Source organism: Balaenoptera borealis, assembly GCF_965194805.1.
Source record: "Balaenoptera borealis genome assembly, chromosome: 3".
Lineage (NCBI taxonomy): Eukaryota > Metazoa > Chordata > Mammalia > Artiodactyla > Balaenopteridae > Balaenoptera > Balaenoptera borealis.
In genome coordinates, this window is record NC_138866.1 from 68,713,379 (window position 1) to 68,785,467 (window position 72,089).

The 72,089-nt window shown below is 35.0% G+C and overlaps 1 long non-coding RNA gene across 1 annotated transcript; it reads right to left on the bottom strand.

The window, feature by feature from the left end:
• Positions 1–31,872: 31,872 nt before the first annotated feature.
• LOC309625143 lies at positions 31,873–48,331 on the bottom strand. Its single transcript, XR_014242350.1, has 2 exons — positions 32,831–48,331; positions 31,873–32,789 (listed from the first exon to the last, which is right to left on the bottom strand). It is a non-coding gene; the product is annotated as an uncharacterized lncRNA (long non-coding RNA).
• Between the last annotated feature and the right edge of the window lie 23,758 nt (positions 48,332–72,089).

Below are 72,089 nucleotides of genomic sequence, written 5' to 3' on the forward strand. Positions count from 1 at the left end.
ATACAAAATTAGTATTTTACCATTCCAGAAGTCACACACATTTTGGTCTCCATTCAAGATACTTGAGAGCAGCATGAAATTAAATTCTTAGTAATAGAAGACTACTTCAAAATGGTGGGGAATCCAGAAAAAAAAAAGATAGGCTTGAACAAATTGCATGAAATAACAACTTAGAACAAATTACATAAAATAATTTAATAAACAACCAGCATGATATTTTGGTGATGTAATCTTGGGAAAAGTAATTTTGGTAGAGAGAAGATGCACACAGCAAAGCTTAGGTCTAATAAACTCACTGAGAGCTTAGATTCAAAATTCTACTTATGAAAACTGGATTCTGCCTTTAACACTGAGCAAGTGAATATATAGGTATACAAACAAGATATAAGTAGAACTTAAAAGTTTATAATAATTGGCTCTCAAAATCGAGGACCTATATTCATTTAATCATATAAGTATTTGTTTAGGTCTGCTGTACATCAGACACTATGGTTGGCCTGGAAGCGATAAAATTTAGTAATCCATGAATTCTACTTTCAACTTGCTCATATTTTAGTAAAGGAGAAAGACAAAAAAATATAATTTAAATTTCTGTTTAGATTCCTGATTACTTTTATTTGTTATACTTATATGTATATGTAAAATATAGTACACCGTGAAAGTAAAATGCTAGATATATATGAAACAATACAGTGTAGAAATTACATCTGTAGGCTGTAACTGCTAACAGTCTGGGCTCAACTCCCAGTTCCATTGGTAATCAGTTGTAAGTTACTTTAGGTTTCTCATCTGTAAAATAGTATAATATCTACCTCGAAGCTGTTATAATGTGGGTTAATGGAATAATGCATTCAATACATATATTACAGTACATTTGGTATTTAATAATTGCTTGATAAATGTTGGTTAAGTAGAGGTAGTGTTATGTTACAGATGATGAATAGAAGCTTGCCAGACAGATTGTGGAGGAGTTACTATGCAAGAAATAGATGTAGAAAAATAATATGGCAAATGTGGTGACACCCTTGATAGCCCCTTTCTTTCTGTCAAGCTTGAAAACCTGGAGTTCCTCCCTTCTTTATTCTCCATACTTTTTTTCTAGAACATCACAGTTATTCCCTTGGTCATAAATGCCATCAAAAGGTTGATTATTTTCAAATTTATATCTCTAATGCAAACCTCCCTTTTAAACTCCAGGGTCGAATCTATAACATCTCACCACCCAGTTCATAAACTGGCATCAGTATCCACCCAGGAGCTCAAGCCAAAGGCAATCATCCTAATTGCTTCCTTTCCCCCATTCTCCATGGCCATACATCAGTAAGTCATCTTGGTACCTGATTTTATCCCCACAATGTATCTCCACTGCAACTGTCCTCTCTGCTGGCCTTCTTCAATAGCATCCTTGTTTTCACAATTTCCTTCCAGTCCTTCCACTAAGAAGTCTGTCCTTATCTTTGCAAACATAAATTGGGTTGTATAATGCCCCTGCTTAAAACTGTCCAGTCGTCTCATTATAGCTAATAAAAAATCACCACCCATTATCAGATGAAGGTCTAATAAGATCTGTTCTCTGCTTAATTTCCCAGCTACCTTTAAAACGCTAGACACACAGGCCATCTGAGTTTTGTGAAACAGGCAAGAGCTTTTTCTTTCCAGAGATCCTCTTCCTGGAATTCTTTGCACACAGTCTTCACCATAGTAGCTCCTTCTCAGTCTACCCGTGTCAATTTAAAATACACCTACACAGTGTAGACGTCCTTAGCCATCTGGTTTTACGTATTGTGTATCTATCACTTCCTAGTTATTCTCTCTCATAATACCCTGTTCTTTTAATTCACAGTAAGCTCGTAAACTTAAGACAATATCTGCTTTTCTTAAACTGCTAAGATTCTATGCCACCCAATTAATATCATACCGATTCATTCATTCAACAAATATTTATTGAAAGGCTACCATGTGCTCAGCATGACGTTATATAATATAGTTTATGTTTCAGAGGGATTATTTGAGCAGATAGATAAAGATGAATTGCAAAAGGGCAAGAGAGGAACAGGAGGACTTGCTAGTCCATAACACCAGATAAGAAGTGATGATCTCTTTGACTAGGCTGATTGCAATGGAGATTCAGAAGAATGGATGGGTTTAAACTATTTACTTGGGTAGAACAAATAGGAATTGCTGATGGAATGAATGTGAAAGTAAGAGAAAGTAAAGAATGAAGAATTACTCCAAGGTTTTTTACTTGAGCAATTGAATTGATGATGGTAGGGTCAAAACAGGGAGTGAAACTGTTTTGAAAGAAAGATATCAAGATTTTCATTTTGTACATGTAAATTTTGACGTGCTTTTTAATTTTCATTTATTTATGGCTGTGTTGGGTCTTCATTTCTGTGCGAGGGCCTTCCCCAGTTGTGGCAAGCGGGGGCCACTCCTCATCGCGGTGCGCGGGCCTCTCACCATCACGGCCTCTCCTGTTGCAGAGCACAGGCTCCAGACGCGCAGGCTCAGTAATTTTGGCTCACGGGCCCAGTTGCTCCGCGGCATGTGGGATCCTCCCAGACCAGGGCTCGAACCCGTGTCCCCTGCATTGGCAGGCAGACTCTCAACCACTGCACCACCAGGGAAGCCCTGACATGCTTTTTAGACATACAAGTGGAAATATCAAATTAGCAGTTAAAATATTTGTTGGAAATCCATGTGCAATGTTTAGAATAAATATAAATTTGGTTTTTATCTACATGGAGATAGTATTAAGTGCCAGGCACTATTGTAAGCATTTTGTTTATATTATCTCACTTAATACAGTAACTCTGTGAAGTAGGTACTGTTATTACTCCCATTTTAGAGATGACAAAACTGAAACACAAATAGAAGTCACACAGCTAGTAAGTGCTAAGTCTGGAATTTGAACACAGGGTATCTGTCTCCAAAATCCATGAATAGGTAAGAGAAGTCCCAAGATAAAGCTATCAGATGATTGAGAAGTAGAAGTCACCCAAAACTGACAGAAGAGGTAGAGGAGCTAGTAAAAAAGAATGAGGAGGAGTGGACAGAAGGAAAATCAAGACAAAGTGGTGTCACAGTAGGGATGAATTTTTTCTAAGGAGGGAGAAGCCATTCCCATTGAATTCTGCTGAGGGATAAAACAAGGTACAGAATGAGAAGGATCCCCCTGAATGTGACAACAAAGAGAGTGTTGGGCTGCAACCTCAGTGGAGTTGTGGGAATGGAGAGTGCCTAGAAGGTGAGTGTTGGAAGACAAGGTTATTGCATAGAAAGTTCCTTTGTGATGTTAAGACATGTGATGATGTAGAAAGAATAAAAGAATAAATGAATGTAAGAATGTAATTGGTAATATGAGAGCAGACAAGAGGGCATGAAAAATGAAGTTAGAGAGGTGTTAAGTACCACATCACAAAGGTCCTTATATTCCTGAATCTCTCCATGAAAATAATCGCAGTAATTGCTATTTTGCAAGCAGATGTCTCCATTTATTATTTCAGAATGACATACGCTGCAAGGAAATCAGACCATCATTTTTTAAAGTATTTAATGGGAATGCTTAATAAATGATAATATTTCGAAATTTTAATCTCTCATTTTTGCATATCCAATTTTTGTTAAGAATAGATAATTGGTAAATCATCATGTGTAGGTTTTTTAAAATTGTATTTCAGCTTACATATAGTGAAATACATGGATGTGAATTACATCATTTGTAGCTTTTGATTTATTATTTATTGTATTGTGTCAGAAATGTTAAGTAATTCAGACTGTGGTCAATCTCATGTCTATTCAGAATTATTTTTCATCTATGAATTTACTCTCAGACCTCTCCACAAAAAGAAAAAGAAAAAAGAAAAATTGAGAATAGACTGATTAGCACTTTGAAATTTGTTAGTGCTACACAAATGTAAGATACTAATGTAAGATAACATGGACCAGAATCACTTTTATAGTAAAACTTCTTCCTATGAAATTATGTAAAAACTGTTCTAATAAACTAGATACATGTATGTAAAACTTTTATGAAAGCATCTAAAAGTGATAAATATCTCGGTAGAAAAAAATAGCTAAAAATCCTAAGGAAGAAAGTAAACTGTTATTCACTGATACATTGTAAAGAAAATTTAGGGGCTTCTTACTGTTGAACCATTTTTAAAGGTCTTCTTGCTAGACTATTACTGATAATACTCCTCCCTTTGAACTTAAATGGTGACTATGAGAATGACATGTTTCCAATGACCTCACCCTGTTATGCAATGATTAATCATCATGAATACAAGTTAAGATCAACCCATGGGAAACTTGTCTTCTCCCATCTAATTTGATTAATGAGTTTTATGGCTGAGATGAATTGTGAAGAAAAAGTTAAAAGTACCTGAAGCAAAGTACAATTGTGGTCCATCTCACATGAATTTTTAGGGAAATAGAAATGATACTAAACATGAAAATTCTGTAGTTGTTTTTTGCAATATTCTCTATGCTCTGAAAATAAATAACTAATAAATTCCCTACTATTTACTTTCTTGTTGATAGCTACTAACATACTCTAGTAACCAGTGAGAGAGTGATGCTTCTTTAAATTGGCATTGTCATTCATAAGACAGTGTAGTTCTTTACTTAAGTAACAGTAGAATTGCATTTATGACACGTAATTAAAGAATGGCTCATGGCAGCTTTTTAGACCTTAATGATTCAGTGAAAAATATAATAATCTTTTAAAACAGTCAATTGAAGGTAAAGCGCAGCTTCAGTGATTTTTAAAATGTCAATACAGATCTACAAATAACAGACATACTGTCTTTGTCACATTGTGTACAAAATCCTTATTAGCATTAGAACTTATAATGCTCACTTTTAAAAAATATGACAACTAACCTTCATTTCTAGGGATCAGATACATTCCTGACCTAAGTTTACAGATTTTTCCTAATATATTTTTTTATACTTTGAATGTTGAAGTTCTTTTGACATTTACTCGTGAAATAAATTTTTTTCTTGAAATTTCCTTACTTCCAAATTTCTGGTCTAATTGACATTTGTGTATGTCAGAATTCACATCTTAGTCTCATTATTCACACACACACATCTTTTATGATCTCACTTACATAGAAACAAAATGGAGGACACAAACTCTTGCTAGTACCTAATATGTTCTCTCTTGGGCTTTGGACTACAATTTAATTCTATCCAGAAATAGTGACCATTGTATTAGTTTACTAGGACCGCCATAACAAATTACCACCATCTTAAGATGGCTCAAAGCAACAGATATTTATTGTCTCACAATTCTAGAGGCTAAAGTCCAAAATCAAGATGTTGTCAGGTCCATGCTGTCTCCAAAGGCTCTAGAGGAAGATGATCCTTCCTTGCCTCTCCCTCGCTTCTGGTGGTTGCAATACTTGGCATTCCCTGTAGATACATCACTCCAGTCTCTACCTCTGGAATCACATGGCATTCTTCCTGTGTCTCAGTCCAAATTTCCCTCTTCTTAGGAGGACTCCAGTCACTGGATTAGGACCCACATAAGGTCAATTTGGCAGAATTTATATGAACCAGTAAAATTTCTTTTAATCCATCCTAAATAAAAAACCACACATATACACAAGAGGACATGTATGAGGATGTTCATTGCAAGCACTGTTTATAGCACAAAACTGTAAATAACTTAAATGTCTGTCAATAGCAGTGTGGCAAGTAAATTATCACGTATCCACACTATGAAACACTGTGCAACAGTCAAAATGAATGATACAGAAAGCTGTGCCCTAATAAAGGATCTTCAAGATATATTTTTGAGTAAAAATAGCAGGTTGGTGGCACTATATTACTTAAAGTTATTTTTTCTGGAAATAAATACAGAGCAGGGTCAGTTTGTAGAGCTCTGCAAATCTGTGATAATTAAGATCACACGAACAACGTGTAGAAGAATATTTATCTTTCTGTCCCTCACAGCAGAGTCATTGATCCATCTCATACAAAAGTGGTATTAAGTCATATGACATAAATTAAAGACAAGGGATGACAGACCACAAAACTCGCTTATCCTGCTAGATTATCTGCCATTTAGCATCTTTCCAGCACTTACTCACGTGGCAATAAAAGGTTTTATGTAAGCATTAGTTAAGGGTTTATGTTGCATTCTTATAGGTTATCCCAAAGGCACTTGCAGTTCCTGGACTCCAAGGTAGAGAAAAGGTGTGAACAAATTTAAGTTATTGTAGCAGGTTTATCCACAAGATCACAGAGCTTTATGGGTATTAGTAATTGGATGACTATGCCAAAAGCCTGCCTGTGGCTTGTTACAATGAATAAATAAATACCTGAGGAACCCAGGCTGTAAGTGACAGACTTTTGAGATGACAAATCTAAAGAGCTACTGTGAGGGGAATGTAATCTTTCTCTGTTGGATAAATTTGGTAAAGAGAGAGAAAGAAGACCAACAGAAAAGCACATTATTCCTCAGTGGGTCCATATCAAAGAGAGAAAAAGTAGAATGAGGCCCCATCTCTAGGACCATATTTAGGGCTGTCATGAATGCCTTTGCCTTTGACATTTGGGCTCATGATAATGAAATTTATATGACCCCATCTGTTATAAAGTTAGTTAGGAAAATGACCTCGTGTCATTTTTATGCACAGAGGATTTGGGGGAGAACGATTATAATAAACACATGTGATGTCATAAACACCAAGTGGCACAGCTCTAAGTAAAACTATATATAAAAACACAGAATTCCCACCAAGAGTTAAAGCCATAAAAAAGTAAAACAAGAAATTGTATGAATAAAATAAAAGACAAATTATTTATACATGAAGTATTGTAACTATTTCATAAGCTACATGTTTCATAAAAATCCATTAAATTAGAAATCTTCAGAATTTGTAAGATTTTCAAATAAAGGACCAATTTTTTTTCTATTCTTATCATAGGCATCTTTCCAATGAAGAAGTTCCATCAAAGGTCTCCTCAAGTGTGGAAGTAACTCAGAAATAAAAACACCTTTGGTCTAAAAGCATTCCTCTGGCATATCTTTGTGACAAAGTCTTCCAGGTAAGTAATGAATGCATCTTTTGAAAAGGTAGAAAATTTCACTAAGTTACAGGTCTATTAATCAATTAGTTCATTTTGTATAATGTCTTCTACTGACCAATCCAAAGAGGTCCAGATGTTCTAATATCTGATCTCTGAGAAAACATATTCAAAATACAAATTGGAAGTTTTGCCTTACAGTCATCCAAAATATTACCCAACCAGTAGGTTTTATTCATTTCTACATTTCCTTTGAATGTGTTGAATGAAATATGTATCAGAGGAAAAAGAATTCCCTCAGTAAATTAAAAGTAAAAACGTTAAAGATTGAGGGTATGGTTTCCTCTCTAACTGAATACAGCTCTCATTAACGAGTGGAGTTAATGTTAAGTGATTTTCACAGAAATTGTCCAAATCAGAGAGGAAACTGAGGACATTTTAAGGAACTGAGATAACTCTGTATTGATACAGCAAACCAAATAATAATGTGGATAATGGTGGAGGTATGACAATAATAAAGACCATAATGTATCAAGGGCTAAGTGCCTGATACTGTGCAAAAGCACTTTATATAGATTTGGTCCTCATAACGACCCTAAGAAGTGGATGTTATGTTCTTCATTCTGTATAGTAGGAAACTGAAGTTTAACAAAGTTAAAAGGCTGGCCTAAGTTCACAAAACTGTTAATGTTGATACCAGGACTCAAACCCAACCAACTTGGCTCCAAAGCTCAAGTTCTTTAACAAATACAGAGTTGCTAAGAGTGGTTTTAAATCAGGTGTCTCTGAAAAACAATTCAATTCAAACTTGACCTATATTTATTGGTTATACACTCTCTGCCAGTCTGCTCTAGCTGCTTAGGATACGACAGTAACTATATTTTTTTAAAATTCCAAACATCCAATTCGGGTCGCAGAACGATTTTAACTTGACAAAAACTAGTCCCATATGAACACTTGTCATACAGGAAAATATATTGTTGCCTTTTATTTTTTGAAAGCTGAAAGATGTTAACCATCCTAAACAAGTACGTAGAACAATATGAGAGCTTTGTAACATTGTACTGGGACCATGATTAATGTTTAGTGGTTTAAGGAAAATATATCCATTTAAAATGATACAGCATTCTAATCAAGTAGCAAAATTAAAAGAGAGAAAGGATAATAAATATTGTCATTTCCTGAAGTTTGGTAGGGCTTTCCTATTTTTTTCAGTTTCACTTTTTAATCCTGAAGGCATTACTTCAGTGTGTATACATTTATGCTAATCATATACCACAGCCATGGGTTCTTCTATCAATATGAAATGTTTTGTACTTGCTGTTTTTGTGCATCTTGTATTGTTATGTGCAATATACAAAATAATGTGTCTAACTATGCCATTTATGCTTTTGAAGGAAAAAGCAAATTACTTACTGAAGAGAATGGCATTTGCATGCATGTGTGTCAGCTTTCAAGCCATTTCCTTCTACAAAATATTGCTTTCTACACTTAGAAAATGCATCCATCCATCAGTTACAAACCATTTCAAAGCACTTTATGAATCTACAGAGCAAAATGTACTTATCTTACATTGGCAGTGTCCCAGCTGTTACAAAATTGCTATTGTCCTAATACTTACAAGGCAATTTTAGCATCAGTTAATAATTTTACAGGATAGATAACTTCTAAAGCATTATAAAATGACAGACATTAAACAATAGCAACTTAGCATTTTTTGAAACAGTTCATGACAGCTTAAAAACTAAAGTGATTTTAATGTATAGTCTATGCAGTTTTAGTTTCTCATTGACAATCCCTTTAGAAGATAAAAATGTGAAAATCCTTTTAAATAGTGGGTGAAAGAATAAAACAAATTTATCTTTAAAAGATATTCAGTGAAAATCTCAATTAGGAATAATGTCTCAAATCTTCCTGTACAGATAGTAGGTGACAAGAATTTGAATTTATTTAGGCAGAAAAAAAAAAATGATGGTATCATTTAATGGTAGGGTACCACAAAATAAAAAGGCATATCTATTCATTAAAGCTAATACAAAAAGAAAAATACCATGAACAGCATTTTATATAAATCAGTATGCATTATTTCTTCCTAAACACTGTTTTCTATCAGTCTTAGTTTAAAAGCTTCAGTTAAAGGAAAAATCTGGGTAATTGTAACACATATGTTCTCTCTTACTCCCTTTATTTAAGTTGTTGGGATAGCCACACAACCCTTTTTTGGCTGGATATTTTACCATTCACCTTTGATAACTAATGCCTTGATGGTACAGAAAGAAATATAGCTCTAAACAAATTATATTAATTGGTAGTCCGATGCTACACGTGTGCAGTCTCTTCAAGGAAAAAAATACTTTTGATAAGCACCAATGTGCAACAGTGGTTATTTTCATAAATGGACTTATTAAATAAAACCAGTTATTCCATGAATGTTCACAAAGGCCAAGTAATTGACCACATCATCAAAATACAACCTAAATTCCCCTGGTACACAATTACCATCTTCTTCTCTATCACTGAGCACATTGATATTGCATGGGCTCATTGGACACCAGCTACCCTGGAAAATCAAGTACAAGTTGAATTTTCAAATGATGTGATTCATGTTCACACATTTAATTTTCTGTAGGATGTTACACGTATGTTTTAATACTGCCATTGTCTCAAAATTATAAAATGAGAAGTTTGCATAATTTCAGCCTTTTTCATGGCACCAATATACCTAAAGAAAAGTTTAATTCAAAAAGTCTCAAATACTTTTGCAGTATGTAATACAAGCTATTATTAAACAGTTGTATACTGTAAGACATACAAATCCTTATTTGACTCCTACTAGAAGGTGCATATAGTGAAACAGATCAAATTGCCAGACAGTCTATACTACCAGCTCCACAGAGGTAGGGAAGATGTCTCTCACAGATTGCTTCATTCCTGTCATCACACACCCTGCCTGGAACGTAGTGGGTGCACCATAGTTGTTTGTTTACCGACTGATTGACTGAACTGGTCTGATTCAATTAACTATTTCAGTCCTACATTAGCTATTTTTTAAATTCACATTTTAAATATCAAGCTCTTTTCTCACTGTACATATAGAGAATAGTTCTTGAAAAGAATACACTTGACTCTGACTTAGAAATCAAACAACTACTTCTTGTCAACATTAATTGAGAAATATAAATATTTCTATTAAAATTATTCTATTATATACTTACATGTCACTTACAAACCTATATCTTTAATAAAATTATTCATATTAATAATATGAAAGACTCATATCTACAATGAAAATATAGAAAATGAAGGTACTATATTAGATGATTCTTTCCTTCTGCCTTCATATATCATCAAACTAATAACAGACTTATTTAAATTATCAAATATTTATTTACTGTGGGCTTGGCTAATATGTTTATTATTAACTAGTCTTGAATATAACATGTTATATACAACATAACTGAATAAAAAATATAAATAATTCTTGGTACTGAAAGAATAACATTTTAATTAAAGTTCCACTTTCAAAGTACCATTAAACTCAATCATTTTTGAAACTCAGCCTCAAAATGTTCATCTAGCTCCCTAATTTTTAGCAAGAATGTATTTAATGACAGTGGTACTGAATTACCTCTGAATGAGTGAATATAGAAACAAAGAAAAACTTATTTATTTGGAGAGAATGCCACAGGGGCGGGAGTATGAAATTTGGCAAGCCCCAGTTTTCACAAACAAGGAAGCAGCCTAAGACTTTCCATCATCTTTTATTACTGGACTCTGAGATATTTCAGACACTCCAACATGCAATCTTTGAGGTGTGTTTGTAATAAAATCTCTTGAATTGATCTTGAGTAGGTTTCCACTTTCCTCGTCACACCATTACATGGCCATCCTCCATTGGTACCATCTATGTTTAACCAGATGTGAAGACTTTCTGATGCTGCTCTCAAAAGAGATCAGATATTTGGCCTGCAGGGCAATGAACCTGAGTTCACATCCTAAATTAAACCTGGACACAGTACCTGGAGATGAGACAACCCCACAGGAGGATTCTACAGTAGATTTTTAAGCATATGACAAAAAATTTCAATAGATATTTATCACGTTGTTGAATCCCTAAACCTAAAAACTTGTTGCTAACTTAGTTTTCTTTGCCAACTTCTCATACACACCTGCATAGGATGAATTATTAATATAAACAAATTTCTTTTTGAAGTTGTTTGTATTATTCAAACATACATCAACTGCTTTCAGCAAGAAACCCTGAAGAGCAAAATATGACTATTTAAACAGGGAAATTACTTAAAGGAGGTAATAGCATGATGTTCTACATTTTGAATATGACTCTAGATACCATGCTATTTCCAAGAAATTGGTCCAGAGTGAGCGTACCTGAAATGCCCTCCTAAGATTTCCCATTGTTTTGATTGGTCTAGTCTAAAACAGGCAGACCCAAATCTAAGGAAAAATACAGACTATTCTGATTTCTGGGATATCCTATACACTAAAGTCAACATGATCCTGCATCTCTGGAGTTTGCTAAGAGTCACTCTGCCCAGCCCATCTCAGACCCATTTCACTGAAACTGCCACTTTGAACAGCTGCACTATAGCTATTGTCCACTGATGGGAAAGTGTCTCTTCTTGATGTGAATGCAACTTGTTAGAAATAAATGATCAACCTTGTTCGAATTGACCCATAGATTTAAGTTGGCCCTCACACCACAGTAACACAAGCTCAGACCTCCTGTAAGTAATATCAATAACTCGATGAGGGTATCTAGAAAAGCCTAGAATGGCTTTATCTTACATATGTTCAATAAGGTGTTAATATTTCAGCATGCACTCTAGAGCTCGAATGCTTGGATTCAAATCTTAGTCTAGCATTTTTACTGTGTGTCACCTTTGGAAGATTGCTTGGCCTCTCTAAACACATTTCCTTATTTTAGTTTAATCATAACTCTACCATATACTGTTTCTTCAACATGGTAAGTAACAAACCATCTCTTCCTAAGTTTAAGTCTGTTAACATAGTAATGGCAAATTTTTTTCTTCTTTGTAAGTAATGATGTTTATAATGGTTAAATGTTTCTATTGTATCATTTAACAATAAAAAAAAATTATTCAATGTCTACCAGAGATGTAAGATAGAGGGACTGTGTCTCTCAGTTGAAGGAGCACCTGATAATAGTTCTGGGATTAGTATTGCTATTCTCATACATGAACAATACCTAGTAATGCCAAAATATGTTGTTGTTGTTGTTATTTTTCTCATGCATCACCACGCATGATTGGGCAAGAGAAGTTCCTAAGAAATTACTAAATTTTTTGTCTTTTAAGATATAAAAAAAAACTCACTTGCAACTACTCATCCTAAATTAAACTGTCTAAAAGTTGTACTTTTACAGTAATTTGCAACTCGAAAATAAGAAAAATTGAGAAAATCACTATTGCCCATATGTAATGTAACAGTGAAAAAAGACAGAAAAGCTTTTATAAAAAATAGCTATATACTCAAGACTGCTTGTAAAAGCAACAGATATCTTCAAGACAAGATATCCTCTTTTTTCCAATGAATTAAATCGGTTTACCATTTTTGTTCTGTATAAATATAAAATTTTCAGTAAGATTGAAAAATATAATCTTGTAAAAAATGCAAGTCCATTCTTAGCACCTTAGCACACACAAAAAAATCATTGATTAAAAATTATGGTTAAATGCACATAAACATTAGAAAATTAAATCATGTTATTTTCAAAGTAAACAACATTTTCAGAATTCACTCCTTCCTGTACCTGTACCAAATGCCTGTACATTTGACTCTAAGGCTTTGATTTCTCAACAAACTCTAATATTGCATGAGTTATATTCAACTATTGAATCTTCACACATATTACTCCATTTGTCCACACTCATCTTTTGATCCTATGTTTTCTCCAAGAATTTCTTGAAACATGAAAGTTCAGATCATGAATAGCTTTTTCAATCATATGCTCTCAAATTGTAACATTTTATTTATCATATTCCCATAGAAAATTTCAAAGTTATTTATGATATGTATGGTCTTTAAGTAGAAGGAGCATATGATGATTTTCCATAGCTGAGAACATTTATAGTACAGAAAGGCAAAGTGGCAAACTTAAGGTTGGCTATGGGCAAACTTTTTTTATAGGATTGACTAACCTTACAAAAACAAGTAGGAAGGAGAATCATGGGCTTTGCTCTTCATAGATCACTACCCCACACTTATTTAGTACTCCACTCAAAGTGATTTGTGATTAATCTACTTCAAACAGTCAGCAAAATATACACTGACTAGTTGGTGTTTTTTACATGCTATGGGGATACAGATGATGTGTAAGAGATCAACCTGGCCCTCAGGGACATAACAGTATAACCAGGAAGATAAAATTAAACTTCAGGGAACTAACTTGGGAGGATCATTAGGTATTAAAATGTATAGAGCAGTCTATAAATCTGCCAGAGGTAATATTTTTAAATACTTCTCAGTGCATCTTGAGAGGTACTCATTTATGAGTTTCTTTCCACACAACACTTTTGCTACTTCATCCAAGTAAAGGATAAAGTGAATGTCATGTAAGGAAGAAGAAGAGTAGGAACCAAGGCAATTTCTGTCAGATGGAGAAATAAAAAGGCCCTCCATCTCCAGGAGAAAAAGCCAAGAAAGAAAAAAGAATGAAGGAAAATGTGTGAAGTCAATCATGAGTGTACTTTCTTACCATTCCCCCATTCCCCAGAGAGCGGGGGAGCCAGGAATGGTACATAACAGAGGGTGTGTGTGTGTGTGTGTGTGTGTGTGTGTGTTGAGTCACAAGGAGTATTTATTTCAATTTGGCCTGAACATTAATTTTACTTGTGGTAGTCAGAAATCATTGTTAACTTTAATTGATACCGTTTTTCAGACCACTGGAACTAGCTAACCTTGATGCATGTTGAAATAGTCTCTCAAAACACTTGGATTATCTTAGATGAGACAAATTCACTAGGGTAAACTGTGCAGTTTTTTGGAAGTTTTTTTATTGAATTCAGGCTTCCAGAAAAGTTGCACAGATTATACAAAGAATTCTTGTTTACCTTTCACCCAGTTTCCCACAATTTTGCATCTTCTATAACCATAGTTCAGTTATTAAAACCAAGAAATTTTATATGTGGAAACTAAAAAATAAAACAAATGAACAAATATAACAAAACAGAAACAGGCAGATACAGATAACAAGCTAGTGGTTACCAGACGGGAGGGGCTGGGGGGGCCAAAATAAGTGAAGGGAATTAAGAGGTACAAACTACCAGGTATGAAATAAATAAGTTACAAGGATATATTTGTATAGCACAGGGAATATAGCCAGTACTTTGCAATTACTCTATATGGAGTATAATCTACAAAAATATCAAATCACTATATTGTACACCTAAAACTAATAAATAGTGTAAGTCAACTATAGTTCAATTAAAAAAAAAAACAAGAAATTAACAATGATGCCATATTATTAACTAATATGCAGGCCTTATTAGAATTTTGCCAGTTTTTCTGCTAATATCCTTTTTATCTGGTCCAGGGTTCAATCCAAGGTCCCATATTGCATTTAGTTGTTTTTGGGGGTTCTTCAATCTGTGATAGTTCCTCATTATTTCATGTTCTTGACACTTTTGAATAGTTCATGCCAGTTATTTTTTAGAACATCCCTCAATTTGTGTTTGTCCAGTGCTTTCTCATAATTAGATACTTGTTACTATTTTTTGGCAAAAATAAAACAGAAGTGAGGTTATGTCCTTCTCAGTACATCATATAATGGAATATATGATGGCATTATATCCTATTACTGGTAATATTAACTCTGATCACATGGCTAAATGCTGTCTGTCAGACTTCTCCTTTCAATGTTAATATTTCCCCCTTTGTAATTAATAAGTATTTTGTGTGGAAATACTTTAAGATTATGTAAATATCCTATTTCTCATCACTCATTAATTTTAGCATCCACTGATGGTTTGAGCAATATGTATATAGGTAGATAGATTTCACAAATATTACTGTGGTGTTTCAATGAGGTATCATCTCACACTGGTCAGAATGGCCATCATCAAAAAATCTACTGAAGAGGGTGTGGAGAAAAGGGAACCCTCCTGCACTGTTGGTGGGAATGTAAATTGATACAGCCACTATGGAGAACAGTATGGAGGTTCCTTAAAAAACTAAAAATAGAACTACCATATGACCCAGCAATCCCACTACTGGGCATATACCCTGAGAAAACCATAATTCAAAAAGAGTCATGTACCACAATATTCATTGCAGCACTATTTACAATAGCCAGGACATGGAAGAAACCTGAATGTCCATTGACAGATGAATGGATAAAGAAGATGTGGCACATATATACAATGGAATATTACTCAGCCATAAAAAGAAACAAAATTGAACTATTTGTAGTGAAGTGGATGGACCTAGAGTCTGTCATACAGAGTGAAGTAAGTCAGAAAGAGAAAAACAAATACCATATGCTAACACATATATATGGAATCTAAAAAAAAAAAAAGGTTCTGATGAACCTAGGGGCAGAGCAGGAATAAAGACGCTAACATAGAGAATGGACTTGAGGACATGGGGAGGGGGAAGGGTAAGCTGGGACGAAGTGAGAGAGTGGCATGGACATATATACACTACCAAATGTAAAATAGATAGCTAGTGGGAAGCAGCTGCATAGCACAGAGATCAGCTCAGTGCTTTGTGTCCACCTAGAGGGGTGGGATAGGGAGGGTGGAAGAGAGGCACAAGAGGGAGGGTATATGGGGATATATGTATACATATAGCTGATTCACTTTGTTATACAGCAGAAAGTAACACACCATTGTAAAGCAATTATACTCCAATAAAGATGTTAAAAAAAAGAAAATAAGAAAATAAACATCGGTGGGCACACACACACACACACACAATATTACCATGGTGTTTGTTTAATGGTGATTTTCCATTTCCCTTATTCCTTGTAAATTTATTAATGTATATTCTCCTGTAAAGGAGAGTACTCTCTTTATTTACTTTTCCATTTACAGATTTATACCTGTATAGTCATCCATGATTATTTTTAATCTAGGGGTTGTAATTCAAACTAGCATTATTTGAGTTGTTCTCTAATTGGCCCAACTTTGGTCATTGTGAGCGCTTTAAACTTGGTTTTTGTGGTGAATTTTTGAGATGCCTCCATCATTTTGTGGATACTTCTATACTTTCTGTTCCTTAAGACATTCCGGTCTTATCTTGTATTTTTCCTGCCCTGGTCCTTTCCAGCACGAGCTGAGCTATTTCTCCAAGGAGTCCTGGTTCCTTTTACTGGAATGACATTTAAATTCCAAGATCTAAATGTTAAGTGTGCTTATTGTTACTGGGAAGTCATTGTTTCTAGGCCCTGTCAGAGAATAAAGCTAGGAAATAGATGTATGTGTAATAACACATGAATACACACAACTATTTATTTCTGTATCTATCCATCTGTGTGTATATATATATATATATATTTAAAAAACTACTAGTCATACTGATATGTTTTATTCCAATTTAACATGACAGAATTCGTTTTACTCTTTTCTTATTTTCATTTGTAACCTCTTCCTCTGACGATGAGAAAAAGGGCTCTCATTAACAATATATTTGCTTTTTGTTCAAACCTAATATGAATATAAAATAGTTTCAGAATTGCTAACTTACACCCGTGTTAGAAACAAATTTACTAAACAGAGTACAACATTTTTGGAAAACTTGTTTTTTGTTTGTCTTTAGATTTACTATATTTAGTCAAAATATTGCTTTCTAAAGTTACTTATGTTGGTTCTTTTATCCCCACCCTCATCAGTGTGGTTATTTTATTCATTTATAATAAAATTAGGTTCACTTGTTACTGTGTTTCCACTTTGAGTTCTCCTTACATCCTGGGTTATTTAATCATTTATTTATTTGAGAGGTATATAAAACAATATCATGATCCTTAGAGTAAGAGCTATAAAAAACATATCACAAAAGTATTACTTCTCCCTCAATCCTATACCATGTTCCCATTGCCTCTTTATTTCTACCCCTTTTCCACTCATTCCTGTATGTAACCAGTCTCTTCAGTTTCTGTTTGATCCTTCCTATAAGTCTTTTCCACAAATGAGCAAATACACGTATATTCTCTTATTCTTCCTTCTTGCTTAAATGGTCCCATACTAGAAATGCTTTCTGCACTTTGCTTTTTCCACAGAACAATATATCCTGAAAATGTCTGTCTCAATCTTATTTACAGATGCATGGTACTCCATTGTGTAGAGGTACCATAGTTTATTCAACTACTTTCTTATGTGTGGGTATTTAGGCTGTTTCCAATATTTCACAAGTATAATAAAGAAATTTTTAAGAGCTTTCCAGTGAAAGAATTTGTTTCTATATCCTCAGGATACAGACAAGAAAACTTCAATAATCTTAGACAAACTCCACATCAAACAGGGCACTGAGAGTATGGTGCCTCAAGAGCTAACAGGATAGGAACAATCTGTGGTGGTGGAGCATCAGATTCCTCGCGGCCCATACCTGATGTGTAGGATATCCACAGGCTCAACTGCTGAGAATACAAGTAGATCAAAGTAGGACTGCGTCCATGGCAAAAACTGAAAGGTGCAAGTGTTTCATGACCAGAAACTACGACCAAATTCACAGTCAGAAGGAGAAGATTCCAGAATAATGTTCAAATGAGATCAGTTCTCAGTGGACTCCATTGAAAAAAAAATGTCTGGTTGAAATGAGGATCCCCTCAGCAGAGGGAGCAGGGCCTAGAGAATGGTATAAAATACATTCATCATAAGTTTCCTCTGGAAAGCTTCCATCTTGGATGGGAAATGGGGAAGGAGAGACTCTTGGAGGAATTTGGAATTTGAGGAGAAGCTAATTTTATCAGGGAGTTTGAATTTAAATTTCACTGAATGTTACCTTACAGAGACTATTATATTAATTATGTATTACTGTGTAGTAAATTACCCAAAAACTTAGTGGCTTAAAACAACAAACATTTATTATCTCAAAATGCCGATGGCTCATTAATTCAGGAACTGCTTAGCTGGTTGGGTCTCACATAAGATTGCAAACAAAATGTCAGCCAAAGCTTCTGTCATCTGAAGTCTTGATTGGGGCTTCAGAGTCTGCTTCCAAGCTCACTCACATGGCTGTTGGCAGGAGGCCTCACTTCCTCACTAGCTATTGGCTAAAGGCCTCAGTTCCTTGCCACATGGGTCTCTCTGTGGGCTTTTTGAGTGTCCTCATGACAGGGTACTTGGCTTCCCCTAGGCTGAGTGGCACCAGAGAAAGAGCAAAGAGGAAGCTAAAATACCTTTATGTTCTAATCTCAGAAGTTACACATTATCAATTCCACCATATTCTTTTCTTTAAAAGTAAGTCACTAGGTAAGCCCACATTCAGGGGAACAGAATCAGTCTCCACCTTTTGAAGGGAGAAATATCAAAGAATATGTGGACATATTTTACAACCATGACAACTGTTTTAGTCTGGAAGAGATGAGCTACTTATAATTAACAAACTAAAATTTATTTCTCTCATCAACAGGGCTTCGGCTCCAGAACAAGATCATTACATAATAAAGGAAAGTACTTTTATTTAATGCATTATATGTAAATTGTCACCCCTGCTACAGGCTAAAAATAGATCACTATGACCAGAAGTGCTGAAAAACACCATTTACAGTCTCAAATAACTTTTTAAAAGCTGAATCTATACTACCTCTATGATGTCACTAGTGGCATAACCTCTTCCTTTGTCTTTACCACTAATAAGATTGGAGAAAAGTTTAGATTCTCATCTCCACAATTCTTGAATTCTACAATATAAAGTACCTTATTTAGGTTTAATAATAATAAACCTTGGTAAAATGATATGTATCCAGATATACCTTGGTTAGAAACTCATTTCTAATTACTAGTTTTGTGTGAAAGTTTCTTTATGCCTCAGGTTTCTTATGTGCAAATAGGGATACCAATACCTCCTTCATAGTATTGATGTAGCACTAAAGCACCTAGCACAGTGCCAAGAACATGGTGGATACTCAAAGAATGGTATTATCACTCCATGCCACACAAATAGAATTATATTGATATGGTTTTAGGATTGAATTTCTTAACCTTCATTCTGTTTAGAACTCTGCGAAGTGTTATACATAAGTATCAAGGACGTACAATCAGATGATGTTGGGAGATAAACTTTGCCATCTTCATCAAGTGTAATATTCATAATCAGTGAAACTAATAAAATCAATTCATCAATACCTAGGATTAGAATACAACTTTTGAATTACCAAAGAAGATTTCTGAGAGTTAAGAGCTCTGATACTGGAGTCATATAGCCTGCATTAAAACACTGGTTCCACGCTTACTAAGTGTATGACTTTGGGCAAATCAGTAACTTCTCTGGGCCTCAGTTTCATTATCTATATCACAGAAGTAATAGTATCTTCCTCATAAGGTTTTGGGAAGATTAGTTAATATATTAAAGTAATTAAATGAAAACCTGGAATATAGTAAGTGCTAAATAAATGTTAGCTATTTTCATTAATATGATTATGATTATTACTATTATAATTATTACATTCATTTGCTTTTGTTCTTTGGAGAAAAAAAGAGTTTTGAAAGTTAAAAACAAAAAAAAATACTGCCGTTAATTCCAGGTGATGTTTTAAAATAATTTCCTGTTTGGATTTTGCGCATTATTTTAAGAATGACAAGGAAAGATTTTATTTTTAACCCTTAGTCACTTGGCAGAGAGAAGAATCTCAGAAAGAACTCAAATGTTGCATGTAGGTAAATTTCAGAGCTAGAAAAGTCAAAAGCTGTTTCAATATTTCTGAACCTGGATGAAGATGTATAATTGTTAATCATTTTGAGGCCAAGCTGAACAGAGTGCCTTGAGGGAAAAAGAAAGACTTGTAGGGAATTCCCTGTTGGTCCAGTGGTTAGGACTCCACACTATCACTGCTGAGGGCCCAGGTTCAGTCCCTGGTCGGGGAACTAGAATCCCACAAGCTCTGTGGCACAGTCAAAAAAAAAAGAGAAGAAAAGAAAGACTTGTAACTACTTTTGTGGTGGTGTCCTAGAGTGATCGTGATGCTTCCTGCCTCTGCAGCCCTCTGTCTTCCATGTGCTAATCAGTGACCAGCATTCTCACAAGATTCCTTACCCAGTTACTTATTTCCAGTGATATATGAAACCCCTCAACAAGGAAGAGTTGAAGTTCCTGAATTTGAGAGAAATTGCCATGGGGCTAAGTGGCATAGTGTAGCCAAGAAAGCTTACTTCAAAATCTAGGAAAATAACACTAACTTTTCTCCACACCGTATATTTTGAAAGCTTGATTCAACCGAGAATTTTACACAAAAACAAAAATCAGCTTAAAATATGCACTAATTTATTACTGAAAAACTATGGAACTTAAGCAGAGAAATTTTAAAAGTCACAACTTTCCACGATATAGTGGTAGCCTCTCCTGATTGACAGAGGTCTAGTAATCTAAGTGAATATCACCCCAGTCCAACTATGCCTTATGGGAAAAATTTGTCAGTATCCAAATATCGCTAGCCTGTGACTATGAGAGTGGTCCCATTTACAAAAATACTCAGATTGTTGCTAGGTCTTAGCACATACACATTTTATTGTACACATCTTTTTCTCAAAACTCCCCTTCTGACATTCTCAAGGAGGAGTTTCACTTGTTTCCAGGAACAAATTTTACTTCTGTTTTTCATCACTGCTCACTTCACAGAAGTCAGGTACTCATAAGCCACTTGAGGAAGGTGTCAAGCCACTATTATTGCTGCCTTTCTCCACCATCCCCACCCTGACTGTCCCTCAGAATGTGGATTTTGCACAGAAGTCTACGGTAAAGTGGGGAGTCAGAGATAGCCCTCTGCCCAACTCCAAGTGGAACTTTGGTAGTATTACCAAGATGATAAGGTTGGAATTAATTTGTACTAAAATGTTAATGACTTCTGTACAATGTTTTCATTGTAAATGAAGTAATTTAGTGCTGTAGTTTAATAGAAAAATGATTTTTTTTTTTTTGGCCACACCATGCAGGATCTTAATCCCCTGACCAGGGATCGAACCATGCCCCATGCAGTGGAAGCATGGAGTCCTAACCAGTGGACCACCAGGGAATTCTCTGATTTTTAATGGAAAAAAAGTTTTCACTGAAAAGCTACCACAAGAGATTGTGTGGATGGTGTAGTCTTATGGTGCCTTTCAAAATGGAGAACTGACCTCAGTGTTACAGAACTGATGAAGTATTATAATTCTCGTCAAAGAAAAAAGGAATTAAAGAGGCAATTTTTTTAAATGGAGAGGTGAAGTTTCGTCTTTGCCTCTGTTAGTAATTAGACAGCCTTTTCAGTGAATCCATAAACCCAAGTTTTTTTGTTTTTTATTCTAAGCTTTAAAATGGGCATATCAATCTTTGCCTATTTTAGTTGGTAGGTAATAATAACTCCAGATAATGAGTGTAAAGCACATTTTATAGATATAAAATGTTTCGCAAGAGAAGGTTGACCTCTTGACTTTGCTGAAATTTGTATACCATTTCTTCATATGCCTTTATTTCATAAACAGGAAGGAAAACACTTATACCTTAAACTATAATTTCCTTATCCTAAGGAAACTATAGTTTCCTTATACCTTAAAACTATAATTTCCTTATCCTAATCCTATGTTAGTCACTGAACTAACATAAAGCACCATGACTCTCACCTCTGGTCTGTAGTGATGGAAAGAATTACTTTGCTTTCAGGCATAATTCTTTAAACTCCAAAGTAGGTACTATCACACTCTACGTTTGAACCTATTGAATAAAAAGAAGTTTCAATGAATTCAAAAGTAAACTCAAGGGAATTCCCTGGCGGTCCACTGGTTAGGACTCAGCGCTTCCACTGCCAGGGGCGCAGGTTCAATCTCTGGTCGAGGAACTAAGATCCCGCAAGCCGCGCGGGTCAGCCAAAAAAAAAAAGAAAAGAAAAAAAAAGTAAAATCAGATCAGAATCTTTGATATTCAAAAGAAAAGAAAAAGTAGAGTCAAAATTCTCATCCATTCTACTGAAAATATATGATTTTTCTTAATTCAAATGATATTTATTTAGCCTGTGACTCAAGTAAGCTCCCTGTTGGATAGGAAAGAAGTTATATTCTTCAGGAAAATAAGTGGGGCAGAGGTCTCTCTAGTGCAACACTAGCTGACAACAGGAAAGTGACAGGCACAGAGGTGACTAACAAAGGAGGCTAATTTCAAAACTAAGATAAAATGAGAAGGGAAGACCTGGTAGGCCAGTGAATAAAAGCTATTTTGTGAAAAATGATTACTGCTCATATAAAATAAAGCTTTTATGGAAGTAATTCTTACCTTATTAATTTTAGTACACTGTAACTCTGCAAAATATATTTTTTACATGTTAGTCTGGAGTAGGTTCTTTATGAAGAGAGCAAAATGTTCCCAATTTCCTTTCTCGTCCTTCTTGTGTGCACTGCTTATCACAGAAGAAGGTGTTCTCACTCTGAGATCTTTCTGTTTAAGAAAAATAATCGGTGTCTCAAACTAGAAATGGACCCATTCTGGGAATTGCACCATCTAGACATAAGTCATCGTATGTGACTTTCAAGTTTTCTTAAGAGGCAACTTGGATTGCTGCCCATTCTACTGAAATGAAGAGGAGGGAGGAACCACACTTTTTCTGAAGTCCTTGGTGTGTGAAACCACAGCATCAATTTGAAGTATTTCAAAATTTAAATTAAAAAAAGCAAAACAGAAATACAGCAGAACTCTGTGGTTGATGAGATATGGCCAAAATGATTGTGTTATCATAATCATTTGCACCTTTCTATAGACTCACCAAAATCTTATCAACTTATACTTAACAAACCTCAACTAGTTCAGTGCCTACTGAAAATTTCATCCAATGTTTATCCTAAAGACATAACATTGGTATTTTTAAAGTACAAAATAATCAGTGAGGTTGTCTAGAAAAATAGTTCATTTTATTTAAGATGTCTATCTATGAAATTGAAACCTAGATTTTGTTTTATGATAATTCACATTTTATCTGAAATGTTCATTCTAATCATTTTAATTTTTGAAAAGATGTACCCCTGTCAAGAAAAAGCAGAGATTTGGTATCAGATGATCTTGAAAATACAATGCCTTTGACTGTTTAAGGAGACAGAAATTTTATTAGTAGGCTTTTAATCATTTAAAACAATAAAGAGGATATCTTCTATTCATTTTCAATAGGACAAGGCAGTATTAAAACAAGACCATTCCATCAGAGAAGCTTGATTATTTTCTCAGTGTTTTAAATTATGCATATGATTGGTGACACAAATACATGTTTAAGTGGTTGCAAATTTAAAAAATCAATATTCCCAAAGAACTAAAATTATGCCCAGTCATAAATAACAAATTAATTCACCTGCATATTTTGATCTACAACTTACCCTATGAACATGAACATTTTATAAAAGAGAAGTATCTTTTCACATCAACTTATGTTTATTATATTTCACACAAATATAGTTCAAGTCAAACACAAGCCTTTTCAAAGAGGAAAAAATTAGAACTGTTCACTGTTCTTTTCTTTCCCAGATGATCTGGTGTGAGATGTGGACTGCCATGTTGCACCAGACCCACAGCAACCAGGACCCATTGTTCCCAAGGGAAACGTAGCCTATGCAGGAATGCAATAGTATGCACTGCAAGGAATGTGGAAAATAGCATATGTCACTACTGTACGGCACACAACAGACAATTATGATTCAACTGTCCAAATTATAATCAGTTTGACAAATGTCCACAAGCGTCTTCATTCTATTTTATATTTTCCCTAAGACAAGGCAATCACACAACCAGACAATTCCATCAGGGAAGCTTGTTAGCTGCTTAGTCTGTTAAACCCTGGTTGCCATAGCATCTAGAGTTGAAAAAGCTGCAGATTGGCATGAAAAAGCATGTCGACAATTGCCCTGTCACAGCATGCAAGCCAGGTCTGCTCAAAGGCAGCACACTACAAGTTTTCTTTCCCAGTTTGCACTACCCCATGCTGTTTAATAATATCCATTTACTGGTATTGGGATTGATCTAGCACAGTGTAAAATTCACATCTAGTGAGACTTTGCTTTTCACATGGAGTGAAATTCTTTAACAAATGGGAGTATGGCAATTAATTTAGAAATGTAATACTGTATATACTAAGTATATTTAGATTTAATAGAGAAACTGTCCAAAATTTTAATGCACAGTTCTTTAAAGAACCAAACAGTTTTACTTGGCAATTTTTCAGTTGACTTCCTAGTCATTTCTGAAGCCTAGTCATACTTTGCAGATGACAGACAGCATTCAAAATTCAGTAGTACATTTTAAACATGTTTTAATCATACCATAGTCATTTCTTCTTTATGTGCATGGTATAATTTAATTAAGGATATACATTTCTAAAATAACTGTAATTTAATTAAAGATTAATATCATGAACATTAAAATTATAGTCTAGAGAGCCATGTGCATCCATTTTTTCCCAGAGGGATCATATACTTAATGGTGATAAATTACCACGTATTAATAAGAAAAATTGTGTTTCTACCAAAGGGTATTCAAATCCCTGCCAACTCTCAGATTCATATGGTATATGGATTTTAAATAAAGTAAAGCATGTTTACAAACAGCCATTGTTAACTTACTGGAACTATGAAAATGTAAAAATGTCTACATAAGTTGTGAGACTTAAAAAATAATTTTTGTTCAGAAGTTTATATTTGTGTTATTCAGTCCTCTTCCATTATCTCCTTCTATTCTAATCTGTCACTTCAGTTTAGTTTTCATTCGATGCTACAAAGAAAAGAAATATTTTAAGATACTTACTTGGGAGCAAATTAACCTGGCAAAGCGATTAGTATTTCAAATACAGGTATTTTTCTATGTTTTCTACTATACTTGTTCTTTCCATTAATATCCACTGCTTTGCCCTCCAAATGTCACAAAATCATATTTAATTAGGTAGAAATGACCTCATTTTTTTGAACTTTACATAGGAAAAAAGTTGATAGTTTACCACAGTACAAGAAAGGGAAGTTAATATTTACACTAGATTAGAGATATTGAAGTAATGATTATTTTTCATATTCCTGAACTATTGAAGACCTTTTTTTCCTAAACAAGATTATCAGAGATTTTTTAGACAGAATGATCAAAGCATAGCACCTTGAGTTTTATACATACATATAAGTGTATATATATATCAGTATGAAAATAGTGTTAATGAGTGAGCCTCTTCAGTAAAATTCAGTATGAATTTAAATCCGTCATTTTCTAGGAATTCTCAAAAATCTCAAAATCTTGGGATGAAACTTGGTTCACATATGGTGTCCATGAATGTGTTTTCTTATACCACATCTTCCAGTTTTTTAAAAAAGAGGAAAGCTGTTTACTTGTTAAAGGTCTTTTTATAAGCTTTGATGACTCAAAAACACCTTCATTTTAACACATGGAATTTGGCAAAGAACTTAACCATGTTACCATTTGGAAGACTTTGATATTTTGAAAAAGAGAGAATTAAAAACAACAGAGATTGAAACTTAAGTTGGCTTTTGTGTATAGAACATAATTTTCTCAAGTATATTTTCTAGTATAAGGATTTGCTATTGAAATTTATCTGCCAGGATACTATAACATATCAAAGCCATAGTTATCCTGAGTGAACAATGGTGAGTAGAGCCTCAAACTACCCTGGTGTATCAAGTTAAAAAAACAAAGATTCTTGGTATAGCATTACAGTAATCTAAATAGATAAGTGTGTATGTCAAATAAAAAGCTTAACAAAAGGTTGAAACAAAATTTCTTCTAATTACGCTTTTCCGGAAAGATTGTATTTAAACTTTTGTTTGCTTCTCATTTCCTTAATTCACATGCAATACAGTGCAGTGCAGTTCTTCAAGTTGGATTAAAGGAGTTACCACTTCTTAACAAGTCTTAAGGATATGTATTTTCCTACAGTCCTCAAAGTATTCGGTTTGCAGAATTCCACAAACTGGGTAGCATGGAAATGAAAGTTTATGTTTTAACTCAGAGTACCTTTGCTTTAGTTGGGATATCTCAAATCTTCCCTGTGACCCAAATGCTGCTTTTATCTATGATTTACAAACAAATGCTCTTTATAACTGTGCTGTGTTCATATTCTCCATTCCCACTACTTAAAAAATATGTAAAAACTGCATTTTTTATAAGTAGTTTATTTCATGTACATTCTTCTACTCTAAAATTGGAAATTACATTATCCTTTCTGAATTGCTTCAGACATACCATTGGATATCATTATTACTTTTGGACCTCCTCTACAAGTAATGTACCTTTCAGTCATTATGATTATTGCCAAATGGAAATTATAGAAGAAAATGTGGATAAACCTAAAAAGAAACCAATAAAATGAAACAAGCACACTTGACTTGTGGCAGAAAATAGGTGGTATCTTGCAATGCCATTAGTTCCTTTCATAATACAAAGGGTAAATGTCATACTAAAGACAGTAAACTGCTTTATTTCGTAAAACAAACGCACTCTCATTCCCTAAGTGAACTACTACCTTACACAAAATGTAGGTTTCATGTAAGCACATTCTTGTGTAAGGTAGTTCTTCTTTTTCTGGGTGATTTTGCCTTATTCTGAAATTTTCTTCACCTGACTGAAAGCACATTAACTGCTAGATAGGCATCACACTGATGTCTCCATGCTGTAGCATAGAGCCGTGAATTTGCTACGATCTGTTTAATCAGCAGTGTATTGATTTTCCGCAGCTTTCCTTCATTTTAGCCCCATAGCAGGCTTCTGTAATTTCCTTTGGACAAAGTGTAACCAAACTGTGCTAAGTGATGTTGATTTACAGGCAAAAGTAAAGGGGTAAATATAAATTAACAAGCTATAAACATTTTACAAGTGGGGAGTCAATAAAAACAGTGTCTGCCGTTTCTTTTAAAAAAATGATTTGAAGCAGATTGTTAACAAACGTGTCCAAAGAAACTGACATGAGTCTGAGAATAATTTTTGTGCTTTGTGATTAAGAATTGATCAGTCTAAAAGCCTTGGATGCAACTGAATCACCCATAAGCTGCTGGCCTGAAAAGGCTCAGCAGGGGCTGGTATTTGTTTGTTAAACTCCCATGATTCCAAGTAGATAATTGGTCTGTGAAGTTCATGGCAGAATCTGAATTTGCTTTCTTGCTTCCCAGCTGGCTGAGCGCTGGTTTATAGACTTATGTGTACAAATTTAGCCAGCAGCAAACCTCACATCTTTAATATAAAAGGTGTTTTGTTGTGTTTTTCAGGTGCTGAGTGGAAAGCCCACACTCCAGAAGCTCATTAAAAGGGCCAAGTTACAGTACAGGTTTATTTCTGTCACAGCGTTTCTGAAAACAGTGACAAGGATTAATATGTTTCTTTAGTACTGGAAAAAGCCTGACACAATCCCCTGTGAATTTGATCATCTGTTTCATTGCCTGTATAAGATTCAATCTCCTATTATATCCTGAAGTTCCAGCTGTAAACTAATGCTGGTAAGGATTCATAAGCTATTGCAGAAGCCTGGGGCAAAACTAATTGTTTTATTCAACAGTCACTTATTTATTTATTATTTATTTCATACCCCTCTCTTATCATCTTTTTCCATTGTTCCTCCTCAAAGTCAAGATGATCTTGGCTCTTTGTCTGCATGCACAGAGCAAATATAGAGACATGGGAAGTTCATGTTGCCAGGAGCTTTCAAAAAAGTTGCTACAGATCAGTGTGTTGTAGAAATGTGGCCCGATCTAAATTTCTTATAAAACTATTCTACTTTCCTTTCCTTAAAATGGAAATTCCTTATTAAAAAGCAATTATCTGCACAAACATTATAACCTTTGTGTTTTGTATAATCATGTGACATTAGGCTCTATCTGCTAGTGGTTGCTATGTTTCTGGGACATGATTTAACATGTGGTACATGCAAATCCTAGGAAAGTGCAAACTATGTCATAAAATGATTCTGTTTTACATCAAAGTAGATAGGCAAATAGCTATTTGCTATTTTCAAAAATTAACAAAGTTATAACAATATGCTGTATGGATACCATAAAAAATAATCTTCTGAATTGAGGAATCTCTGTCTCTAAATCTCTCTAAATCTCTCTCTAAGTAATCTCTCTCTCTCTCTCTCTTTCTCAATTCAGTTGTAGAGTAATATTCCTTACCTACCAATTTTTGTTTATGGCAAATTACATGCTACATTAAAAATTTAGATACAAAAATTTATATTCAAAATTTCAAACTTTAATGCAAGTACATAATAAGACACAAACAGAAGGATTCCTAATAGTCCATTTGTGTACACTTTATAAAAAGTTGGTGGAAATTAATGCAAGATTAGACAGAAGAAGTATATTCAGGCAATGTTTGAAATTAGACATTAAGCTTCCATTGTTAACAGAAGTTGAGTGCTAATTCCCTATACATCACAGACATTTTAATCCATAATAACTGACTGTAAATACAGTGTGAAGCTAGCTAGAGCCTTATTTACACCTGCCAATTTGCTGCCCTCCAGCACTAAAAACAAAAACAAAATGGTAGCACAAGAACTGCCAAGCAAAACACACCCTGCCCCTCATGTACACTCCTTTCTATTTCCACAAACAGAACCTCTTGCTTCTTGTTTTCCATCAACAAATTCAACTATGGGATTTGAAATAAAGTTAAGGAAAAAGACATTTGCGTGACATGACAACAACAAATAATTGTTAAAATGGTCATCTCTTTCAAACATGTGTCCCCTTAAAACATTGTAAGTGCTTGTAAGCATTTCATGGCACTTTTAATTGAGAAGTAGCACATGTGCTATGCAATGCATATGTTGCAATGGCAGCCACTTATTTTTACTGAATAGCTACAAAATTTGCACTCAATTTTGTTCATATAATAAAAGCCCATGTTGTGCGTTAAAAAGAATATATCATGGATATTTTGATTGATAAAGTTGCATTTCCTGTTGTTTTTCATCCCCTGTGCCTTCCTATCATATCTCATTTACATAAATAATGGCAGCCCAGTTATTTCTGTTTCTACTTTTTTTAGAAGCTTAAAGCATTTGTCAACATTTTAGTGAGGTTTTCCCTATGACCTTAATTCAATGAAAATAATTTCTGCTAAATGCTGGACAGTGTTTTACCCTTCTATTGTGGATAACAGTAATTTGCATATTATTGCATCTATTACTTAACTTGTATATATTAAAATAGTAACATAAGGCATATAACAATGACTTGCATACATGATGATATGAATAATTTGTGTATCAATAACATCTTTTTTTCAGTGAGCTCAGTACTTGTTATTTGATATTGAACCCTATCCTTATATATTCAATACATTGAGAACAAAAGGGACTCATACATTAGAACAGAGTAGTGGCTACCAGAGGGTAAAGGGTGAGGGTGCAAAAGGGGATAGATGGAAACTAAATTTGGGGTGGTAAATACACTGTAGTGTGTACAGAAGTTGAAATAGAATGTTGTACACATGAAACATATAATGTAATAAACTAATGTTACTTCAAGAAAAAATAAATTTTAAAAAAAGAATGTGTGCATCTTAATTAGCTTTTTAAGGTTTTTGAGAACAAATTTTATTTTTATCACATAGAAAAAACTGAGGGTTACTCCTTGGACAAAAATAGGTGGCTAAGCCAATATTAGATCTCAATACCCTTTTGACTTTAGATCACATCTTAATATTTCATGCCAAAGGTTTATGAATTCCAAGGCTGGTAAACACATATGTGGAGATTTATGTTTTATTGGCTAGATTGTAGGATCCTTAAGACAGGGTAAATGTCTCATTTAACTTTTAACCAACACTAAACACGTATTTAGTATTCAGTAAATATTCATTAAATTGAATAAACTGAGGCTTTGAAGACATAAATTGCCAGTGCATGATATCTTAATAGAGTATACAAATTCTTGTCACTTATGGCAATGATGATCAGTTTTTCAGGTCAACATGTTGCAATTACAAATTGTTGCACAGACAATATTTATTTTGCCTTCTAATGGGAAATTAGATGAATAAGAAGATATGGGGATATATGTATAGGTATAGCTGATTCACTTTGTTATAAAGCACAAACTAACACACCATTGTAAAGCAATTATACTCCAATAAAGATGTTAAAAAAAAACAGTAGACAGTGTCTGGCATGCTATAATTGGATGTTGCTTTACTCCTATAAATTAAAAAGATTATCTATCTTAGAAAAAGGTGAAATTTTAAGAATTGTCTTTTTTTTTTTTTGGTAAGTCTGTAAAGTATAGTATCCCATGAAACATTAGTAAACATGAAAATATTATAGATACAAGAAAAATGCTATAAAAGGCATGATTGCTATAGATTTATGAGAGAGTGCTAGTAAACCCATATCATTCGTTAGAAATTGCATGTAAAAAATATAAAGTTTTGATTTTGTGGCTAAGTAAACAGCATGGCCTTATATTTACCATGGAAATCTATACCAAGAGACTAAGACAGACATAATTTGTTAAAACAAACTTTGAAAAATTTTTCTACCAATTTCTGTTCTCATATTAAATCCTAGAGTAATCAGGCATTGAATTAAGTAAAGTAGGTCTATGATAGAAATCTGAGGCATATTTCTAAGGACAGAATCTGTGCCAACAGTGTCAATCAGACACTTAAAAAGTACTGTTTATTTAGGATGATTAATGACTATCTAATGTCTTTGTTGATTTTTCTTTGCAGTTAAGTGGTGGTCTCAAGTTTATTTTGGTAATAAAGCACTGTTCTGGGAAACGAATTCAAATCTTGAGTTCTCATCTATTTAACCTTTAGATTTTTGGTAAGTGGAAATTATGCTTTGTTCTCTCAGTTTCCTTTATTCTGCATTATACTACATCTTTTCATTCAAAAATGTCCAAACCAGTGAATTAGATACATATTGTAATGTACTGAAATCTGTAGCTACCCTTAGTTCAAGCAACTTCAGAAAGTTAAAATAAGTTAATGATCAATTGTATATGAAAAGAGTATTGCAGATCGTAGTGTAATTGTGCCCACAGTGAACAAAGTGAATGATTTGTGCTTTCTCAGCTTGTTCTCGCTTGTCCACTAGTTTGTAAATTCTTTTACTCCTGAATATCAAACACATGACTCTAATTATTTTAGACTCCATGCAAAGAATAAACATCCCAATTAATATAGGTGTCATCAGTGTAGGTGATATATCCTGGGGAATTGTAAAGCTAAAATAACAAGAAAATAATAAATATTTACATAGGGTATACAGATACTTTTACCTCATTATAACCAACAATAATACCATAGATATGGCACTTAGACTGAAACTACTTCTTTATTCCCAAATCACAGATTGTCATTTTTGTTGAGCTATTTGTTTGGAAATTTAAAATATGGTTATCTGACTAATTGATTCTTCTTACAGGAAGCTATTCCTTTGGGTGGAAATTAGAACATCAGGGAGAAGATTGGCCCAAGTGAATTTCCAAGGTTTAGTCAACAATATTTATTAAGCTCTTACGGTATAAGAGAACATTATATCAGGTTTTGTATGGGAATAGTCAAAAAATGAGTGCAGGGTACAGGATTCCTCTCCACAGAGCATTTTAATATGTATTAGAAAACTAGGACATTCATCAAGAAGACTTAGATGGACACTTTTATTTTTTATTTATTTTTTGTCAAATTCTTTTTTTTTTTTTTTTTTTTTTATGGACACTTTTATTAACCAGAGTTACATAAGTACCACGAAAAGGCCAAGTGGAGGCATGGTCATAATCAGGTGGGATTCATCATGGAAAAAATTCATTTTAAGCCAGGTTTTAAAGTAATTAAGAACTATTGAATGGAAAGGGGAGGGACTTAATAAGCTCACCGGAGGAGAATTAAATGTCATTTGACAAGCACTGAGTGCCTTCTATATGCAAGGCACTATGCTCTGGACTTTATTGACTTGCAAAAGACTCAGAGGCGTGCCTGCCCTCATGGTCTCTCCATCTAGTGATGGAGACAGAGAGGTTAGCAACAATGGCATGTGCCAAGGCTCAGGAGCAGAACCATACCTAAAATCTTTAGAGAACCGAAAGACTTGTGTTTTTGCCTGCACTAAAGATGCCACACAGAAGAATAAAAATTAACTAGTTTACGGAAGTGCTGGAGTGGGTCAGTTGGCAAATGATCTTGAAAGCACATGCATCAGCTAGAGACAGTTTCAGTCATGAGAGCTGTGAATCAAACTCCAAAATGCCATCAGTGGTCCAGGTTCCTTCTTTCTTTCTGTTCAATGATTCATAGTGTGAAACTCTAGAACTAAGAAGGGGAAATACCATGGGCCTGAAATTCCCTCTAGCATGCGCCCATGTGCACACACACGTGCACACACACACACACACACACACACTTTCTCCATCTTAGTTAACTGGCACCCCATTCACCCAAACTATAAATATAGGAATCATTTTTTCTTCCTTTCGTCACCACTTGTAGCAATTCCTATAAGCATTACATCCAAAATACTCCTTGCATTTAGCCATTTGTTACCATCTTCACTACTACCACCCTAGTTCAAACCTCCAACATCTGTTATTGGGGTTATTACAATAGTAATTTACCTCCAACCTCTGTTATTAGGGTTATTACAATAGTAATTTACCTGATCGCCCTGAACTCTTATCCCTTGCAATGTAGTCTCTTCTGATAACCAGAGTGATCTTTTAAAGAATATAAATCAGATTATTCTGCTCACATGCTTAAAACTGCTGACAAGCTTTCCACTGCGATTAGAATTAAAACTTCAGATTCTGTATCATGGCCTGCCTACCTAGCCATAAATGATCTAACCCCTCAGCACTCTTCCACTCATTCTCTCCACATTGACACACTCCTTATACTTTATATACTTTCTTTTTTTCTTGTACTTTATATGTTTATACTTTATATACTTTCTGTAGCCATTAAGATCATTCCTACTTGAATGTGTTTACACTTACTGTTTGTCCTTCCTACAATACTCTTCCCTCTAGATAATTACATCCATATATCTGGCTCCTTATCTTTCAGGTCTCAGAGGTCTTCAGAGTACAGTCTATCTAAAGTGGTCTCCTTTCACCCAGGCACCATCCCTGTTCTATTTTTTTTTTTCACTGTAACTTTCTCTATCTAAAATATGTATCTTTTAATTTATTGTGTATTGTGTCTGTCCAGTAGAATATAAGCTCCATTAGGCAGGCACATTATGTCGTATGTGTTCTTGTTTCCCTGCACATAGAACAGCTCCTGCTTCAAAATAGGCACTCAGTAAATACTTGTGGAATGAATAAATGATGAGGATGGCTTTGGAAGATGTCCACAGTATTGTCTTTGATATGAGGCAAGTTTGGGACTAACTGATGAGAACCAAGGAGGAATAGTAACACTTTTTTTTGCAGTAGGAATAGTAATACTGTAGGAGGAAAACAAAAGTAGTTATAGGATGTCCTGGGACATTCGTCCACAGTACACAGAAGGCAGAGAAATGGGGCTATTCAGGTGTGGGAACTGAACTAAAAAAGAATGACAGGATCAGAGACTGTAGAGTCTAGTGGAATGGCTATACAGCCCAATTTACTCAGGACAGTCCCAATTTACATCTGTTGTCCCAACTTAATTATTAACTATGCCCCCCTTTCATTCTCAAAAGAATGTTCCCTGGATGAAAAGTTATATGATCAACCTAAGTTTAGGATGCTAAAGAACTATCCATGGAGTTCCTACCAGCCAGTGAAGACTAAAAGGAGAATCCTTGGTAGTTTTGTACCATGTCACTTGCTCCTCTGAAATGTAGAACAACTCAGAATGTTTTCCAAAGGCATAGGCCTCAAAGGGATCAACATGGACTTTTCCACCAGCTGCTTCAGTGACTGTGCAATAAGCAATCATCCAGGGATCTCAGCCTGAGCTATGTGAAAGTATTTGGCAAAAAGGAATTAACACTGCTACTTCTGATGCAAGAACAGCAAGTACTTCACTGAATCATCAAGTCAAACCAAAGATGGAAGGAGTCCCAGAATGCCAGCTGGGCTAGGTTCCCGCTTTAGTAAGCTAAATACAAAAACTTGATCAGGTCTCAAATGGCATTTATTTAACATACAGGTAAAATGGGCCACATGAAGACTGCATTACAATGAACAAACCCCATAACTATGTGGCAGCTCTTCTACTGGATTTGCAGACAGGAGTCTAATAATTTTTTTTAATTAATTTATTTTTGGCTGCGTTGGGTCTTCGTTGCTGTGCGTGGGCTTTCTTTTTAGTTGCGGTTAGCAGGGGCTACTCTTCATTGCCGTTCACGGGCTTCTCATTGTGGTGGCCTCTCTCGTCTTGGAGCACCGGCTCTAGGTGCGCGGGCTCTAGGGCGCAGGCTCAGTAGTTGTGGCGCACGGGCCTAACTGCTCTGCAGCATGTGCGATCTTCCTGAACCAGGGCTCGAACCCATGTCCCCTGCATTAGCAGGCGGATTCCTAACCACTGCGCCACCAGGGAAGCCCCAGTCTAATAATTTTTATTCAATTTTCTGTAGACTTCTTCCAGCTCTGAGTTTAGAGAGAAATTTTTAAAAGCAGATTTAACAGGTTTTCTCTGATAAACTCTGTTACAATCTTTGTCATTAGCAGAATTAATGTAGTAGTTAACAAGCACAGGTACTTGCTTGGAGGTTTACGTATGTTATATCAGTTAATCTCTATACAGACATGCCTCAGAGATATTGTGAGTTCAATTCCAGATCACTGCAATAAAGCAAGTATCAAAATAAAAGCAAATCACATGAATTTTTTTGGTTTCCCAGTGCATATGAGTTATGTGCACACTATACTGTAGTCTCTTAAGTGTGCAATAGCATTATGTCTAAAAAATGGACCTATCTTAATTTAAAACTACTTTATTGCTAAAAAAAATGCTAACCATAATCTGAGCCTTGAGTCATAATCTTTTTGCTGGTAGAGGGTCTTCCTTCTATGTTCATGGCTGCTGACTGAGCAGGGTGGTGGCTGCTGAAGATTGGGGTGGCCGTGGCAGTTTCTTAAAATAAGACAACAATGAAGTTTGCTGCATCAGTTGACCCTTCCTCTCATGAACAGTTTATCTGCAGCAGGCAGTGCTGTTTGACAGCATTTTACTCACAGTAGAACTTCTTTCAACGTTGGAGTCAATCTCTCAAACCCTGCCTCTGCTTTATCAACTAAGTTAATTTATGTACTATTCTAAATCATTTGTTATCATTTCAACAATCAGCACAGCATCTTCACCAGATATAGATTCTTTCTCAAGAAACCACTATCTTTCCTCATCCATAAGCAGCAACCCCTCATCTGTTTAAGTTTTATTATAAGATTGCAGTAATTCAGTCACGTCTTCAGACTCCAATTCTAATTCTACTTCTCTTGCTATTTCTGCCACATCTGCATTACTTCCTCCAGTGAAGTCTTGGACCCTTCAGAGTCATCCATGAGGGTTAGAATCAACTTCTTCCAAATTCCTGTTAATGTTGATATTTTGACGTCTTCCCATAAATTATGAATGTTCTTAATAATATGCAAGATGGTCAATCCTTTACAGAAGCTTTTCAATTTACATTGCCCAGATCCATCAGAGAAATCAGTCTGTGGCAGTTATGGCCTTTCTCCAATAGTAAGACTTGAAAGTCAAAATTAATCCTTGATCCATGAGCTGTAGTGTGGATGCTGTGTTAGCAGGCATGAAAAAAAACGTTAATTTCATTGTACATCTCGATCAGTGCTATTGAGTAACCAGGTGCATTGTCATTGAGCAGTAATGTTTTGAAAGGATTCTTTTTTTCTGAGAAGCAGTTCTCAACAGTAGGCTTAAAATATGCAGTAAACCATGTTGTAAATAGATGTGCTGTCATCCAGGCTTTGTTGTTCCGTTTACAGAGCACCGGCACAGTAGACTTAGCATAATTCTTAAGGGGCCTAGGATTTGGGGAATGGTAAGTGAGCATTGGCTTCAACTTAAACTCACCAGCTCCATTAGCCCCTAAAAAAAAAAAAAAAAAAAAAAAAAGACAGAGTCAGCCTGTCCTTTGAAGCTTTGAAGCCAGCCATTGACCTGTCCTCTCTAGTTATGAAAGTCCTAGATGGCATCTCCTTCTAATAGAACACTGTTTCATCTACAGGGAAAATCTGTTGTTTCATGCCAACAGGCACATGAAAAGATGCTCAACATCACTAAACATCATGGAAATGCAAATCAAAACCACAGTGAGATATCACGTCATACTTATCAGAATGGCTACTACCAAAAAGATAGCAAATAACAAGTGTTGGCGAGGTTGTGGAAAAAAGGGAACCCTTGTGGCGGTCCAGTGGTTAAGACTCTGTGCTTCCACTGCAGTGGGTGTGGGTTCGATTCCCGGTCTGGAAACTAAGATCCCACATGCTGCGCAGCTCCACCAAAATAATAATAATAAATAGAAATGTAAATTGGTGCAGCCAGTCTGGAAAACAATATGGAAATTTCTCAAAAAATTAAAAATAGAACTACCATATGATACAGCAATTCCACTCCTGGGTATTTATCCAAAGAAAATAAAAGCACTAATTAGAAAAGAGATATGCACCCCTATGTTCATTGCAGCATTATTTACAATAGACAAGATATGGAAGCAACCCAAGTGCCTATCAAATAAATAAATAGAGAAAATGTGGTATACATAGACAATGAAAAGTTAGTCATAAAAAATAATGAAATCTTGCCATTTGGAACAACATGGATGAACCTAGAGGATATTATACTAAGTGAAATAAGTCAAACAAAGAAAGAAAAATACTGTATGATTTCATTATATGTGTAATCTAAAAAACAAAACAAATGAACAAACATAACAAAACAGAAACAGAGTGATAGATACAGAGGACAAACAGGTTGTTGCCAAAGGGGAGGGGAGTGCAAGGAGAAAAGAAATAGGTGATGGAGATTAACAGATACAAACTTCCCATTGCAAAATAAATGAGTCACTGGTATGAAATGTACAGTGTGGAGAATGTAGTCAATACATATGTAATATTTTTCTTTTGTGACATATCGTACTAGACTTATTGTGGTGATCATTTTGAAATGTATAGAAATATCAAAATACTATGTTTTCCACGCACATATGGTCACCTTATTTTTGATAAAGGAGGCAAGAATATACAATGGAGAAAAGACAGCCTCTTCAATAAGTGGTGCTGGGAAAACTGGACAGCTACATGTAAAAGAATGAAATTAGAACACTCCCTAACACCATACACAAAAATAAACTCAAAATGGATTAAAGACCTAAAAGTAAGGCCAGACACTATAAAACTCTTAGAGGAAAACATAGGCAGAACACTCTATGACATAAATCACAGCAAGATCCTTTTTGACCCACTCCTAGAGAAATGGAAATAAAAACAAAAATAAACAAATGGGACCTAATGAAACTTAAAAGCTTTGGCACAGAAAAAGAAAACATAAACAAGAAGAAAAGACAACCCTCAGAATGGGAGAAAATATTTGCAAACGAAGCAACTGACAAAGGATTAATCTCCAAAATGTACAAGCAGCTCATGCAGCTCAATATCAAAAAAACAAACAACCCAATCCAAAAATGGGCAGAAGATCTGAATAGACATTTCTCCAAATCAGGTATACAGATTGCCAACAAACACATGCAAGGATGCTCAACATCACTAATCATTAGAGAAATGCAAATCACAACTACAATGAGGTATCACCTCACACCAGTCAGAATGGTCATCATCAAAAAATCTACAAACAATAAATGCTGGAGAGGGTGTGGAGAAAAGGGAACCCTCTTGCACTGTTGGTGAGAATGTAAACTGATAGAGCCACTATGGAGAATAGTATGGAGGTTCCTTAAAAAACTAAAAATAGAACTGCCATATGACCCAGCAATCCCACTACTGGGCATATACCCTGAGAAGACCATAATTCAAAAAGAGTCATGTCCCACAGTGTTCATTGCAGCTCTATTTACAATAGCCAGGACATGGAAGCAACCTAGTGTCCATTGACAGATGAATGGATAAAGATGTGGCACATATATACAAAGGAATATTACTCAGCCATAAAAAGAAACGAAACTGAGTTATTTATAGTGAGGTGGGTGGACCTAGAGACTGTCATACAGAGTGAAGTAAGTCAGAAAGAGAAAAACAAATACCGTATGCTAACACATATATATGAGATCTAAAAAAAAAAAAATGGTTCTGAAGAACCTAGGGGCAGAACAGGAATAAAGACGCAGATGTAGAGAATGGATTTGAGGACACGGGGAGGGGGAAGGGTAAGCTGGGACGAAGTGAGAGAGTGACATGGACATATATACACTACCAAATGTGAAATAGCTAGCTAGTGGGAAGCAGCTGCATAGCACAGGGAGATCAGCTCAGTGCTTTGTGACCACCTGGAAGGATGGGATAGGGAGGGTGGGAGGGAGACACAAGAGGGAGGAGATATGGGGATATATTTATATGTATAGCTGATTCACTTTGTTATACAGCAGAAACTAACACACCATTGTAAAGCAATTATACTCCAATAAAGATGTTAAAAAAAAATAAAAGAAATAGAAAAAAAAAAAACAATGTATGAGAGTTCCAGTTACCCTGTGTTCTTGCCAGACATGGAATTGACATTTTAAAACATTTAAGCTATTCTGATAGGTGTGAGGTTGTATCTCATTGTGATTTTAATTGGCATTTCCCAAATAGCTAATGGCTGGTTATGTTGAGCATCTTTTCATGAGCTTATTTGCCAGCGATATATCTTCTTTGGTGAAATGTCTGTTCAGATGTTTTGCCATTTAAAAAATTTGGTTTATTTGTTTTATTACTGTTGAGATTTGGGAATTTTTAAAAATATATGTACTTTGGATACAAAAAAATACTATGTTTTGTAACAGAAATTAACATAGTGTTGTAGGTCAATTGTACTTCAAAAACAAACTCATAGAAAAAGAGATCAGATTTATGGTTACCAGATGTGGGGGGTGGAGAAGGAGAAATTAAATGAAGGCAATCAAAGGTACAAACTTCAAGTTATAAGATAAATAAGTACTAGGGATGTGATGTACAAGATGATGAATATAACTAACACTGCTGTGTGTCATACAGGAAAGTTGTTAGGACAGTAAATCCTAAGAGTTCTCATCACAAAGAAGTTTTTTTTCTATTTCTTTAATTTTGTATCCATATGAGAAGATGAATGTTCACTAAACATACTGTGGTCATCATTTCATGATGTATCTAACTGAATCACGTGGTACACCTGAAACTTAATACAGTGCTGCATGTCAATTATAGCTCAATAAAACTGGAAGAAAGATACCTACATACATACATAAAAGTAAATCTGTTGTTTAGTGTAGCCACTTTTTTTTTTGCTGAAGTATAGTTGACTTACAATGTTGTGTTAGTTTCAGGTATACAGCAAAGTGATTGTTTTATATATATATGCACATATATACATTGTATATGTATATATATGACACAAATATATATAATTTATTCAGATTATTTTTATTTTAGGATTTTACAAGCTACTGAATATTGTTCCCTGTGTTATACAGTAAAATCTTGTTGTTTATCTATTTTATATATAGTAGTTTATGTCTGTTAATCCCATACTCCTAATTTATCCCTCCTTCCTCCCATTACCTTCTGGTAACTGTAAGTTTGTTTTCTATGTCTTTGAGTCTGTTTCTGTTTTGTATATAGATTCATTTGTATTATTTTTTAGATTCCACATGTAAGTGATATCATATAGTATTTGTCTTTGTCTGACTTCTCTTAGTATTATATTCTCTAGGTCCACCCACATTGCCACAAAAGGCAATATTTCGTTCTTTTTATGGCTGAGGAACATTCCATTGTCTATATATACCGCTTCTTTTTTATCTATTCATCAGTTGATGGACACTTAGGTTGCTTCCATATCTTGGCTATTGTAAATAATGCTGCTATGAACATTGAGGTGCATGTATCTTTTTCAAATTAGTGTTTTCCTTTTCTTCGTATATATATACCCAGCAGTGCTGGATCATATGGTAGCTCTATATTTAGTTTTTTAAGGAACCTCCATACTGTCTTCCATAGTGGCCACACCAGTTTATTATATATTCTCACCAACAGTATAGGAGGGTTCCCTTTTCTTCACACCCTCTCCAGCATTTATTATTTTTAGACTTTATGATGATAGCCATTCTGACTGGTGTGAAGTGGTACCACATTGTGGTTTTGATGTGCATTTCTCTGATAATTAGCAATGTTCAACATCTTTCATTTGCCTGTTGGCCATCTGTGTGTCTTCTTTGGGGAAATGTCTATTTAAGTCTTCTGCCCATTTTTTGATTGGGTTGTTTCCTTTTTTTATAGTGAGTTGTATAAGCTGTTTGTATATTTTGAAATTTAACCCCTTATTGGTCTCCTTATTTGCAAACATTTTCTCCCATTCCGTAGGTTGTCTTTTCATTTTGTTGATGGTTTCCTTTGCTGTGCAAAAGCTTTTAAATTTGATTAGGTTCCATTAGTTTATTTTTTGCTTTTATTTCTTTTGCCTGGGGGCTGATCTAAGAAAATTTTGCTATGGATTATGTCTGAGAATGTTTTGCCTATGTTCTCTTCTAGGAATTTTATGGTGTCATGTCTTATATTTAGGTCTTTAAACTATTTTGAGTTTATATTTGTATATGGTGTGAGGAAGTATTCTAATTTCATTGATTTACATGAGGCTGTCCAGCTTTCCCAACACCACTTGCTAGAGAGACTGTCTTTTCTCTGTTGTATATTCTTGCCTCATTTGTCGAAGATTAATTGACCGTAGGTGTGGGTCCTGACCAGACCTCATCTCTGCCCCCTCCTACCCAGCTGTTGTGACACCTTCTTTATATCTTTAGTTGTGGAAAAGCTTTTCTGCTAGTCTTCAGGTTGCTCTCAGAGATAGTTGCTCTGTAAGTAGTTATAATTTTGGTGTGCTCATATGAGGAAGTAAGCTCAGGATCTTCCTACTTTGCCATCTTGATCCTGTCTCCCGGTTCGTCAGTTTTAACAACACAACGTATGATGTTAAGAGAAGACTGGGGGTGGGGCTTGGGCTGGGATGGGTATCTGAGGCTGTCTATACTTTGTGAGTGGCTTTTCTGTAAGCTTAAAAATGCTCTTAAAAAAAGTAAATATGCACCTGATTATGTATGTTCACAAAAAAACTTTATGCTGGCTGAGACAGTGAACGTAAATGTAATCTTGTTGCAGAATTTGTCAGAAAATATGGTGAAGATCTCAGGTGTCTTGAACTTGAATAACTCATTCTATATAATATAGATATAGATAAATATATAGAGAGAAACAGATAGACAGACAAAGAGAAGGAGAAAATTACAAAATTCTCCCCAAGATAATCAAATCATGGCAAATGAAATGTTGAACATAGGCCAAGCACAAGAGAATCTCAATAATAGCTTCTGTGTATGACCTTGGAATCATACATCTATGACCTTTGATTTCTCCTACACCTCTCATGTGCAATTAGGTACAAAGTCTTGTCAATTCTTCCTCAGTTTTAAATTATTCTGTTTGAAACACTTTTATTACTCTCCATAGCCAGAAAAATTCCAAACTCTTTAGAATTGCATTTAAAGTCCTTCAAGCCTCTGAATCTAATCAACATTTTTAGTTTAATATGTCCTCTTACAGTCTTAGGTTCAGTCAGAACAGAACACTCACCATTGCTGAACATGCCATTCATTTCCATGCCTAGTCTGTAACACTGATTCTCATACTTTGGTGTGCATAAGTAGAGTATGGGGAAGAGCTTATTAAAAATGCACATTTCAAAGAAAAAAACAAAAAGTGCACATTTCAACAAAACAGAAACAGACTCATAGATAGAACAAACTGGTGGTTTCTAGAGAGAAGGGGGGTCGGGGGAATGGAGAAAATAGGTGAAGGAGATTAAGAGGTACAAAATTCCAGACATGAGATAAATATATCACAAGGATAAAATGTACAGCATAGGCAATAAAGTCAATAATATTGTGGCAGTTTTGTATGGTGACAGATGGTAACTGGACTTACTGTGGTGATTATTTCGTAATGATAAAAATTTCAAATCACTATGTTGTACACCTGAAACTAATAAAATATTGTATATCAAGCATAACAATAATAAAAAATGGCAAAAATTCAATGAAATAATGTAAAATTGGGATACAAGTTGGGACATCTGGTCTCTTATCCTGATTTAATAAAGTATTTGTGTTCTTTTTGAAAAAAAATAAATAATGAAAAATACAAATTCACATGTCAAGTCCATGTACTGCATTATGACCCCAAATAGTCCAAAGGACCTTCCTGCTATAGAACAACCAAATATTTGATAGAACCGCTTTCTATGCATTGCTGAGGTCACAGGAAATAAGGGAAATACTGAGGGCACCCCCTACAGGGGAAAATATCTGTTTTCTGAACCTGGAGTAGAGTCAGCAGGCAGCAAGCAAATCAGAACCATGAAGCTTCCCTGAAGGTAAATGTCAGTATTAGCACTCTCATCAGGAAAGTCTCAAGTAAGCTTCAAGGAAGAAGAGCTGAGCCCCAGGCTCTTGCATTAGCCAGTGGCTCTAGAAAGAAGCTTAAGTAGTTTCAGGTTGATAGTCTCCTTACCATTAGGAGCTAACTACGAGAAAGGGGATCTGAAACTCAGACTCTTGTATTAGAAAGAGACTCTAGAAAAAACTTGAAGTGATCTTAGGCTGTTAATCCCCTCCTAAATAATTAAATGCTTATTTAATGAAGGAAAGAAGACAAGGTTGGTACTTTTAAGGAACTTAGGCTTCAACAGTAGAAAGAAAGAAGTATAATCTGCTCTAATAGAAGCTGAATGCTTACAACTTGTTATGTTTGCATAGAGGTGTCCAAGGTTCTCACAAATTAAGATGAAACATGACCTCTTAATCAAGTATCTCCAAGCATGTAAGAATACAAGCCATCATACATGAATCAGTAGAAACATCAAACAACAGATTTATTCCCAAGGATTTCAGATACTGACATTCTGAGAATCAAAATATAAAATTTCAACTAATGAAATGTTTAATAAAATAGAATGGGCAGTCTCAAAAATGCAGAAGAGTAACAAAAACATGGACAGAGATTTGAAAGGGGGCGAAGTTGAAATTTTAGAGATAGAGAATATAATTTTGAAGTTAAAAACCAAAAGGGCATGTTTAAAGGCAGGTTAGACTAAGCCAAAGTGAAGATAGTGAGTGAGAAGATAGATCTTAAGAAATTATCTAGAATGCAGTACAGAGAACAAAAAGATGAAAAATATGAATGATAGGATCCAAATATAGAGACAGAATTAGACTACATCATATATTTCATTGAAATACTAGAAAAAGAGAGAGAATGGATGAGAGGTACTTTTGCAGAGATAGTATCTGAGACTTCTCCAGAACTGATGAAAATTATGAATCCACCAATGTCCATCCACAGGAGAATAGATAAGTAAATAGTGTTAAGTTCACAATAGAAATTACACAGCAGTGAAAACAAATGAACAACTACAAAAATCACCATAAATGATTTCTAGTAACATAATAAATTTTTTTTAAAAAGGAACAGAATATGATGTACTAATTATTTCATTCTTTTCTATTGAGGTATATTTGATGAATAATATCATAAAAGTTAAAGGTGTATGACATAATGATCCACAATTTTTAAAGATTATATTCCATTTATAGTTATTATAAAATATATAATACTTTGGCTATATTCCCTATGTTGTACAATATATCCTTGTAGCTTATTTATTTTATACAGCATAGTTTGTACCTCTTAATCCCCTACACCTATCTTGCTCCTCCACACTTGCCTCTCCCTACTGGTAACCACTAGGTTGTTCTTATGCCTGTGAGTCTGTTTCTTTTTTGTTATATTCACTAGTTTGTTTTATTTTTTAGATTCCACATATAAGTGATATCATATAATATTTGTCTTTTGCTGTCTGACTTATGTCACTTAACATAATACCATCCAAGTCTATCCATGTGATTGCAAATGGCAAAATTTCATTCTTTGCTATGGCTAAGTGGTATTGCATTGTGTATATATATGCTACACCTTCTTAATCCAATCATTTGTTGATGGGCATTTGGGTTGTTCCCACATCTTGGCTATGGTAAATAGTGCTGCTATGACACTAGGGAGAATGTATCTTTTTAAATTAGTGCTTTGATTTTTTCCAGATATATACTCAGGAGGTGAATTGCTGGATCATATGGTAGTTCCATTTTTAGTTTTTTAAGAAAGCTTCATCCTGTTTTTCATAGTGACTACACCAATTTACATTCCAACAAACAGTGTAGGAGGGTTCCCTTTTCTCCACGTCCTTGCCAACATTTGTTATTTGTGTTCTTTTTAATGATAGCCACTCTCACAGGTGTGAGATGCTATCTCATTGTGTGGGTTTTTTTTTAACATCTTTATTGGAGTATAATTGCTTTACAATGTTGTGTTAGTTTCTGCTGTATAACAAAGTGAATCAGCTATATGTATATACATATATCCCCATATCCCCTCCTTCTGTCTCCCTCCCACCCTCCCTATCCCACCCCTCTAGGTGGTCACAAAGCACTGAGCTGATCTCCCTGTGCTATGCAGCTGCTTCCCACTAGCTATCTATTTTACATTTGGTAGTGTATATATGTCTATGTCACTCTCTCACTTCGTCCCAGCTTATCCTTCCCCCTCCCTGTGTCCTCAAGTCCATTCTCTACGTCTGTGTCTTTATTCCTGTCCTGCCCCTAGGTTCTTCAGAACCATTTTTTTTTAAGATCCCATACATATGTGTTAGCATACGGTATTTGTTTTTCTCTTTCTGACTTACTTCACTCTGTATGACAGTCTTTAGGTCCATCCACCTCACTATAAATAACTCAATTTTGTTTCTTTTTACGGCTGAGTAATATTCCATTATTACTCATTACAGTAATATGTGCCACATCTTCTTTATCCATTCGTCTGTTGATGGGCATTTAGGTTACTTCCATGACCTGGCTATTGTAAATAGAGCTGCAATGAACATTATGGTACATGACTCTTTTTGAATTATGGTTTTCTCAGGGTATATGCCCAGTAGTGGGATTGCTGGGTTGTAGGGTAGTTCTATTTTTAGTTTTTTAAGGAACCTCCATAGTGTTCTCCATAGTGGCTGTATCAATTTACATTCTCACCAACAGTATAGAAGGGTTCCTTTTTCTCCACACCCTCTCCAGCATTTATTGTTTGTAGATTTTTTGATGATGACCATTCTGACTGGTGTGAGGTGATACCTCACTGTAGTTGTGATTTGCATTTCTCTAATGATTAGTGATGTTGAGCATCCTTGCATATGTTTTTTGGCAATCTGTATATCTTCTTCAGAGAAATGTCTATTCAGGTCTTCTGCCCATTTTAATTGGTGTTGTTTGTATTTTTGATGTTGAGTTGCGTGAGCTGTTTATATATTTTGGATATTAACCCCTTATAGTCATATCATTTGCAAATATTTTCTCCCATTCAGTAGGTCATCTTTTCATCTTGTTGATGGTTTCCTTTGCAAAAGCTTTTAAGTTTAATTAGTTTCCATTTGTTTATTTATGCTTTTGTTTATTTTACCTTAGGATACTGATCCAAGAAAAATATTGCTACAATTTATGTGGAAGAGTGTTCTGCCTATGTTCTCTTCTAGGTGTTTTACGGTTTTGGGTGTTACATTTAGGTATTTAACGCTCCAGACCTCACTCAAAGTTGGCGGCGTTTTGTGTCACCCAGTATATACACCAGAGAAGTACACCTATATGTGGAATTTATTGCCTACAGAACCGAAGAAAAATACTAGGTGATGTGCTTCCTACTTTGTGGTAAGGGGGACAAGATTAAGGAATTTTTCTCCTTGGAGGGGAATTGTGGCTTTCCCCTGCCCACTGTATACCTGAAATCTTCACTGGCATGGTCCCTGAATCTTCATGGGGTTTATATCTCACCCTCTGGAACATAAGTGTCTTACCAAAGTCTCATGTTATTAGCCATCTCCTGTTTGTCTGGACCAATCAGCATGATGTCATTGATGTAATTTATCAGCATGATGTTCTGTGAGATGTCAATATAATCCAGATATTTTGGGACTATATGATGACAGTGAGTGGAAGAATTAATGTAACACTGAGGTAACACTGTAACTCAATACTGTTGTCCATAATGTGTGAATGCAAACTATGTATGATTTTCTTTGCAAATTAGAAGAGCAAAGAATGCATTTGCTAAATTTTTAACCACATACCATATACTGAGGCATTGTTAATCTGTTCTAACAATGAGACCAACTCCAGCACAGTATCTGCAATCATCTTCAGTCATTCTCTAGTACCCATCCAGTTTCTATAAGGGCCAACCTGACTAATTAAATAGACTTATAGGGACAACCACACCTGCATCTTTTAGGTCTTTAAATGTTGCATTAATCTCTACCATATCCCACAGAGTATGATATTGTTTTTAATTTACTATCTTGGTGGGGAGAACTGGAGGGCATGGAATGTTTCAGAGGTTTTCACTTGGCCTTCTCCACTGGGACAGCACTTGCCCCACAGGCCAAAGAACAAATACGTTGATTACTCCAACTGCAAGTATGTTAATTCAAATTATACATTCAGAGACTCAGAAAATGAGTACTGGATGGATCCATAGTGGAAACACTGTGAGTTGACCTCTAAGCCAGGATTCCATTTATTACATACTCCTCTTAAGTCTCCATTCTAAAAGGGGAAACTTGCTGAAAGTTCAAGTTTCCACATATTTATGTCAACACAAACTCTGGGTCTAACATTACTCAAAATTAGGAATAAGAGGTCTGCATATTCCCCTTTCTTCTCTTTACAGTCATTCATGTAAACTGCTAGAGTTCCCTCTTCAGTGGAAGACAACAGAATCCAGTTTCTACAACGTATCAGCCACAATGTGGAACATTGTTATTTTAAAAAAATAGTAGATATTTTGTAAATGACTGAAAGTGAACAACAAAACTAGTCAACAGAACCAGAGTACAAGGTGAATCAAACACTGGAATCAGTAAACAATTTTGAAGCAGCTATTTTTAATGGGTTCAAGAATTTAAAGGAAAATTTGATCATAAGTGAATGGATGAAGAATCTCAGCTGAAAAATAGAAACTACAAGAAATGGGAATTCTGGGACTTCCCTGGTGGCACAGTGGTTAAGAATCCGCCCGCCAATGCAGGGGACACGGGTTCGATACCTGGTCTGGGAAGATTCCACGTGCCACAGAGCAACTAAGCCCATGCACCACAACTACTGAGCCTGTGATCTAGAGCCCACGAGCCACAACTACTGAGCCCTTGTGCTACAACTGCTGAAGCCCGCACACCTAGAGCCCACGCACTGCAATAAAAGAAGCCACCACAATGAGAAGCTCATGCACCACAACGAACAGTAGCTCCCGCTCACCGCAACTAGAGAGAAAGCCTGTGTGCAGCAACAAAGACCCAACACAGCCAAAAAATAAATTAAAAAAAAAAAAAGAGAAATGGGAATTCTAAAACTGAACAGTACAGAGTCTGAAATTAAAAATCCCCTGTATGGGGTCAAAGATTGTAGATGTCAAGAGACAGTTTCACTGAACTTCAAGATAGAGCAATAGTAATTACTTCAATCTTAATTGGTGCTAGTGTCCTAAAAGATATTTTCCTCCATCACATAAACTTTGAATCCAATAGAGATGTCCTATTGAAAATAAAAATAGAAGCCGTTGTTATTTTACAAATGCTTACATAAACACACACACGTGCAAACCTACACTAAAAGGGTAAAAATATGTGTTATTATTATTAAAATTAAAACTTACTTAGGTCTATTGACTTCATTCTATTTCTGTTTATTTTATCTAAATAAGAACATCTTATAATGTCAAACATATTTTTTCGGATTTCCCTGGTGGCGCAGTGGTTAAGAATCCACCTGCCAATGCAGGGGACACAGGTTCGATCCCTGGTCCAGGAAGATCCCACATGACATGGAGCATCTAAGCCCGTGTGCCGCAACTAATGAGCCTGTGCTCTAGAGCCCGCAAGCCACAATTACTGAGCCCGTGTGCCACAACTACTGAAGCCCACGTGCCTAGAGCCCATGCTCCACAAGAGACGCCACCGCAATGAGAAGCCCACACACCTCAATGAAGAGTAGCCCCCACTTACCACAACTAGAGAAAGCCCATGCACAGCAACAAAGACCCAATGCAGCCAAAAAGAAAAAAATAATAATAATAATAATAATAAATTTTTCAATGTAGATACACAAAAAATACAGAAAAATAAAGAGAAGAAAATAAATATCACCAAAAGGCAATGTCAATTAGCATATTACATTTTGATAGATTTATTTCTACTCTTTTGTCTAAACAAAAATAAATATATTTATTAAAGTAGGATCTTTGTGTAAATAATGTTTTGACTGATTTTTCATTTAACATTTTTTCATGATCATTTTCCTATGTCATTAAGCATTCTTTTAAAATGTAATTTTAATTGCTTTATATATCTATATCAGAAATTATAAACCTGTCCCTCTATTGTTGAACAAATGAGTTGATTTCATTTTTCAGTATTGCAAATATCATTGTAGTAGATTTTGTTGCACACAAATCTGCCTGAATTCCTTCTTTTATTTATTTAGAAAACTTAGAATTGGGATTAGTTATATAATTGTATTAGTTTGCTAGGACTGCTATAACAAAATAATACAGATTGGGTTTCTTAAACAACATAAATGTATTATCTCATAGTTTGGGAGGCTGAAAGTCTGATATCAAATTGTAAGCAGGGTTGCTCCTTCTGAGGGCCATGAGAGAAGGATCTGTCCTAGGCCTCTCTCCTTGGATTGTTGATAGAATGCCATCTTCTCCCTGTATCTTCACATTGTCCTCTCCCTGTGTCTGTGTCCAAATTTCTTCTTCTTATAAGGACACCATTCATATTGGATTAGGGCCCACTTTAACTACTTCATTTTAACTTAAACCCTCTTTAAAAATTCTATCTCCAAATACAGTCACATTCTGAGGTACTGGAAGTTAAAACATCAACTTTTGAATTTTTGAGAGTACACAGTTCACTCTGTAACAAATGACACTGAACATTTTTAAAGGTGTGAATACATTTAACCAAACAGGCCTCTATAAACTGCATGTCTATCCAGACTCAGGACTGGAAGACTCACATCAAGCAAAGTTACTCCTATGGTATTGATATTTCCCTCTAAATGAATACATGGAAAGTAATTCCTTTGGAAAATGGAGAAGAGGTCTATATCAGGCAGCTTCTCAATGTTTGGAGCATATTGAGAGTTTACTTATTATACATGTAATTTAGTAAGAGCTCTTGCAGAAATACCACCTGGATTACTTCTCTGTTCTGAGATACATGGATTATAATCACATCATCCGAATGTTTAATATTAGTTTGTCTTAAAATAATATATAGATACACAATATACTTTACCAGTATGTTATGGCTTTTTACAGAAGAGACATTTTAGATCAACTTCTCAAATGTTTCTTCCATATTTTGAAATGCTACTTGCAATCAGGCAATAAACTGAAAGGCAACTAAAGAAGTCCAACACAGCTGCTGGAATAATCTTCCATAAATGTTGTTTGGATAACATCATTCCCTCTCTTAGAAAGCTACAGTGGCTTTCAACTTCTTTTCGTTCCAAATATGAACTTCTAAATATTTGCTACAAGGTTTGGAAAAATTCAAAACCACCTACCAAGACTAGTGTTTTCTTTGTCTGATGATTCACAATCAGTTCCCATTCTATCAAACAACAGCTACTTAACTTCCAGGGCATGTGTATCTTACTCTCATGGTTGACTTTCATGGGGCTACTCTTCATTGCAGTGCACGGGGTTCTCACTGTGGTGGCTTCTCTTGTTGCCGAGCACTGGCTCTAGGCATGCGGGCTTCAGTAGTTGTGGCACACGGGCTCAGTAGTTGTGGCTTGCGGGCTCTAGAGCACAGGCTCAGTAGTTGTGGCTCACGGGCTTAGATGCTCCATGTCATGTGGGATCTTCCCGGACCAGGGATCGAACCCGTGTCCCTTGCATTGGCAGGCGGATTTTTAACCACTGCGCCTCCAGGGAAGTCCCTATAGAGCATTTTTTGGCCAGCTAAACTGCACAGCCCAAGATCAGGAAAACTTTTTCTCTGCTGAAGCAGAAGAAGTAAAAATATTCTCAGGAAATCATCTCACATGGCAGCAATTGAGGCTCCCGGAAGCACCAACAAAACTAAAAGTGAATGTAGTCTTTCTAACATTGATAGAATAAGATCAAATACAGACAAATAGAACAGAGAACAAAAGACATTCCTGAGCAATAGAAGTTGGCTGGGGCATGCAGGACCTTTAAAGAGGCCCTGAGAATATTAGGCACTGAAAAGAGAGGGAGGGGAGTCAGACCAGTTTCACCAGACCTACAAAGCACCAGGCAGAGACTTCCCCAGCCAGATGCCTCCCGCCGGCGATTCTGAAAGCTTATAGTCATGTGCACTATTACCCCTATGGTATACTGCGTAAGTCTCATGACACCATCATGTTTAAAGCAAAAGAATGACTATGACTGTGACTATGTTTAAAGCAAATTCACATCCTCTTCTTTTTTGTAGAAAACAGTCTCTGTACACGTGTGTAAATATTAAAGGGAGAAATCTGTTCAGATATGCTTCCTGAAGAATACAGAGTACCAAAAGCATTAATATGTTTTTGAAATAATATATCCTATAATTTGAGTAACTTGAATTTTTAATCATTTTTTTTCTTTTAACACTTTAAATGTTAAGCACTTAAAAGACCAACTTTTTTGGGGACAGTTTAATGGTATATAAAAAAACTTTAAAGAATTTACATATCATATAATTTGATAAAATTTTAATCATCTATATTTTTTCTTTGAACACTTTTAAGGATAAATACTTTAATGGATAAAGTCATTTGGGGGCAAATAGTTTAAAAAGAAACTTCAAATGTAGCCACAAAAAATTCATGGTTGAGGGAGGAAGGGGATCTGGTATGGAGCTTTATTTAAGTGGATATTCACAGCAGTTCTGGATAACCTGTGTATGTCAACAAAAGGCATATTATCTCTTAGAAAGATAAACTATCACTCTTCATCTTTAACTCACATACCCATTAGTCTTTGCTTTACAAATTTTAAACTAGCTTTTTCATGCTCCATGTAATTACCTGTTTCTCTATCTCTCCTCTACATCTCCTCTCTCCATTTTCTCTGGCCCCATTCTTTGTATTTCCTTTTCCTGGAGGATTTCTCTGCCTATGCTCCAGGAAAAGTAGTGCCTCATCACATAAATGGAAACCCAAAAATTGGCTTGAACCTAACTCAGTTAATCAAAAGGACAAAAGAGTTCATGGTACTTATCCTAGAATTTTGGAAGAAGAAAAAAAACTCATGAGGCGAGAAGGCAGGAAAGAAGGGATATTCTTAGAATATATTTTGTCTATCGACTATCAGTATCCACTAAAATGATTTCTTTCTTTGGAGAAAGATGGAGGGAATAGAAAATTATATGACCATATTTTCCCAGAGTGCTAAATAAAAGCACACCGAAAAAAAAAAAAAGAGAAAGAGAGAGAGAAAGTAAAAAGAAACAGTACCTTGGTGTTTTCTTTTTCAGCTCAGCACCTTGCTCTTGTGCTTGTTTTAGAGATTTTTGGAAAGCTAATGGTTAGAGCATTTTTAAATAAAAATGTGTTGGGAAAGTGAGACATCAATAGACAACTGTTCTGAATTGTCTTTAGCTAACAAGAACCTATATAAACTTCTTTTGGAAAAATCTTAAAAATGTTTATCACTTTAAAAAGGCAGAAAAAGAAATATTGAGATGTCAAAGTTTCACATGGTATGTACCATCAATGTTTTTTGTGGTAAAAGATAACATTACACTGACTTATGTGAACATACCATTGTAGCAACAGACTGTGGCATCAGTTGGAAGCAAAAAGAAGACAAAGTGGTTAATGTTCTGAATACCTACAGTGTAATTAAGTGAATGGTTTAATTTTGAATACACTTCAGGTGGGCACATGCCCAGTCAATTGAATATCTTTTTCTTTTTTTCAGATGCTCGTGTTTATCTCATTCACCAGCATGATCAGTGTCCCAACTTCAAATTCTGCTGAGTGAGTGACGTTGAAATTTTCTTGACCTTCCTCATCCTATACATTCATATTCCAAGGGGTAAATATTATCATCCAATGAAAGTTTATATATAAACTGTTTCCACTCATTTCTGAATCTGATACTGATAAGGCCGTGGGCTTTTGATCCATAAAATAATGTTATGTTAATTTTATCAACACTTTCTAAATTAAACCAAAAATATTTTATTCCCCTAATTGAGGTTTCAAACTAGAAATCTGAAGCTTTTGAAGCAAAAGCCCCTACCAGAATTATTACTAAATAAATTCCTTTAGTTATTCCATACATTTTCTTTCTCTACATTCCTGATTCTGATGCGAAAAATAAGCCAAATAATTTATTTCCAATTTATTAATTTTATTAAAGTTTATTAATTTCAGCACCCTATTAGAATTCTCCCAATCTTTCAATAAAGACACATAACAAACAGTAACATATTTAACTTTTATTAAAAGTTTTAAAGTGCAATTAGACATATATGTATATAGTCTTATAGATATGTGGATATATTATAAGAATTCAAAACTTTATATATATAATATTATATGCTATGATATTGTAACACACATTGTTCACTCTACCACAGAGTGCAGTTGTATTTATGGAAATGTATTTAGATTACTAAAGTTCTGTTGCTCAAAGTAGAATATTCCAAATGCTGGGGTCAATTCTTTTTTCCCTACATTTCCATCCATTGCTCAAAATCATACTATATTTTATTTTGCTACATATTTAGAAAGTTATTTCTTGCAGAATATTTTTCTTTCCTGGAATTTTCTGGAGGCTGCAATTAATTTTCTTTATTTTTTATATGTCAAAAGAAACATGTCTTTATATTCATTACTAAAATCATCCAGAGCTTTGTAGTTATATTATCTGATATTGTGCATTTGGGGAAGATATTCCTTTCACGTCAATCTGACTTCCAGCTTAGTTTGATTGTTTTATAGGCTTAATACATAGTTTTCAAGCTATTATTCCTTTTTGTTGCATTCCTGGGATAACCCAACTATTTTTTATCTTTATCTTTCTTTTTCTTGCATTCTTTTTTGTTTGTGTGTTTGTTTTGCTGCAGTAAATCCTTCAGTAATCCCCCTGACCCAAAGCCTGTATAGCATTGAGATTTCTAAGTTGTCACCTTTTGGAAAATATTTTTATTTTGACATTTGGTTAGTAGTTTGGCTTTATTTCTTTGCCATATTCCTTAGCAAAGAGGAAAAACATGGAAGTTCTGGAAACCAATAAACAGTTGCAAGATATGCATTGTTTTAGGGTAAATTGTAAACAACTAAACCCATGTGGCAGGCCAAATCATGGCACCCCAAAGATGTCAATGCCCTAATCCATACAACCTGCAAATATATTAAATTACATGCAAAAGATTTTTCAGGTGTTGTTAAGGTTACATCTTGAAATAAGGATATTATCCTAGATTATGCCAATGGGCCCAATCTAATCACATGAGTCCTTAAAAGCAGAGAACTTTCTCTGGCTGACATCAGAAGAGCTACAGCAAAAGTCAGACTGTAAGGACTAAATGTGCCCTTGTTAGTTTGAAGATGGAGAAGCAATGTGATGAAAAATGTGAGTGGACTTAAGGAGAGGCTCCCAGTTGACAGCCAGCAGGGAAGCAAATCCTCAGCCCTACACCCATGAAAAACTGAATTCTGCCAACAACCTAAATGAGCTTGGACATGGATTCTTTCTCATAGCTTCCTTGATTTTGACCTTGTGAGACCTAAAGCAAAGAAAATGGTTGAGCCCAGACAGACTTCTGACCTATACAACTGTGAGATAATACATGTATATTGTTTTAACCCACTAATATTAATGTGATAATTTGTTACGGCAGCAGTCTAAAACTGATTCTTTGGAAACTTCAAGAATCTAGAGTACCAACAAAGAGTTTATAACAACTGAAGGTACAACAGCCAGGAAAATGGAAAACCATTCACAGGAAGATACGCTAAATCTCATTAGCACTCCTCTCTAAGGGCTTGTTGCAAGGTGTTTCTCTGGGAATAAATGAAAATGAGTGCTCAGAAGATTTATTAAGATTTATTAATTGCTCTCAGCGTCCACACTGCAGAAGGAAAGAGAAGGAAGAAGGATTGTTCAGTGAGAGAAAGTGAGCTCTCACACAGTCTAAATGAAGGCCTCAGTCAACCCTGCAGGGGGTTCTGAAGCTGGATGGCCCTTATTCCAAGACAGGATGAATGGTTCAGGTCTTTATATCCATACTTCAAATAGTTACTGGGTGTTGCAGCCCCAGTAAAGATTGTGACCTTGAACAAGGATACTCATTGCACCTGAAATAATCCCTCCATTTAGGTAGCTGACAGCTGAGAGCTTGATGCTAGTAGCACTTATAGCAGCAGCAGGAGTAAGGCCTTCATTCCAGAAGAGGGATCTTGGCATCACATCACAGCATCCACTACATGGTTGCTATTACCAAGTCACCTGCAGTTTGTGTTGAAACACAATATACTGTGTCTTATGGTTAAGAGGTTATTTTCAAAACCAAGATCCATGATCTGTTTATGCATAAATTAACTCAATCAACAGATTTTTGTTATTAAGTAACAAAATGTCCCAGGTACTATGCTTACTTACATAGTTACTTATTTACATGCTTTGTAAGATTTTGATTCTTTTCAGTTTATTGAGGCTTATTTTTATATCCCAGCAATTGCTCTATCTTGGTGAACATATTCTGTGCAGTTGTATGAATATCAATTAGGTCAAGGCAGTTGATAATATTGTTCAGATCTTCTAGATCTTTACTGATTTTTTTTCTAATTGTTCTATCAATTGCTGAGAGAGGGTTGTTAAAATTTCTAACTATGATTATGGAATTATCTCTTTTTAATTCTGTCAACTTTTGCTTGAGTCTGCCATGGGCATGGATCAGGCAAAGACTTAGGTAAATTTTACAAACAAATTTTGGAGATACCCTTTCTCTGGTTGTCTTCTTTCCAGGATATTTTCCTTATTTTCCAGTGCCTGTGGTTGCCCTGAACTCTGCCCTCCAGTTATTCAAACATGTAAGCTTGTGAGTTTTCTAAAAGTGTTTTCTAAAGGAATTTTTCTAAAGGAATGCTGCTGGTCCAGTTGGAAAAGGCTTGAAGGAAGATGTATATGTATCCTTACGGCAATGATGCAAAATCCTTCCTCAGTGGCACCTGGCTTTCCTTTCAGTCAAGGGCCTTGAGTCTGTGAACTGACATATCTTGAAACTGGGTGAGAGACTGTGGTAACTCAAGTTAGGTTTTTGGATACCAGACTTAGAGTTTTTCCCATCGTATGGATCAAGAAATAATCTGTTAGGCTATCTATTTCATTCCTAGAGACTCTGTGATCAATTAGCAACTTTGAAAGATCTCTATGAGAAAGCACATTCTTATCTGGAGTCTCTGCTGACCTTTACTAGTTGACAGAATCACCTTATCTTTGAAAATTAAGTGTGGCAACAGGGGAGGTTGTGGTATATCTTTAGGACAATAAGCATCCCCTTCCAAAGCATCTTTTCAAGTGTGATTATCACCAGTTTTTCAGGCAGAAAAGGCTAGCCTTTTTGAACACCAGAAAGCAAGCTACTTTCCCTGATGAGGGAGTCTCAGAATGGCATGTGGGTTCAAGATTGTCATTTCACTTAGGTCCAACCAGAAGTCCCCATTGCAAGTTTCAGAATTCCATTCTTTTCCACTTTCACATGAGAAACCTAGCAAGAGTGTGAATTTACCTGTCATTGTAATCCAGCAACTCACACAATTACATTTTGCATTTGATTTTCACCAATAGCACTCCTGTAACTACAAGAATTAAGATAGTTTGAGGAACATCATAGCAACTCTCTGGTTATGAAGTTATGAGTTAAGTTTAGAAGTAATTGAGTTAAGATTATTATTTTCTCTCTATAACTGCTCAAATGCACACAAAAGTATTTCATCCCACATTCCAGTCATTATAGAATTCATTATTCCCATCTGGTTAAGTGTAACAGCCACTTGAGTTCCCAAGAAATGTGCTTTAGTTGGCACTTCATTACAATTAACCACAGTTGGTAGCTTAATTAACTGTGATGCCACTACAAGCCATGGATTACTAGCATCTATTTCCCATTGACAAGGAGCTCAGCACTGTGCTAAAGCTCAAGGGCTATGGCCAAACAATCTCAAAATCCCATCTTCAAGAGTCTACCTCCTGAGATCTATCCCACTTCTTATACCAATTCTGAATCGATCTGGGTCCAATCAGGAGATAGAAACAACACAGTGATTCAAACAGGAGAAGTTTAATATAAATAATTACTAAGCTATGATAAAAGGGTAAATCTCCCTAGGGTTATGAGAGAGTACCTAAAGGAAAAAAATACTTGGACTGGAGGCTCTTTCTACAAGAGTGAGGTTCAGACTTCACTGGAGAAGGTACAGCTGAAGAGCAGGTGTTGAAGGGTGAATTTGGAGCTGCGATGCAATAAATTGATATCAGGACATCTCCTATGCTTCTCCTATCCACTGTCTCCTCTTTCCAATCAATTTATTCACTCTTTTATTGGACCAATATTATGGAGCATTTATCACGTCTCAGGCGCTCTTTTCAGTGCTGGAGATAACACACTGGGCAAGACAAAGCCTCTGCCCTCATGTCTTTCTATTGGGATAATAAAGCAACAAACAAGTCAAATAATATATTCTCAGATTATGATATAAAAAAGTAAGGCAAATAAAATATCATGTTGCTCAACATTTTTTAAAGAAAAAAAAAGCAGACTAAGAAGGTGACTGTAATTTAAAAGATATAACCTTTTTAGATAGAATGGTCAGCAAACTTTTCTGAAGAGGTAACTTTCGAACAGAGACCTACTACTCACCATTAGTACCTACCAACTAGCACTCTTCCAGTCATCAATCGAAAGTCACAGTTGAATCATGTCATTTTCTTCTCAAAAATCTTTCATAACCCCCTACTTATATGTAGATTAAGCAGATCAAAGCTGCATTCAATAATAAAAGTGATCAGGACAAATCTCCAGTCCTAGAAGGGTCATGATATGCTAAGCAAGATATAAAGACAGAAGCCTAATTGTTTGGAATGAGTAAGTCCAAGTAGGGTGAAGAAAACCCATGGGAAGGTGAGCCCATGTTTCACTTGGGCTAGAGCCTCCTATGGGCCATTTCCTTTGCCCACAGATAATACAACTCATAAATGGAAAAACTGCGCTTCTTGAAATGGTCCATCAATACCCGTGACTGGGGTTCAGTGTATGGATTCATTTGTCATTCACACTAAGCTCTGTCCTCCCACTGATATCCATTAGAAACAAAATGTTTTAATTTCCACCTGGTACTTTCTCACTTGCTCCTTTTTCTTCAGAACCTAGAAAACTAAAAATTGACTGCTGGTCTCCCTCAGAGGCACAAACAGTAGATTGTGAGAGATCAAGTATCTTGCCCAAGATCACATAGGTTTATTGGTGGCAGCCAGGATTCAAATCCTATTTTTTGTGCTACCGTAATTCTCAAAGTTTGTGCATAATAAGTTAGTCTGAGGAGATGCTGAATGAAAAAATGTTTATGATCAAATAAATTTGGTAATCACTACATACCATAGTACCCTTTTAGAAATTTAGATTGTACATTTGCATCCTAAAAGTTCTGAGAAGTCTAAGATTTGAAGGAAGAAAATTTTGTTTAACTTTATTCATTCATTCATTTAACAAATACGTATTGAAACTTTACCAAGTTCAGGGCATTCCAGGCAAAAGAAAGAGTACAAAGGCCCCAAGGCAAGAAAAAAACTGGCTTGTGTGGGGAACTTACAAAAGGCTGATATGACTGAAGTGTAGTGCTGACATGAGAACAGTAAGATACGAGGTTGCAGAAGTTGGCAAGGAATTAGTGGATGACCAAAAGAAATTTGGATTTTTATTCCCAATAGAATCAGAAGCCACTAAAAGATTTAGCTGAACATTAAACTTATCTGGTCACAATCCTCTTTATTCCATAAAATTTTCATAAACATATGCTTCTTTATACTTTGTTGACCCCCTTTCACTGGTAGAAACTGATTATGACCAAGATAAACTCCTCCAGGCTGAAATCATTTCATAGACACTGTAAACCCTAGCATAGACATAGTAACTACTCAGTAAATGATGTGCGGAATGGATTAAAATCATGAAGGGATGGAAAGCTATGACATTTGATAAATGTCTGAAAGAACTCGAAATGTTTCATCCTGCCATCTGGAAGATTTATGATCACAGAACAAGACACAAACCTTCAAATGTTTGCAGTGATACTAGAAGACAAATTAGACTGACTTTGTAAGGCTCAAGAAGGTGTGCTCCTAGTCAGGAGCAATGAATTGTAATTACAGAGAAGCAGACAATAAAATGGACATGTCATTGAGGCAATAAATCTCTCATCACTTGTTTTCAAACAGAGATCAATGAAATTATAGGGAATACATTTATTTATCAATCAAAGCCTGGATTACATACTTTGAAAATCTCTTTCAACCCTAAGATTCTGGGATTCCATTTGGAAAGGATTGGAGGAAGGAAAATGAGTAGATGAAGAAGTAGGTGTGGCTAGAGAAAATTTTAGACAACATTTTTTTTTTTTAATTTTGCAAACCTTTTATCTGATTAAGGCAGAGTAAGGAGAATTACTTAAAAGAATGAAATGAAGGAAAGGAACTTCTAATAAAATGTGTCAGTATAAAGATATTCTTATTATACGCCTCACTCTGACACTAACATTAAACAAAAAAAGAAAAAAACTAGAGAAAAAATGTTCGTCATCAATAAAGTCTCTAACACTCCCAGAATTCCAAGTCAAAACCTGTAAAATCTGTCAAATAAAACTAAAGGAGCCACCTAAAAATTTGTAGAATTCTTGAAATATTTCTGTAATACACAAGAAAGCACTAATAGTAGAAAATTTTAGGGAGTAAGAATTGGGTTTGTGGAAAGATGGGGGAGTAGGGACTTTTAGTTTTCACTTTGTATGTTTCCTACTCTTTGAACATTTTTAGATAAAGATGTATATATTTTACATTTTAAAAACAATTTCAGAAGGATAAAAGTGGTAGAAGTAAATTTGTACTGAATATATGGAAGATGCTTTCAAAGAGACATGTATCTTCAGAGTTATAAATCTGAGTACATGACAACTTAAAATAGTCCTCTGAGAGGAAAGCAAAGGGATAGCCAATATAAAATGTACTCTACTTCTAGACCCTACAATCCTACAAAAAACAAGCTCCGTGATACCTGAACTTTTAATTTGATTGGAAGAATTAGATTCACACCACTCTGTAGAAACACCTGGAAGCTAATAAAATATAACATGTACTCATTAATAAAAGTCCAGCCCTCCCATCAACAATAAGCATAAGTCCATGAGCATGGTTGTAGGTATAGACTGAGCAATAGCTGAGAATCTAATTATATCTTCTTCTTAGACACTAAAGTTTAGGTATGTAGTCTATGAGTAGCACCTTAACAGTCAGATTTCAATGGAAAAAAAACACAAGTGAGTGGAGAGATATTTTTCCCAAATTCCAAGGTTCAGGTAGATTTCAGTTGAAAAACACATTTTGTCTTATGCTAAATTTATTGCTTTGGAAATATTATACTGAATGAAATGCCAAGCCATATTTTAAAGGGAAATTTTCTTTTAATGTCACTTACAAGAAATGACCTGGAGCTTTACAGAAGTAATGCCATTGGCCTTTCTTTTTTAAGAAATCTACATTCCACCCCAAGCATCTGTAGGCTACAGAGTATTATCAGACAACTAATACATCCCAATCAGACTGAATTTATTTATAGACAACGTTCTTTTTGCAATGTTAGATGCCTCATTAACTTGATTCAGCTTGTGCATAGCAAAAATATTCCCTCCCTCTTCAGATTTTTGATAGAGTGAATTATAATTTCTTGTCTCACTCATTATAAACCTTTAGCTTGGAGGACATTTCAGAAATGTGTAGTGCCACTTATGTAAATCCTGGATTACTTGGCCTGGATTAATTATGTGCTTTATTTATCTTTATTTGGGAGGAATATGGAGTGGTATAGTGACCATTCTTATTTTTCGCTTCACATGGAAAATAAGTTAAAATTTAATTTTGCTATAAACCTCCTCCTAGGAGAAATGAAATGTAAAATTGTGTTTGAGTAGATTCCATTATACACATTTTTGTCAAGTTATTGGGGTATGGGTGGGATAGTTGGGGTTTTAAAACTCCTAGAGCCTTAATAACTCGATGTACTTTTTAGATACGTTCATCTGAGAAGAAAACCAAGGAGATACTGCGAAAAATCATCATATATAGCTTCCATATTATGTTACACATATTGAAATTGTGAAATTTCCTTTTGAATATCACTATGCAACTTTGGGTTGTATGCTCTTTTAATTTGGCTTGCACTTCTACAGCGTGGGGGAAAAAATGATTTTTCGTTCCAAATATTCCACTACAACTGTTTCAGACTCATCATTTTTTAAAAACCAGATTTAACAGGTTAAATTGAGCTCGGGAAAAAGATGATGATTAAAAAGCTAACCTCCATTTCTCTTAAATTCAACCTATCATGCTTTCAATGAATTTTCACACAAATAAATAAGAATACCTAATGTTTGATGTAAAGTAGCCACAAATTAGACTTGGAAATATTCCACATTTTGTTTTAAATAAATGGAGTTTTGTGAAGAACAAAGAAACATTTTTCTTAAATTACGGCCTGCAGTGTTTTAAATTTCCTCTGTATGATTTATTAACCTGTTCTATATACTGGAATATAACAGATATGAAATATCCAATATATGTGGTTTTCCTTGTTTGCCAGATGATAGGAAACGTATCAATACTTACAATCTTGTAGCTCTGTTCCTATCACAATTAATTTAGCCAAAGTTGATCATATAACAACAACAACAACAAAAAGGTGGTTTCATTGCTGAGTCTTCACACTTGAAAACGTGTAGCAGAAATATGAACACCTTAAGCAAGTTTCAGGACTTCTGTTTTTAGTCAAAGAAAAATGTAGAAATTCTTTCCCTTCTGCAAAGCCGATCTTGTTTTTTGGTTTTTTTTTTTTTTCTTTATTATATGTATTCTAAGTAAACTTCTATTCAGAAGAAAGAATTAAAAAGAAATCTCTAAATATGAAATACCCCATGTGATTGGAAAAGAAAAAAAATACCAAAAAAAAATTTTTTTAAAGCATCTCTACCCACTGTTTTGTCATGAAAGACCATGACATTAACTAGAAAAAAATTTCCCCTTCTAGACCACAAATAGTCCTGGATCCACACTGTTTGGTAAAAATTCTGATTCTCGAGAGTTCCCTGGTGGCCAAGTGGTTAGGATTCCAGGCTTTCACTGCCCCGGCCCAGGTTCAATCCCTGGTCGGGGAACTGAAATCCCCTACAAGCTGCACGGCGTGGCCAAAAAAAAAAAAAAAAAATCTGATTCTCATAAGAGATTGGGAATTTATGCAGAACAGTATGACTTACGTTCATCAGATGGAGTGGTTTTCTTTGTGATGGGAATGGGAATGGAGAATTGAAAGCATTTAAAATTAAGATGGAGTTCCTAAACTTATAAAATCGGTCTAGTGTGCCAAATGTATGCCGAATGACATGCAGCATGGTTTAAGCATATATAACTGGCCTGTGGTTGAGCTGTCTTTTTCAGAATACATAAATGAAAAGTTATTTGTAAGCCAATGTTTCGGTCCTAGAGAAGTTCCAAGTTTACCTGTTAATCAGGTTTTAAGGCTTCAGGGTACGAAGGGTAAGCCCAAACTAGAGGCCGTCTCTTATTCCAATCACAGTTAAAGTCAGCTGTGGGAGGCTGCCACCCTTGAATGCTTTATAATCAGCTTGAGACATGAAACTGACTCATTTCTGGAAGTGTGGGGGGCTGTTCTTTCACTCTCTTCAGTGCATGAATGCCACCATAAAATAAGATTAAAAGCTCTGGGATTTCCCCCGCTGCTTCCCTTCCCTATTTGTTAGCTTTTCATGGTATGTGGGCTTATACTGTATTTATGTTTTCTCTGCTTCAAATTATCTCACTCACAATTTTGCATTGGACAGCCCGCTTTGCTATACTTCTAAAATAAGACATATTTTCCTATTATGCTCTATTTTATCATGTTATTTTTAAAAGGTTAACAGCTTAAATATAAATAGATATAATACTTAAACTCATTAGAGTTACATTATCTTTGTTGGTGCCCCACTCCATTCAGTGTCATCTCTTGGGAGATTACTTGTGAGCTTCTTCCCCACTGTCTAAAGGTAGCTGTAAACTTGTCCTCTAAAATACTATTATTAGGGAATCACACTGCAATTATAGACTTTCTTCCTGAAGCTTCTAAACTTCAAGCTATAGTGTTTTATTTCCTTCTTTGAAAAGTGTCTTGGTCTCCTCAATTATGGACACGTATCTTCCAGGATCTTATAGACATTCACCTTACTTAAGTTATTGCTCCCTTGTATTTTGAAAAATCTTACTCAAGTTTTAAAGGAGGAAAGTGCTTAATGTACTCAACCAACTCTCAAATGGGTTAGAAAAATAAACTACATATATATGCGTAGATATATATAGTTTTTACATATAAACTATATATAGAGAGAAAGACAGAGAGAGGCTGAGAGAGTGAAACAGAGGGAGAGACAGACAGAGAGAGGTGATATAGAAAATGTGGTAAGTGTTCATTTAAAAATCAGTAGGGAATTCCCTGGTGGTCCAGTGGTTAGGACTCCACACTTCCACTGCAGGACTGTAGGGGACACGGGTTTGATCCCTGGTCGGGGAACTAAGATCCCACATGCTGTGTGGTCAAAAAAATAAATAAATATATAAATAATAAAATAAAATAAAAATCAGTAAATCTTAGAAAAGAATATCTAGGAGTTTTCTGTACTATTCTTGCAACACTTCTTTAAGTTTGAAGTTATTTCAAAATGAAAAAGTAGGGAATTCCCTGGCAGTCCAGTTTTAGGACTCTGTGATTTAACTGCTGAGGGCCCAGGTTCGATTCCTTGTGGGAACTAGGATCCCACAAGCCATGCGGTGCAGCCAAAAAAAAAAGGAAAAAAGAAAAAAATATATTAGTTTAAGTATGACATTTGCAAGTATGTAGCAAATAATTTAATAGTTAATGTAGCAAATAGTACTATGATGACAACAATCATCATTTATAATAAAACTAAACATATAAAGTGAGGCAATGATTGGGGTGTAGGGTACTTACACTAAATCCCTTCTCTTTCATATCAAGAATTTAACAAATTATTGTGTTATTTTATATCAAGACATAGAATGATAAGTCTGTTTGGTGAGGTTGAGATGAGAAAGATCAGAACAAAGTATTCAGAATTGGTAGAAGTGGGTGTTATGCAGAGAGGTAGGAAGGAGATTGATTTTATTTATATACTTACTTATTTTTACTGAGATAGCACTGGTTTATAACATTAAATAAGTTTCATGTAGATAAAATTATATTTCTACTTCTGTATACACTACAGCGTGCTTATCACCAAAAATTTAGTTTCCATCCATCACCATCCAGTTGACACCCTTTTACCCATTTTCCCTCCCTGACCCCTTTTCCCTCTGATTAACACTACTCTATTCTCCGTATCTAAGTGTTTGGTTTTGCTTGGTTTGTTTTGTACATTTATTTTGTTTTTTTGATTTTTTTGATTTTTTTTTTATATTCAGCATATGAATAAAATCATAAGGTATTTGTCTTTCTCCATCTGACTTATTTCACTTGGCTTAATATCCTCAAGGTCCATCTATGTTGCCACACATGGTAAGCTCTCATCTTTTTATGACTAGTATTCCACTGTATATACATATATATACATATGTGTATACATATATGGAATATATATATGTCACATCTTTAACCTTCCATCTGTTGATGGGTACTTAGGTTGTTTCCTTATCTTGACTATTGTAAATAATGCTGTGATAAATATAGGGGTGCATATATCTTTTCGAACTACTCTTTTTGTATTCTCTGGATAAATATCCAGAAGTGGAATAGTTGAATCATATGGTAGTTCTAGTCTTAATTTTTTGAGGAATCTCCATACTATTTTCCACAGTGGCTACACCGACTTACTTTCCCACCAACAGTGTATGAGGGTTCCCTTTTGAAGGAGACTTACTTTAAATAAATAAGGCATTGGCAATACACATACAAACAATCCTACTTAAGTAGAAAGGGTTTAACCATATGGTTCATTCAAGGTCTGCAAGTAGTCACAATCAGAACTGTAGATGCAGATAATTGTACTTGATCAATGACAAGACAGTAACAAGCAATGAGAAGTTATAAAGCAATCAATGGAGAATAACAGAAAAGACAGGACAGATACATAATACCAGAGAATTTTAAAAAAGAAAACCTGAAGCAATTGATTCTGTCAGCTTAAGTTGCTTTCACATTCCTCTTACCCTGGGTGAGAGTTATTCTGACTGAGCCAGACCTGCAGACTTATTGGGTTCACTGGAAATAAAAATTAGAAAATTCAGTCTGGCTTGGTAGAATGCAGAAAGGGGATCCAGTAGAGTGTTTAGTAAGGGTTTATCTAAATAAAGTTTTTATTTTGTAATAGTTTTAGATTTACTGAGAAGTTTCAGATGTAGTACAGAGAATCCCATACACCATATACCATTTCTCCTATTATAAACATCTTATATTTGTGTGGTACATTTGTCACAATTAATGAACAAATATTGATACATTATTATTAACTAAAGTCCACATTTTATTCAGATATCCTTGGTGTTTACCAAATGCTCTTTTCTCTTCCACAGTCCCATCCAAGATATCACATTAATTTGGTTGTCAATTCTCCTTAAGCTCCTCTTGGCTGTGATAGTTACTCAGACTTTCCTTGTTTTTGGTGACCATGACAGACTGTGGGAGTACTGGTGAGGTATTTTGGTCAATGTCCTTCTATTGAGATTTTTCTGATGTTTTTCTCATGATTACACTGGTGTTGTGTGTTTTGGAGAGAAAGCTCACAGAGGTAAAGCGTCATTCTCATCACATCACATCGAGAATACATATTATCAAGGTGACTTGTCACTGTTGATATTAATCTTGGTTCACCTGGTTGAGGTAATGTGTCAGGTTTCTCCACTGTAAAGTTACTCTTTTTTCCCCCTTTCCATTCTATACCCTTTGGAAGGAAGTCCCTATGCATAGCCCACACTTAAGAAGTGAGGAGTTAGGCTCCATCTTCTTGAGTGTAGAGTATCCAAATAAATTATTTAAAATTCTACTGCACAGGAAATGTGTCTGTTCTCTCCCATTTGTTTATTTACTTAATTATTTATATCAGTTTGGACTCATGAATATATATCTTGTACTTTGGGTTATAATTCGATACTATTTTATTTTGTTGCTCAAATCATTCCAGCTCTGTCTATTGGGGGGTCTTTCACTTGGCTTCTGTGTCCCTTTGACATACTCCCATCACTGTGTGTCTGTGTGTGTGTGTGTATGTGTTGAGCACTTTCTTTCTTTCTAACACTACAAGGTTCTCCCAGATTATCTTGTATATTTCTTGCCCCAGCCTTCCTTAGAATCAGCCATTTCTCCAAGGAGCCTTAGTTCCTTTAATTAAAGAATGGTTCTAGAAACCAAGATCTGGGTGCTAAGTGTACTTGTTGCTACTGGGTGTCCTTGCTTCTAGGCTCTCTCAGCTAACAGAATAAGAAAATATGTGGATGTATGTTAACCTTTGTGTGTGTGTGTATATATATATATATATATATATATATATATATATATATATATATACACACACACACATATATATATATATATAGAGAGAGAGAGAGAGAGAAAGAGACAGAGACAGACAGACAGTCACATACCTTGGAGATATTGCAAGTTCAGTTCCAGAACACTGCATTAAAGCACATATCACAATACACTAAGTCACATGAATTTGGGGGTTCCCAATGCACATAAAAGTCATGTTTATACTATTCTATAGTCTATTAAATGTACAATAACGTTATGTCTAAAAAACAATAAATATATATCTTAATGGAGTAATACTTTATTGCTAAAATACGTTAACCATCATCTGAGCCTTCAGCGAGTTGTGGTAGTGACATCAAAGACCTCTGATCACAGATTACCATAACAAATATGATAATAATGAAAAAGTTTGAAATACTGTGAAAATTACCAAAATGTGACACCGAGACCTGAAGTGAGCAAATGCTGTTAGAAAAATGGCACTGATAGACTTGCTGGACACAGGGTTGCCACAAACCTTCAATTTGTAAAAAAGCAATATCTGTGAAGCACAGTAGAGTGAAGCACAATAAAACAAGGTATGCCTGCATTTATAACTATTTCTCTATGTTTCTGTCTGAATCTATAGTAAGCTAAAAATGAGCTTATGCTGATATCTCCAACTATATTCTATTACCAAACAAACCTTTTTTTTGTTTGTCTGTATCCTCCAGCTCCAACACTGAGAAACTTGCCTCCCACAATCTGCCATTCATCTACCTCACTATTCAATTCTAGTATTTATGCATAGTGGCTTCAGAATTGTTAACCCATAGCCCCATGGGAATCAAATTTAAGTACACTGCTTATGTGCAGTTTCTTCCCTTGCCTTTAGTCTAATGTCTCCACTCATTTCCAAAACTACTTAAACCAGAAATTTTCTCCCCATTCCTTCAGTGAGGTTGTTTTATAGATGTTATAGAATTAGATTGTTTTGTCACAGTATACATTACATTCTGGAATCTACCAACCTTCTAAATGATTTTTTATTTGCATACATTAAAGTTCATTCTTGTGCCATGGATTTTGACAAAGGCAGAGTGTCATGTATCTATCACTCCAGTATCATACATAATACTTATCTCCACAAACCCCTGCCTCAACCCAAACCAACCTGCCCCCAAACACAGTCAGTGCCATGCCCTCAAAAAAATAGTAACTCCTCTGGAAAAAAAATCTTAAGGGGCACAATATCCTCCTACTTTCAATGTTCCACACTCCCCAGCACAAGCCTCCTTGGCTTTTTTTCCCCCTGCTCCTTCCCCTACCCTCCCCCAGCTACCTCCATTACCTTAAAGAAGGGGTTTTTTTTCTCTCTCTCACCCTCACATTGTAGGAGTGCATGAGCAGGCCAGGTGCACAATCACATTTTTCAAGAAATAACTTCACAAGATTTCCAATGATAGGCAAAGATTGAATGATAAGAACCCCAGAACCAGGAGAGGTAGTTCAGTTGCAGACCGTAAAGACACTGCTGCTCCAGAGCTTTAAGAACAAGAAAAAACACTCTTTGACATAAATTGTAGCAATGTTTTTTTGGATCTGTCTCCTAAGACAAAGGAGATGAAAGCAAAAATAAACAAATGAGACCTAATTAGACCATTGACAAAATGAACAGACAACCTACCAAATGGGATAAAATATTTGCAAATGATATGACTGATAAGGGGTTAATATCCAACATATATAAATAGCTCTTACAACTCAACATCAAAAAAACAAACAACCGATTAAAAAATGGGCAGAAGAACTGAATAGACATTTTTCCAAAGAGGAAATGCAGATGGCCAACAGACACATGAAAGGATGCTCAATATCGCTAATCATCAGGGAAATGCAAATCAAAACCACAATGAGATATCACCTCACACCTGCCAGAATGGCTATCATCGAGAAGAACACAGATAACAAACGTTGGTGAGCATGTGGAGAAACGGGAAGTTGGTGGGAATGTAAATTGGTACAGCCACTGTAGAAAACGGTTTGGAGGTTTCTCAAAAAACTAAAATTAGTACTACTATATGATCCAGCAATTCCACTCCTGGATATATATCCAGAAAAAACAAAAACACTAATTCAAAAAGATATGTGCATCCCAATGTTGATAGCAGCATTATTCATAGTAGCCAAGATATGGAAGCAACCTAAGTGTCCATCAACAGACGAATGGATAAAGAAGATGTGGCATATATATATATATATATATATATATATATATATATATATACACACATATATATATGTATGTGTATGTGTGTGTGTGTGTGTGTGTATATATATATATATATATATATATATATACACACATATATATATGTATGTGTATGTGTGTGTGTGTGTGTGTGTATATATATATATATATATATATACACACACACACACACACACACACACACACACACACACACACAATGGAATACTACTCAGGCATAAAAAAGAATGAAATTTAGCCATTTGCAACAACATGGATGGACTTGGAAGGCAATATGCTAAGTGAAATGAGTCAAACAGAGAAAGACAAATACTGTATGGTATCACTTATCTGTGGAATATAAAAAATAAAACAAATGAACAAATATAACAAAACAGAAGCAGACTCATAGATACAGAAAACTATATATGGTTACCTGTGGGGAGAGAAAAGGGGGGAGTGGATTAAGAAGTACAAACTATTAGGTATAAAATAATATACAAGGATATATTGTACAATATGGAGACTATAGCAAATATTTTATAATAACTATAAATGGAGTGAAACCATAGAATATAAATAATTACATACATACGTACCCCAAAAACGTGAGAGAGAAAAACCTTTTACCACACAGCAAAAGAAAAAGTCTGAACTCCCCAGCAAAACCACGGCAAATTTTCCACTACAGTAGTGCAAAAAGAATTCGGAAGGAGCTAGCTGAAATCACCTTTGACCCTCCTCCTAACCGAAGTGCTGGACCTAAAAGAGATAGCACCTATGAACAGAGACTGGCTATACTCGGTCCATCAGGTCCTGTGTATGAAAGTGGTGTATTTTTTCTAAATATCACATGTTCATCCAATTACTCATTTAAGCCACCAAACGTTCCTTTTCACACCACAATCTGTCACTGCAACATCAACAGTCAAGGAGTCATCTGTTTGGGTATCCTTAAAGACAGCTAGAGTCCTGCTTTACTATTTCAAGGATTTTGCGGTCAATTTGTTCCCTTTGACATTGACAGGCTGCAACTCTGTAGATCCTCTGGTTGGAAGCATAGCTGCTTAGTATTTGACCAACAAAGAAGAACATGACAAGAGATAGGCAACACAATTCACATAATTTGTATGCAGTGAGAAAGAGCAGAGGCATCTTCTTACTGTGCTGCAAATCTTTATAGCCTTTACAATATGGACTTCTGTGTATGTGTTATGCTGCTGATTCTACTCTGGGCCTTTATCCTCTGGAAAGTGGGAGACTGCCCCAAAGGGCAAATGCTGTCAAGAATAGAACTTTGTAACTGTAGATAATTTATGTTTAAACACCTACTTGAAAGTCTTGCTTCTTTGGGATATTAAAATGCATTTTGTAATATACTAAAGATACTGGTCTTGATGTCTACCAAATATTATAGTGCATTTTGGCTTAACTCATTATCTGTATGAAGTTATAAAAGTAGCCATATAGGAATTAGATCATTTGTAGTAAACCCATATCAATTTCTGAGTATGTGGTTCACAATGTTGTGAAAAAACGTCTTACGTTTTACTTTCATCAATTTGTAATTAGAGGATTTTTTTTTACCCTTTTGTAGCTCAGAGAGCACCTGATGTATCATCTCAAATACAATAAATATGCTTCTGAAGGCAAAAAAAAAAAAAAATTAAGGGTTTTTACAGCAGCTTTACAAAATATAGGATCTGAAAATTACTTCTTTACATGTTTATACCCTCATGAGAGCTTACCTGTCTTATCATGAATACCCATGCCCAGCACATATCTAGCAATAGTAGGAACCCAATGACCATTTTGGAATAAATATATTAATACCAGTTTATCCTAATTAAAATAACCAATACATAGTTTTCATTCTGAAATTTTTCTGGTTTTTCAAGTTTTTTAATTGAAAAATATAGAAAGATAACTAAAACTTTGAGATTCAATATCTGTTCTATAGGCATATTTATAATGTAACACATTCACTTAGCTCTATAGAGTCCTAATAACTCAGAGGGGATTCTGCATACCCATAATGAATATTTCATCGTATCTTTGCCTGTGTATTCAAAGTGTGAACAATTTTTTAATAGCTTAGATTTCCTCTTTTACAATGCTGCAAGAAATTTTGAATAAGGAAGTTATATATTTTTACATCCAAAACAAAAAATGTTCACAAATTTTATTTTCTACAATTTGGAGTATGTTACTCCTATAGGCAAACAAGGTCAAGCTTGTAATTTTCATAAATGTAATTTTGCAAATTTTATAAAAGCCAAAACTCGTTTTACTTAATGTAATGAACAGGTGATGGTGACATGCATAATGCAAGTTTCACAAATGAAGGTAAACGTTAAGTTCATATTTCTGTATTGAAGAAAAATATGAAGTAACTCAATAAAGATGAGCAATATTAACCTTAAGGAGTTAATCATCAGAGTGAATGAGGGAAAATAGTATAATTAGCAATATATGAAGGTAGTCATTAAGGTGAACCAAGGCACATAATATAGTTTGCAACATAATGTAAACAAAAGCCAAAGTTCCCATAGCAACACAAACTTTTCTCCAGTGTACACATACTGTATTTTGGATTACCAGTTAGAGTACTAAATTTGTAGTTTCTTATGCAGGTGAGTAATAAGGGTATGTCAACATGGTTCTGAGAACAATAAGATTTATATATTCAAATTTAGATGTGTTTAAATTTGCAAGCTTCACATTAAGTTTTCTTTACAGTTGACATCCCCTAAACTTATAGTGGCGTTTCAGGTTAATGCCATGAAATTACATTTATCTCATTTGTGGTAATGTTTGTAAGTACCTTTATTATTTAAGCTTGCATGTGTTAGGATGCATATATTTTGTGGTGTGTTTTAGAAACTTTGATGATTAAATGTAGTGGTGTTAAAATATAAGATTATATAAATATTAGGAAATATAATAGCTAGCCCTAAATTATTTCACACAGCAATAAAATAGTAGATACCATAAAATGGTATTCTTTGCTCAACATGGACAATTGTATTGTTACTCTTTCTTCAAGGAAAATTTTTTTCTTCTACAATTCTAGCTCAAATAATCCATTCCATTATAGCTATATCTTTACTTTGTTTTTCTTCTTTATAAAATAAAACAGGACTGTTTAAATTTACATTTACAAAGTTTTTACAGTCACTTGTGTACTAATTCTCATAAAATTTTTGTGAATGTGCCAGTTGGGTGGTAACTACAATTACTTGTATTTTATGTATGGAAAAAGAGACAAAAACCCAAGATCACACAATAAGAGCAAATACTATAGTTACTCAGCATAAACAACTTTAAAATTTACATATTATGTATGTATATATGAATGGAAAGTGGAAATAACTAGGAGAAAAATCGTGTATTTTATTTCATATTTACATATTTTACTCATCTAGATATAAATCCTTATTCATTTTTAATAATCAAATGCTTAGAATATTCTGGAGAATCCTAGTGGCTCTTTATTTCAAAGAGAAGTCAACTTTTCAAGGTTTAAATTATTGACAGATTTTGCTCATTGTAAAATGGAAAG